This window comes from Mustelus asterias, chromosome 5 (assembly GCF_964213995.1).
Source record: "Mustelus asterias chromosome 5, sMusAst1.hap1.1, whole genome shotgun sequence".
NCBI lineage: Eukaryota > Metazoa > Chordata > Chondrichthyes > Carcharhiniformes > Triakidae > Mustelus > Mustelus asterias.
This window is the reverse complement of record NC_135805.1, coordinates 146,901,073-146,973,161: the sequence shown is the minus strand read 5'-3', so window position 1 is coordinate 146,973,161 and position 72,089 is coordinate 146,901,073. Positions and strand designations below refer to the sequence as shown.

Here is a 72,089-nt window from a genome sequence, read left to right as displayed (position 1 = left end):
AGGTCGCATGAAGTCATCGGTTGATAACCCAACCAGCTGCCACCCCGCCCCTCACCTCGGCCCCAGAGGGAATTTCTCTTCCACCCCCACCACAAAGCGAGAATCCAGAACGGCTAATGTGGGCCTTTTTTGTAGAACATCAGGAGTTAGATTGATTATTGATGGTTTATGTAAGGTTTTCTTGTTTCCCAGAACATAAATTGGTTAAAAGAATATTAAAACACATGCCGAGGTGTTGGTGCCAATCTATTTCCATGTATTCCCTACTCAGAATGGAATCACTGTCAGTGAGACTACAGGGTGCTGCTAGTTATACTATAAAACTGGTTAAACAGGTTGAATTGAGCAGGATGTTTCATGACAGTGGTTGTGAATGTATCTATACAATGCATTTACTCATTCAAAAACAGGAACATTATACCTTTCCAAGAAGTTATATACATTGTCATACGCATAATGATAGAATACATATCCATTCAGTAAACAAATAGTGACAGATTAGTGGCGCAAGCAGAAGATGCACAGAATTCGGACAGCCCATTTTGCACTGAGATTTCGAGATGAATTTTGAGCGTGATTAATGAAAAAATGGGTTGAATGCAAGTAATATACGTATATATTGCAGCACAGCTTAATGCATCTAACAGATGTACACCAAATGAACTTTTGAGAGTCAGAGCGCGAGGAGTATAATTTCCTCTGCCATGATGCCCCTTCATAGCATCCATGTCAGTGAATTCAGGAACATTATTTTAATGGTTATTCTTTTCTGCTATTTCTGCCCCAGCAATCGTCACAGGCAGAGTTTAATACTTTGACTTTGAGAATGAAGGTACAGCCATTCACCGGCAGCAACTTATCTGTGGCATTCAGACTAAGTGAGAGTAATCTTAAAAGCCCAAATAGGTCGAACAGGACAGTTTCAATTATGCTTCGAATGCATCAAGGCGCCCACAGTGCCACTACAGTGAAATTAACGAATAATTCCAGTCTGAGCTGCGTTTAGAACAGCCAATTCAATATTACACCTGTCAAAATCTGAACGTTTAAATTTATGTGAGCTTTCACCATACTTATCCAGCTGAAGAATGCAAGTGTCTTCCACATTGCATTTCAGGATTATACCTATTACATGGCTAGTAGGACAAACGGCACATATTGGATATTTCTAAAGAATAAACTGCACAGACATGTGTAACGATATGGCTTGATGTGTGGATTCTTATAGGGATAAGCTACTCTAGCTTACTTATTTAAATTAAATTGCTGCCAGTCCTGGCAAACAGTTGCAAGAATCGAGTGCCCGGCCTGCAATCAGTTCTCGGCGAATTTTCTTGCATTACTAGTTGAATGCTAACGTCCTCATCGTTGTGTTACTGGCTATGCCTGTTGTATTGTGTGTCCGTATGCCATAGTAATGTTGATGACCTCGTCAGAGCAGGGTTAAATTGGGACTGGAAAAGCGCACAACCTGAGGTATGATGCGTAAAGTCACATGGTAATAGGGTAATAGATCAAGAGGACAGTCGAGAACAAGCCTGGCTGAACGGCAGAAGATGTGTAACCAGAAACCTGGAACCTGCAAATTGTTGAAGGTTAATGATTTTCCGTTCATGTTTGAGCAAAGAGGTTTTTAGGTCGGACAGAAACATACAAAACAAGCATATTGGAATGAGAGATTTTCATTCCTCTTTGCTCTTGTTCTGCATGGGGCATTTTCATAGATGGTTGTTTCTTGATTGGTCATTTCGATCAAGTGATCTGCTTCCAGCTTCGTCACGAGATTCAGTGTGGCATACGTGATATGATTGTCATCGGGGATCAGATCCTGATATCAAAGAATAAGATAATGAAATACGTGCTGGTTCGTTTCACCACGCTGTCAAATTCAATCGTCCAATAAGTCTGCAGATCAAAGTAATGCACGGATAATTCAATATCACAATGGTTTTTGAATCATGCTTCTGACAACCAAATATCTGTGGACTTACTTATTCATGGATTTCATCGCCAGCAGACATGCATAATTATTAGCGTTGCAATTCACACGCATAAATCAAAATAATTCAAATGAAAAAGAAACCTCAGTTGACGGATTGGTTTAAGTAACTGAAGCAGCTATATCTGTTCCATTTAGAAAATAGAAGGTTGGGAGGGGACTTGAGAGGATTTCACAATCAAAGGGGCCTTGATAGAGTAGGGAAACAGTTCAGATAAAAGTTTATGAATCAAAGGATACTGGCGTGAAAAAAAGCGAATTGAGGAAAACATTTATTTTTTAAGCAGTGAGCATTCCAAACCTGGCAGGCAGTGGTGAAGTGTTTAATTAATATTGAATCAACCATGGCTGGCAAAGGGAATTGGGTAACAAGGTGTGGAGGATACATTGAAAGGATGATTGGGAATCATTCAGGAAGTGCGACCAGTTTACATGGAACTAACTTGGACCTGACGGGCGAAATACTATCATTAATTTATATTAATCTATGGCTATAAGAGTTGCATTCGAACAGGCAGATTATCAACTTGTAAATATTTCCCATAAGCCTGATAGCCAACAGGAGGAAGGACACATTTTCATGATCAGCCATATTGTTGACATGCACTGAAAACGACTGCAGTGCTTTGCCAAGCGAAATCATTGAACTGTCCAACGGAACTCCATGTTCGCCAAAATTCGCCTGGGGCATGTTTACATGTAAGATGATGTTCGAAGAAATCAGGGATAGTTTGATTAATTTTTAAGTAGTGGGAGTTGAAATCTACCGAAGAGGAATTACCATTATGTAAATCAATCGTAATGGAATATATGACAAAATAGGTGGGGGGGGGGGGGTGGTGGGGGGGGGGGGAGGGGGGACGAGAGGATCAAATATTATAGGGATATATTGCGCATCTAGAACAATTTTCTCACTTGATTCCCGAGCCGGTACCGTCAGAAATTTATTTTCGCTCAACCAATGCTCATGACAATTCAGTGACTTCAGGTATGCATCGATGATTTGCAAAGTCCCTGTAGCACTCTGGTGCAAGCTGGGTATCCACATACCTAATGGAGAAGGAGCGATTCACAGGAGATTGGAGCAGTCGCCACAAAGGCAAAGGGCAGAAAGTGTTTGCTAAGGAATTTCCTTCGTAGAGCACTGAGGGTCTCGCAATTGCATAGATCATCTTGGGCTGAATGACTCACAATAAATTTGGGGGGCAATATTGCATGACTCAGAAAGGTATTGATTCACTGCAGATGCAGTGTTATCCATGTGTCAAATCAAAATATCATTGTAATTTCTGTAATGACCATTTTAGACTCTTGGTAATTCTACTTTCATTGTGTTGATTTACCCCACGATACATGGCATGTAATACAGTGGGGCAGGAGCGGTACGGTCGTATTGTTCCCCTGTCTGCGTGAGTTTCCTCCTAGTGATTCGGTTTCCACCCAGAATCCGAAGATCTGCAGCTTCGGTAGATTGGCCATGCTAAATACTCGCTTAGTATACAAATATTTGCCGGTTTGCTGGATTGGCCAAGTGTCCCAAAATTTGCGTAGATTAATTGGATTAGAGATGGCAAATATGCAGAATGGCCTCCTTTTCCACTGTATGGATCGTATGAATTATATGATTTGTAGAACAATTTAGTATCATTCAACTTTCAATAATGTCCATTTTCACCAGCTTTATGGTGTTCCTTGAGAGATTTCATGGATAACATACAATTATTTGACAAAATATTCTTAACACGAAATCAGAGGTGTTCGTGTGGAGCGCGAGTGACTGGTGGGGATTGAATTCTTGGGAGGGGTGGTATGCGCTGGGATGGAGGTTCCCCTTGTCGACTAAGGGAAGGGAACTGGTGAGAGCATGGATAGTGCTCCATTTACACACCAGCCATGTCATTTGTCGTAAGTCTTGACCGATTGATATGACCTCACGTCTGAAGTTTTACTTCGCAGCTGAAACATTGATGACCCTCCCCCCCGCCACCCCCCACTCCCCCGTGTAACCGTGACATTTATAAAGTGAGGTTTGTTTTGTAAAACCAATTTAAAAGTTTCCACCCCGAGGAGTCACTTTTGTTGTCTATTAATGGAGAACACATGGTTAAAACTGGGCAGATTCTCAAGGGAGATGACGAGAAATAGTTATGCCTTAACTTGTTCTAGCAGGCAAATAAATAATTGCTTTCAGAGCCCATTGCATTTTACACATTCAAGCAGTGAAATGAAGTACATGCAAAAATAGGCATTTGACCAGATTTCGTCCATTTTCTATCAACTTCAGCGAGGTTAAATCTGCCCACTTCTATGACTCCTACCACCAGTGTAATATTTCTCAGTCTGTATATGTCATTAATACTAATCGTGCAAAGTGAACATACAAAGCAATGTTCTTATTTGCTTCATTACTTGACTGCAATAATATAAATCTGAGATGGAACCCTTAATCCTCTAATTTTCATTGTGATGTATCGATACAATTTAGAGATTTTACATTTTTATAATTAGTGACACACTTAAATATAGAAGTAATAATTTATCGAGCTGTTTGTGAACGAGATACTTCATCACATTAATTAAACCCAGCACTTCCCCAGTCACTCGCGAACAATTTCCCAAACATTACTGGAATTCACCTTGGGGAATGTTGACGGCCCCAATTCAAGCAGAAGTATTGATGAACAAGTCTTCAGAAGATCTTCGGAATAAATTTCAATTTATTTGGTTAAGTAAAGGCGCCGGGAAGGTGAAGTACTCTGCTTGAATCCCACTATTTTTAAAAATATTTTTTCCAAATCCTGCGAGCAGTTCGGCACAACCTCCATAATTTTGCAGCAATCCAAATGGCATACCAGAAGGAGCAATTTTAAGCTTGAATTATTGAAATACTGCACATAAACCCATGTCGAAATAGCTAGATAAATTAGAATTTCCCGTTTCCCGTTTCAAGGGGAGCGACGGGGTTTGCGTGCATGAAAAAGAACTGCATTAAATGTAGTGATATATTGATGGATGTGAAAGCGATAAAAGAATGTAGACCGACAGACAGACAGTTAGATAGATATCCAGATGTGCAGACAGACAGTTAGTCGGCTGGGTAGGTAGGTAGGTAGCTAAGTAGATCTTCAAATAGATGGACAGATAGATAGATAGGCAGATATATAGAGCGCGAGAGAGAGACAAAGATATTTGGACCGACACACACAAAGATACACATATCGATATTAGATAGATAGATAGACAGACAGACAGACAGACAGATCGATCGATAGATAGATAGATAGATAGATAGATAGATAGATAGATAGATAGATAGATAGATAGATAGATAGATACATACATACATACATACATACATACATAGGTAGTTGGGTAGGTAGATAGGTAGTTGGATAGATAGATAGATAGATAGATAGATAGATAGATAGATAGATAGATAGATAGATAGATAGATAGATAGATAGATAGATAGATAGATAGATAGATGGATGGATGGATGGATGGATGGATGGATGGATGGATGGATGGATGGATCGATAGATAGATAGAGAGATAGATAGATAGATAGATAGATAGATAGATAGATAGATAGATAGATAGATAGACAGACAGACAGACAGACAGACAGACAGACAGACAGATAGATAGATAGATAGATAGATAGATAGATAGATAGATAGATAGATAGATAGATAGATAGATAGATTGATAGATAGATAGATAGATAGATAGATAGATAGATAGATAGATAGATAGATAGATAGATAGATAGATAGATAGATAGATAGATACATAGATAGATAGATAGATAGATAGATAGATAGATAGATAGATAGATAGATAGATAGATAGATAGATAGATAGATACATACATAGATAGATAGATAGATATATAGATAGATAGGTAGATAGATAGATAGATAGATAGATAGATAGATAGATAGATAGATAGATAGATAGATAGATAGATAGATAGATAGATAGATAGATAGATAGATAGATAGATAGATAGATAGATAGATAGATAGATAGATAGATAGATAGATAGATAGATAGACATAGAGCCAGACAGATAGACAGACAGACAGAAGGACGGACGGGAGGAGGGAACAAAAAAAGGAAGGAAGGAAGGAAAGGAGGGAGGAAGGAAGGACGGAAGGAAAGAAGGAAGGGAGAGAGGGAGGGAGGAAGGGAGGGAAAGAGGAAGGAAGGAAAGAAGGAAGGAAAGAAGGAAGGGAGGAAGGGAGGGAGGGAGGGAGGTAGAAAGGTAGAAAGGAAGGAAGGATGGATGGAAGGAAGGAAGGGAGGAAGGATGGAAGGAAGGACGGAAGGAAGGAAGGAAGGAAGGAAGGAAGGAAGGAAGGAAGGAAGGAAGGAAGGAAGGAAGGAAGAAAGGAAGGACTTTCGAATATGCAGTTGTAGAATCACTTCAACATAAAGGTAAACGCAAATTGATGCGACTGATAAAATGCTATCCGTTCCATAGAAATCAAACACTGCAGGAGGAGGCCAATGGATACATGGAGTCTATGCCGACTCTCCGAAATAGCATCTCCCCAACCTTCCTCAGAACCCGGTAACCCCGCGCATGGCCAATCCTGCTAACCTGCACTTCTTTGGACCTGTTGAGGAAACCGGTCACCCGGAGGAAACCCACGCAATCATGGGGAAAGGAGCGCAAACTCCACACAGATAGTCAAGCATGGACGGAATCAAACCAAGGTCCCTGGTTTGCTGCTAACCTCGGTGCTACCCTACAATATCTGAACCGAAATGTCAGCATTTGCCATTCAAACCAGCGTCCCCAAGTTTGCACGTTGGATTTGACTTCTCCCGCGCCAACACCACTACGCCACCGCTTCAAATCTTCACATCATCATATCATTTTTCAAACAAATATTGGGGAGGGTATTGGGGTGGCGGGGGGTGGGGGGGTGGGGGAGCGGTAGTGACACACTCGTCGTCCAGAGAATTGCAACTCAAGCTTGATTGTCTGTTTTTTAAACATTTTGAAGGCAGCTTGAAGGAATGATTCCATTGCAAAATCAAACACTCTGGATCATGTTGCTGTGCATCCTGTTGGCAGCACAGGAGGGAGTCGTGGTACATTGTTGCTTGTGAATAAATGAGATGAATCACATGGTTCATTTCATAACCGAGTTGCAGAACGTGTGGCACAATGGTTCTGTTGCGGAATGAGAACGGCTGAGGAGCCTGTAAATGACGGTTACGCTCATGCGTGTCGTGCCACATTGATATCTGCTGCTCAAATTCTGCAACGTGAAGGCAAACCAAACTATTGTTCCGGTCCTCAGGTGTAGCCCCGGGATGAGATCAATTCCGGACCAAAGAGACTAAAAAAAGATGGCTTTGCAATACAAAGGAGGAGTGGCAAAATTTTCTGTGGCTGAACCGATCCGACTCTTTGATTCCCGACGCTTGATTGAAAATCAGGCCCTTGTATTTTTTTAAATTTGCACGCATTCTCCATAGTCGATAGTTGGGGAGAGAACAGAAAAGGTTTACAAGAATGGTTCCAGGAATGAGAAACTTGAGCGTATAAATTGGAGAGGTTGGGACTGTTCTCCTTGGAGAGAAGAAGGCTGAGTGAAAATTTGATCCTGACGTTCAAAATCCTGAGGAAGCTGGACAGAGTAGGTGGGAAAAAATATACTCCCCCTCACAGATGGATCAAAAACAAGAGGGCACTTATTTAACGTGATTTTCGAAAGGCATAATATAATGTGTGAGAAAAAAAAGAACAACCATTTTAACACAATGAGTTGTTTGGGTCTGCAATGCACTGTAATGGGTGTTGATTCAACTGAGACTTTCACGAGAGTATGAAACGATAATTTGAATTGAAGCAACGAGCAGGGAAAAATGCAGAGATTTTGCGCTCACTCATTATGCTTGCACGAAGAGCCCGTGCAGAAACGATAGGCAATATGGCTTCCCTCACAAATCGTTGATTATGTGACTTACATTAGACGCTTGAACTATCGTGTGGGTACTGTGTGCGACGCACAGCACTTGCTTCTATAGTTTTGTGTTAATTGAAGGAAACTTATTCAGTTTTGTACAGGTGTCTGAATCTGCAGGGGGACAAGAATGTAAATGAGGTGCAAAGTGATTTTTGTAACTATTTATGTGCTGTTGTACCTCTTATCCTTCCTTCCGTCCTACCTTCCGTCCTACCTTCCTTCCTTCCTTCCCCCCTTCCTTCCTTCCTTCCTTCCTTCCTTCCTTCCTTCCTTCCGAGCCAGTGTCTTATCCAATTTACTACCTCCCCATGTATACCTAGTGACTGAACCTTCCTAACTAACCTCCCATGAGGGACCTTGTCAAAGGCCTTGCTGAAATCCAGGAAGACAACATCCACCGCCTTCCCTTCATCCACTTTCCTGGTAACCTCCTCGAAAAACTCTAATAGATTGGTCAAACATGACCTACCACGCACAAAACCATGTTGACTCTCCCTAATAAGTTCCTGTCTATCCAAATATTTGTAGATCCTATCCCTTATCACACCTTCCAATAACTTGCCCACCACCGACGTCAAACGTACTGGCCGATAATTTCCCGGATTTCTTTTGGAACCTTTTTTAAACAACGGAACGACATGAGCCACCCTCCAATCATCCGGCACCTCCCCCGTGAATACTGACATTTTTAATATGTCTACCAGGGCCCCTGCAAGTTCAACACTAGCTTCCCTCAAGGTCCGTGGGAATACCCTGTCCGGTCCTGGGGATTTATCCACTCTGATTTGCCTCAAGACAGCGAGCACCTCCTCCCCTTTAATCTGTAAAGGTTCCATGGCCTCCCTACCAGTTTGTCCTATTTCCGTAGACTCCATGCCCGTTTCCTCAGTAAATACGGATGCACAAATCGCCGAGAACCTCCAGAGAATGGCAGAATTATTACAGCGCAGATGTGGACCATTTTGCCCACAATGTCTGCACAAATTCTCTCGATGAACAACGCAGCCACTGCTATATCCCTGCTTTCACGCTAACACCTGCGCAGTATTCCTCGTCAAAGGAAAGTTTAATTCCAATACAAATGTTCCAAATGTTTATATTTAAACATTTAAATAATTTAAATAAATTGCATTCAAAGCATAAACACTCTCCTTGTGAACCACAAACAATTCCGTTGTTTACTTAAGTACTTGAATGTTATACCCTCCCTCTGTCCACCGCTCCACATTTGGGAATGTTTTTTCCTTGCGATTTTTGATTGTTCTATCTAAATCGCCTCTCAGTCGTCTTTTCTCTTAGGAACATAGACCTAAATTCAGCAATTCGTGTGCGTAACAGCAGTTCATGATCTCTGCAGCTGTTCACGTAAATCTTTTCTTCAGAGTGTCCTTCCTAAAGTCGGCCTCCCTGCACTGGACGTAATATACAAGCTGAGCCCGAACGATTAGCTTATACAGTTCAACACAACTTCATTGCCCGTTAATCTATGTAGCTGTTAATAAAGCCCAGGATACGGTGAGCCTTATATGCTGATACCTCTACCTGTCTTGACATTTTTAATTACTTATGCTGATATAGCCGCAGTTTTCTCTGCTCCTGCGTACCTATTAGATTGTTCACATTTAATTTGTGTGGTGTCTACATGCTGTAGCTATCAAAATGATGTATTTCATTTTTCTCTACATTCAAACATACCTGTCCATTCGTTCAACCAAATTGCCTATGTTCTTCGGAAATTATTTATACCCTCTGCACAATTCAAAACATGTGCACAGGATGTCACATGATGTCCTGCACACCGAGTTTTAGCTTGTGAATATATATCTGGAAGATCATGGACCCCAACATTGGCCCTTTGGAAATGTCACTGCAAACCTTCCTCCAGCCCGAAAATATGGATAATTTTACATTGTGTTTGTGTGAAACATGTGCAAATTGTTTAGTACTGCTCTAGATTTACTGCAAGTCAATTACTATACAGGTAATATCTGAGGAAACACGATCATGGACCGTGTTATCAAATCTAGCAGAGTCCAATCCCATCATTTTAATTGGTCCAATGACATATGACAAGTGACAAATTTCCTACCGAGTGCAACACATTTGGGGCACTTATTCCTCGCAACCAATAAAACATTTTAACTTTATGTTTTTTTAACCTTTGCAGTTCTTCACTGTTTCAGACTGCTTCGCTGTTTTAGACATTAATGATTCACTTTTCTGCAGCTTATGCAAGTGTATACACATTAATTTTGTTTTAAAAACAGCTTTGAACGTTACATTAGTTAATTATTAAGAATCCTGAGCGTACAAAGATTGAGTTTTTGCATCAAACAGTACACCTTCCTTCAGCGATGATGTTTCCAAGTTACGGCGTGAATCAGGGGTTTCTTATTTCACTGTGCATTCTTAACGAAGAACATTCTTCAGGCACTTTAGTGATGCCTGATTCATGTTCAGATTCACAATAGCAATGCAGTAGATGTCCATCGCATCTGTGGTTGCAATCAGCTAAGCATTGTTGCTAATGACCACATAGGAATTTCAAAAACTCAAACTGAATGAGGTTTCTCGGCAGGGACATATTGTGCTTCAATGGTACAGTCTTCACCCTGAAGACAGTATCCCATTAAATCCAGTCCTATTACGTGAAATGAGCGATGTGTCAGCCAATCAATCTCACGCAATGTCCTCATTTGGAAATAACAAATTGGCAGACGGCCATGTTCAAATTCGGTGCTCGCAGAACATGGCATTTCCTGAAATAAAGGGACCAATGGTGGATTTTCCTGATGAAAGATATTCATTCAGCTTCTGACTGTCCATTCTAGAACTCATTTAGTTTATCGTGTAAATATTCGGGTCTTCAAATAAATGCTCTGTAACTTCAATAGCACGTTTTGCTTTTATTTTTCAACCAGTATCGCTCCTATTTTCGTGGACTGTTTTCATAGACATTTGAATCAGAGCCGATTTCTTCCTCCATTTCGACTCCTTCCAGATTCTCTGCATCGTTTCTGTGATTAAGCGTGGCATATGTGATGCAATGGTCATTGGTTTCATCTGAGGTTACCTGCAATCGAATTATATGTGGATGGAATTGGTGATGAATCTAACGAAGGCCTGAACAATGGACATTTTAAGGGAAGTCAGTGGTTCGAGATTGAGTAACTTAACTTTAATTCCTGATCATTTCTCTTATTTTGCCCGAGATTTGAGCTACACTGGCAAGCTAAAAATTGTCGCCCAGAACTAATTTAAAGGTGTAGCGTGCGAGGCTATTACATTGCATCGCTAAAAATCAAACTATTGCTCAGGGCCTTCAGGTCTTTGTAGACCAAAACAGTTGAAGTGTACCGAATTCCCTCCCTAAGATGCATCAGTAAACCCAGATGTAGTTTTGTTTTCCAAAGAAAACATCATAATTACTGAGACTAAATTTCAGGTCCAGACATACTGATGTTAGAACCCTTACCATATAACCAGACAATGCTCACAGCATCGAAGGAAGCCATTTGGTCTATTGAGTCACCCAAAACTAGCAAACACGAAGTACTCGAGAGTGCTCGGAGTCTAGCGTTGGACAACTCGCCTATCATGGTTTCCAGCTATAAGCCCCACAATTGCTTTACGTGCGTGGAAGTCAGGTCGGTCTTGTGAAATGACAGCACACTCCATTTCGACGCAAGTTGTGTTTTGTGCCCATTAAATCATGCGACTCTCCTATCAAAGGCAGTCTTGTAAATCGAGAAATGACCTTATTTTGAAGAACTAGTAGTTTATTCCAATTCGATTATCAGGGTTATTTGGTTGTAAATTGCAATATGAATGAAGCACGTTTTCAACCGACCAGTAAATATATATATATATATTATCGAGGGTGCCCTCTTTGAATGTGTGCTCTGGAGCCGCACAAACGCATTTCCTAGGCTTTTATACTTTTTAGTGCCTTGGGGCTGCTTCTGACATTGATTTATTCAAAAGATAATTTAATTTTGATGAATTATATTAACTGGATGTGAATATATGTCATTAGAATGCGTTAAATTATGATGCCCTAGTTTTTTTATAATTAGAGTAGCAACTAAATATTAACTCTGCTTTACGAGTCAGTCCTAATTCAGCTCTTAAATTGCTGTATAAATTTATTACCTTGTTTATATTAAGACATGATATGTCAAGAAAATCATTGCATGACTCAGCTGCTCATAATGAAAATTATGTACACAAACACATTAAATCAGTGTCGATCATTACACATCGACCTGAGCAGCCGCTTCCACCATTCACTGAGACCTCGAGAAACAACACCTGCTCCACCATTCATTTTTGACCATGGCTGATCATTGAATTCTTTTCAACATAAAATGCCGGTTGATTTTGTTCTTTCTTTCCAGATTTCAGCTGGAGCATTAAAGGCCAGGATGCGCTTCCAGAGGAGGAGGTGGAAGCATGCACATTCGCAACATTTAAGAGGCATCTGGATGGGTACATTAAAACCGAAGGAATCGAGGGATAGGAGTACGTATAAAGTGATTGGGCACCATGATCAGCACAGGCTTGGAGGGCCTTTCCAGTGCTGAACTTTTCTTCGTTCTTTGATGCAAAATGAATATTTGCTGGCAAGCATTAAGCGTGGAAGATTTTCGATGCTCTATTCAGGTACATGAAGTAAGCGGAACATATACCCTCAACATTAAAGGATACCATATGGCGCCATTGGATAATGGCAACCTAATGGGTGGTCGGGTATTCACTTCTGCTCCTTTCACCCATCCAATGTCTACAACTTACGGGTGGATCTTTACTTACTGGGCAAAACCTTCAATTTACGGCTGACGGTTTACTTTGCGGCAACAACCGCAAACTCGATCAGGACGAGCTATACTATTAAGAGTAGAATATTAGCAAGTTAAAAAGTACTTGCCTTCTTGCTTCCGGAGGAACCGCCAGCGTTGCCTGTATGTGCATATCAAAAAAAAAGAAAACAAATCATAATCTGGGCTAGCTGATTAACAGAATTTCATCAATCATGACTAATTACCAATAATTCTGAAGAAACTCAGAGAAGAGAACGTGGGGATCACGTTTTAATCATGAGGATCATAATGCTAACATGGCTACCTTACTCGATTAATTCATGCAGTGCTTGGCATTGTACTAATATTTTGTTTTGTAATGCATGATAATTTCATGCATCTCCGCACCTGCAACAGCCCTCCAGTCTCTGTTCTAGTCAGCACAATTAATAGAAAGCCATCCGTTCGGACTTGTAAGCCTTTGACAAGAATGACGCCGGGCAAAAAATAAACTCTAAGGATTGCAGTTTTCCCATAGAAACATAGAAAATGGGTGTAGGAGTATGCCACTCGGCCCTTGGAGCCTGAACCGGCATTCAATGTGATCCTGGCTGATCATGCACTTTAAGCATCCCATTCCCGCTGTCTCTCCATTTCCCTTCATCCCTCTAGCCTCGAGATCCACGTCCAACTCCCTGTTGAACACATCTAACGATCTGGCCCCAGCAGCTTACCATGGTGGCGAATCCTGCATGTTCACAGCTCTCCGAATGAAGACGTTCTTCCTCATCTCAGCCCCGAATGGCTTACCCCTTATTCTCAGAATGTGACCCGTAATTCTGGACTTCCCAAACATCGGGAATATTCGTCCCGCATCTAGCCTGTACAGTTTCATCAGGACATTATCTGTTTCTATGACATCCCCTCTCATTCTTCTAAATTCCAATGAGTACATCGTATTTTAGAAGAATGAGACGGGATCTCATAGAAACAGTCATTCCAGTCCTTCTTCATATGTCAGTCCTGCCATTCTGGAATTAGTCTGGTGAACCTTCACTTGACTCCCTCAATAGCAATTGAGGAGACCAAAGATGCACACATTGTCAAGGTGTGGCTTCGCCAAGGCCCTGTATGACTGCAGCAAGATATCCGTACTCATCCATAGCTCCGCATAATGATCATCTATTCATTCAGATGTCTACTCATGTATTTAACGTCTGTTGGAATCCTAAGCTCAAAGGGCGGCACTTTACCTGGTTTTTCATGAAAAAAATAATTGATATCTCAGTTGGCAATGCAACAGGGGACGATATCCAGAGTACAGCCAGCAAGAACCCTTGCAGACAATGAGCTAACCAGTTCAACTCAGCCATTGGGGAACAGCTTAGAAAAATACAGCTTAGCCTCGGAACAATACAATTTGGTGGACACTTCGATTTTCCCACCTTCTAGGGAATCCGGACCGCGATTCAACAATGCTGGACCCAGATACCTAGTTTTGTTTCACTATGGCTACACTAAGAACACGCTTGGGCTTCATGAAAGGATGCACTACTACGCAAGCATGCTGCACAAAGAGGCTGCCCCATACCGTCACTTTCCGCTTAATAAATTAAACACCAGGTCACAACGAACTGTATCATTTTCAGCACTCTGAAGATAACATCGTAAACTATCCAAAAGAAAACAAAGAGGTCGGCTCTTGCCCTGAGAACTCATGGGGAAAATAAATATGTAATTGACATGCGCGCTCACAGAAATATTCAGCACACTACCAGAGAGAGAAAGAGAGAGAGAGATGGGCTTCATGGGTGAATTATAGAGAGATGTCGTTGGAAAATCTCCGGGATGAGCAGAGTCAGTCAGTAGGCAGAACATGACTCAAAATTCATAATGAAATCCGGGCAAATTTCTACAAAGAAGGAATCCATTAAAAACAAAATATCGGATCTTAAAACGTTATTAGACCAGGGAGATGCAGCGCGCTGATTGATGCCAACAGACCTCGTTTGTTAGTCTGGGATTTACAGATTGTGGACAATTGTGGTTCTGCCGTAGCACCTGAACCTATTCTTTGTTCTTCAAATTTTCAAGATGTTCCAAAATGAAGTGAAGACCTTAACCGAGATGGCACGTTTTCTGACCGGGTTAAAGGCTGACTCCGAACCCGAGGAAGCCATGTTATACTTCGTGCTTTTAAATGAAGAAACTATCTTGCAAACTAATCTCCCCATCTGCACAAAGCCTTATGTATGCTGAGCCGATTGGTAATCTATTTCCCTTGGAGTTGGTTGCTCAATCCGCTACCTGTGTCATTTGATGAACTGTCGGCTAAGTTTGCAAGTCACAATGTGACCGCTGGAACACTTCCCTAATGAAGACCATTGATTGTATCACCCAATAAGGAGGAATTCTCACGAGCAGGGTGCACTGTCCTTCTGCCTGTCTTCACATAAGGCTGCATATGTTTTGGTGTGGCTGTCAGTTTCTACTGATTCCTTTGTGGACCCAGTTGCTGATGGATCACTCTCTGATAGCTTGCGACCATGTCTTGCAAACTCTTTTCCATTCTTTTGGCGTTGCTGTTGGTCAGTTCTGCGCAGTTTATCGGTTCACCCGTGTGTGCCCCTGTCCTTCAAAGGTACGCAGAAAATGGTCAATTCGATGCTTGCTGAGGCAATGTTGATGATTGATTAATTCCATTGTGCTCGTTAATGCCAGTCATGAATTTCAAAGTCTGGTCACAATTGTTCCTTTGCTATACCATCTCTTCGGGTTGTTGATCTTATTTCTAGTGACGAGGTTCAATAAACACTTGGATCATTTGATGCGTTCCGCACAGTAGTGCTTCCCAAATTTTCATATGTCACGGCATGCTTGTACTATGTTTAAAAAAAAAATGAGGCACACCTCCTATTTTCGCTGTCTTCTTCCCTCACTGGGAACTTCGTTTCCAACTTCTCCATTTCCTCTCGCCTGTTTCGTTTTAACCTCGCCATGTCTCTCTTGCTTCTGTAAGGAGTCTAACAACACCAGGTTAAAGTGCAACAGGGTTATTTGGTAGCAAACGCTTCTCTTGCCTCTCGCAGGGCCTTTGCGCTCTTTTTCAGTTTTCATTTGTTGTGCAGGCGCATGGGACATTGGTCCTCAGCTCCATGTCCCATTAATCAGGTACGTGGACCTGGCCAACACAAAAAATCTTGACCGCACGTATGCGTTTTTTTACACAGCCAGCGCATGCGGGTTAGGTTGATTGCCCGTTCTAAATTGCCCCTTAGTGTCACGGGCATTAGCAGGGTAAATATGTGGTGTCACGGCGATAGAGCCTGCGTGGATTGTTGTCGGTGCAGGCTCGATAGGCCGAATGCTTTCCTTATGCACTGCAGGAATTCTGATTCTATACTCAAATCCTCTTGCTATGAAGGCCAGCGTGCCATTCGCTTTCCTCATCACCTGCTGTACGTGCATGTCAACATTTAGCGACTGTTCTACCGTGGCACGCATGTCATGTTTTACTTCCCCTTTTCCCAACCTGCCACCATACAGCTAATAACCTTTCATAAACTGATGCACTGCACAGAGAGTAATCTAACTGTTTGTGAGCACATTAATGTTAAATGCCTTGGACATTTGATTTCCCTGGAGAATGGAAATTAATAAAACTTGGAATTAGGAAAGCTACGCACGTGCAGAACTTACCCATCGTCCCTGAAAGTTAGTTTTACCAAATGTGTTAATCGCCATGAATTGAATAATGGATGGGGTGATAGATGGATGGATGGACGGCGAGATAGATAGATGAGTTTATATATTATTGGCAATCATTATAAATGTTGATGTATTGATGTATCTTTTATCTCCGCCTTCCACAGAAAGTTGCACAGAAAAACGTAAGAACTAAAGCATGAGTAGGCAATTCAGCCCATCGAGCCTGCTGAATCAATCAGTAGGATCATGGTTAATCCTGTCCCGTTCAACATTATTTCCTGCCGATATCCATAACCATTAAAGCCATTACTAATTATAAATCTCTCTATCTCCTCCTTAACGTTACTCAATCTCATGGCATCCATCGTATTCTGGGATAGAGAATGCTATATGTTCACAAACCTCGAGAGAAGAAATGTCTCCTCATTTCTCTATCAAATCCGCTTTCCTTCATCTTAATACTATGAATGCTCGTTCTAGATTGCGCCACAAGAGGAAAGACGCTCCTTAATTGCACATTGCCAATCGCTTGATTACCGTATACACCTCAATTAGTTATACAGTCATTCTTCTGAACTCTCGAATATGTCAGCTTAAACTGCACAAACCTCTCGTCACAAGCGTCAGAAAAAAAATTTGCATGGACATATTCTATTCAATGTAACATCGGAGTAATGGAGCAAACTTGAAACTGAATGTCACGCTGTTTCAATTTCGAAACTTTTTGTTAATAAATGTTCCGGCTATTGGTAAACAAAACTCTCCAACTTTTAACGCATAACTCGCTAATTCACCATGAGTCTTTTATTCTCTGTCACTCGTGTTGCATAATCCAAAGGTGTTGCTTCACTCAAATTAGAGGTTCCATTCCATATACTTTACCGTTACTTTGAATGCATGCCAGAAAACAGACGGAGAACGTCGGAATGCAGATTTAGACTGCATCATTTTATTTTTGCTGCCTACTATATGGATTATCCTTCTAGTTACTATCAATTCCTTCACATACATGGAGCGGGAAATAATGGAGCGAATATTTTGATAATGTACCCGAAGTAATCATGAAAAATATTTAGAAAAGGAAATCGTTGCAATCAGATATTTGAAATGCAATCAATATTTTTCTGAATGGCATCAGGTAAAAAAGTGACATTACCAAATGTATTTGACTTTTGGATTGTGACAGCCGAATAAACTAAATCAGTAGCAGTTTCGGTGTCTTCTGTAAAAGAGCAAAATAAGACAATAATAATAGTCATTATAATGTCATTAAGAATCATAATAAATAACATGGCTTTATTTTAAAAGATTAAGGCAAGTAATAGATAGATAGATAGATAGATAGATAGATAGATAGATAGATAGATAGATAGATAGATAGATAGATAGATAGATAGATAGATAGATAGACGGACAGACGGACAGACAGATACACCGACAGGCAGGCAGACAGCCAGACAAACAGGTAGATCGATAGATAGATAGATGATTGACAGACAGATAGATAGATAGATAGATAGATAGATAGATAGATAGATAGATAGATAGATAGATAGATAGATAGATAGATAGATAGATAGATAGATAGATAGATAGATCGATCGATAGATCGATAGATCGATGGATAGACATTCAGACAATAATGTAGGTAGATATTCAGATAGATATACAGACCAAATGAAAGTTAGAACGACCAATGTCGAGACGGATAGATGGTTGAATGGGTGGATGGAAGCGAGGATAGATGGATTGACAGATAAGTAGATTTAACAATATTGGTGCAAAACCTGTGTGTGAATGAATTCCTCAGAATGTGATTGAATGACATTTTACAACTGCTCAAATCTTGCCAATCTGTGTTTTTCAAGTGACTCGTGCTAAACTTATGAGACGGTTATCCGAACAAAATTATATCAAACGCCTGAAAATAAAATAATTCCATGTGTGTTTTCATATGCTAACGTTTCACTCGGGCGGAATATCCATTTCAAAATATTCAGAAAAGGCCTGAAAGTTTCCGTTGCAATGGTGGAAACACCGTTGCCTTTAAAAAGTTATTCTCTTGTCAAACTTACGAGCATTTGGGACTGAGCCGATAACTGCATACTCAAGCTTGGTTGAAGATGGTTCTTGGCTGGGGTCTTCAGATTTAACTTCAGTTTTCCCACTTTGCAGAAGAAAAGATAAATTAAATCGTCATTCATCGAACACTTATGCTGAACACAAAATGAACTTCCAACAAAACGTACGGAACGATTCAATTAACAGGAGCAACTTTATAAAATGAGTTGCCGCTGATAGAGAGTCGTGCTTGGAAGCACATTCCTACGGCTCCTTACAATTTTACAGTTTAATCGTCTTCCAAAAACTTTCCCAGTCAACAGTAAAATGTGTATTTTACTCAACGTCAATAACGGTTGAATTTAGTGCGCAGTTATTTACCCCGAGAAGTCTCTGTCTATAATATAATACTCTATGTCCGGATTGACGGTACATATTAAATTTTTTGCAATGTAATTCTTCTTTTATCATCCCAAATTCCTGAGGATTTCCTACTTCCATCTGTCTCACTGAAACATCTAATCACCTTAAACATACTCCCTATAAAACGGGTTAATCATTCATCTTACAGGAAGATGCCAATCTCCTTTCAACCCGACTGTGGAATGTTTACTCCGCTATCACTGGCTGCATGCAGGTAAACATTTTCTGCGCACATTCTCGGGTCGCTCCTTTTTGCCTGACCTTATTTTCTCATTATTATTCTGAGTGGTTCTAAAAATCATTATAATAATATAAATAATTCAAGCGATGATGGTGTGGCTGGCGAGATCAGCATTTATTATGCATCCCTAGTTGCTCGTGAAAAGGTGCTGGTTTACTGCCTCCTCAAATTGCTGCATTTCATTTGTTATATGCACACTAACAGTGCTGTTAGGGAAAGTATGATCCAGGATTTAAATCCAGTGAAATGGAGGCACAGCGGGACGGTGACAAAGTGCTTAGCACTGCAGCTTCACAGCGCCAGGTACCCGGGTTCAATTCCTGGCTTGGGTCTCTGTTTGTGTGGACCCTGCACGTTCTCGCCGTGTCTGCGTGGGTTTCCTCCGGGTGCTCCGGTTTCCTCCCACAGTCCAAAGATGTGCGGGGTTAGGTGGATTGACCATGCTAAATTGTCCCTTAGTCATAGGGGGGCAAGCCAGGTAAATACGTGGGCTTATGCGGATAGGGACTGTGTGGGATTGTTGTCGGTGCGGACTCGAGGAGCCGAAAGGCCTCCTTCAGCACTGTAGGGTTTCTATGATTCTATGAGAGTCAGTGCTTTATTTCCAAGTCAAGGGGTGATTTGCAAGTCGTCGTTTTGCAATATTTCTGCTGCCCCTGTAATTCTAGATAATAGCTTGGGATGGGCTGTGTCCAGAAACCTGTTGAGTTCCTGCAGTGCGAATTACAAATAGTATATAGTTCTACCAATGGCGTGGTTGCCAGAGGGAGTTAATGTTTGTGGCTGGAGTGTTTGCCAATGTGGCCATCTTGTCCTGGACGATGTCATCCACCTTGAGTTTTCTTGGAGCTGCTCTCATCCAAAACAGTCGGGAACAATCACTCATATTCCCAGCAAGCATATTTTTAAAAAGTGGGTAGGTTTTCGGAAGTACAAGGTGCGTTATTCATCACAAAATTTCCTAGACTATTGTCTGCCCTTGCAGCCATAGTAATTATATCGCCAGCCCTGTTCAGGTGCTGCTCACTACTACCTGGAAGGATGTTGAAAGTGGAGTTATTATGGATGGAAATGCAAATGACTATCAAGGGGCAATGAACAGAGTGTGCCCTTTTGGAGAAGTTCCTTGGCTGGCACCTGTGTGGTGTGGATGCAAACTGCTGCTTCTCAGCAGAAGCCGTTGCTCCTGTTGCAGTAGTACACGGTCTATTTTAGTATCTGCAGAGTTCTGAATGATGCTAAAATTTGTTAAATCAGAAGTATCATTATGATGGTAGTCAGGTCATTGATGAAGCAGCTGACGTTGCTGCTTGGAGAACACCGATGTGAGCAACACGAAAGCTGCGAATTAGTTCGCGATTTGTTTCAGGTTTCTTGTGTGCTGGCTTTTATCTTAACGTCTGCATTATCAATCATTGCATTGAGTACAGATAACTGGCAGAAATTGCAAGAAATGTTCTGCTCACTTACCCCTGCGGTTGTAAAACATCTGAGGAATTGGCTAGAGAAAAATAAAAATCTAAATTATCCAGAGTGTTGTGTAGAGAAAACAAAATGTCTGATGTCTTCTTATTAGGGCTGGCCCATGTTTCTATGTATATTTTCCAAATACAAATGTTTAAATATATCACAATTATAAAAGCATACGGACCTTTACATGTAGAAAAAAGGCAATACATCCCCAATGTTCAAATGACGCAAGACCCAACATTGAGATTTGGTTACTCGGAAGCAGGGAACTTGTTGCTTTTCTTTGTATTGGCACTCTCAGTTATTTAACTTACAGATTTTGAGTTTTCCTTTAAACGTAGCAAGCCCAGTTGCAAAGCCTTCAATGTAAAAACTCATCGTTCCACAGTAGAAATTTAAACTTTCCTCTATGGGCGTCATCGTGGAACAGTGCTTACCACTGCTGCCTCACAATGCCAGAGACCAGGATTCAATTCCAGGCTTTGGTCACTCTCTGTGTGGAGTCTGCAAGTTATCTCTGTGTTTGCGTGGATTTCTTCTGTGGTGCACCAGTTTCCTTATACAGACCGAAATACGTGCACAAAGATTTATTGGACATGCTAAATTCTCGCTGAATGTACCCGAACAGGCACCGGAGTGTGGCGACTCGGGGATTTTCACAGTAACTTCATTTCAGTGTTAATGTAAGCCTACTTGTGACACTAATAAATCAAAACAGTTATATATGCAATGCTGAACCTGCAAATAACTTGAAGTGAAGCATGTATCGTTCTGTAGAGCCAACCATCCATTCGTAGCAAATTACGCACCTGGCTTGCTATCCCATAGTTTGAAGAAAATCAATGCAATCAAGCCAGCGATCAGAAGAAGTGGAAGCACTGATGCCGTGACTTCGATTCTGTAACTTCGGACTGCAGTCCAATAAATATTTCAAATTAACCCGATAATACAGTGTCAGGCATTAGAAAATCAATCCCACACTTCCTGTCTTATTATGAATGCATATGAAGGTCTCAAATGAATAACCCCCTGCATCCACAACTCAGAAAGTTCCACCAAACTTGTGAAACACGACCTCCCCCCCCCCCACCCCCGCCCCCCCCCCCCCCGACAAAGTAATGCTGCCTAAAGCATACAGTATATTCCAAATGTGAATAAACCCTATCCCTAAGAATCTTCTCCAATGATTTCCCTGCCACGGACACAAGGCTCACCAGCCTGTAATATTCAGGATTATCCCTTTTGCGCTTCTGAAACAATGGAACAATATTTACCATTTCTTCCAGTCCTCTGAGACCTCCCCTGTGACTAAAAAGAATGCAAAGATTTCATACGTGGCCACAGCTATTTCCTTCCTCGCCCTTCAAAGTATTATGGAATTAATTCCATCACGGGATGGGGACTTGTATAGCATAACTATTTTCAAAACTCCCAACACCTCCTACATTAAATATTGAATGCTCACGAATACCAGCATACACATCGCTAGCCTCACCATCCAAAATGATGTTCTCCATTCCGAATATTAATGCAAAGTATTTGTTAAAGACCTCACCCACTTTCTCTGGCCCCATGCATAGATTCCTTCATTTGTTCTTAAGTGGACCTACACTTGCCCGAGCTACTAACTTGCTCCGTATGTGTGGATTGGATTTTCCTTAATCCTGTTGGCCAAGGACATTTTATTACTCATGTTAGAATCATAGAATCCCACAGTGCAGAAAGAGGCCATTCGGCCCATCGAGTCTGCACCAACCACAATCCCACCCAGGCCCTACCCCCATATCCCTACATATTTACCCACTAACCCCTCTAACCTATGCATCCTGGGACACTAAGGGGCAATTTAGAATGGCCAATCAACCTAGCCCGCACATCTTTGGACTGTGGGAGGAAACCGGAGCACCCGGAGGAAACCCACGCAGACACAGGGAGAATGTGCAAACTCCACACAGACAGCAACCCGAGCCGGGATTCGAACCCAGGTCCCTGGAGCTGTGAAGCAGCAGTGCTAACCACTGTGCTACCGTGCCGCCCTCCTAACGTTTTGATTAAGTTCTTTCCTGCTTTGGTTATATTCTGCAAGGCATCTGTCTCTTTTCAGTCTCCTAAACTTTATGTGCGCCTCATTTGTTTTCTTTTTGGCTCACCTTACAATGTTTTTTTTTATTTGATTTGATTTATTATTGTCACATGTATTAACATAGAGTGAAGAGTATTGTTTTTTGCGCGCTATACAGACAAAACATACCATTCATAGAGAAGGAAACGAGAGAGTGCAGAACGTAGTGTTACAGTCATAGCTAGGGATACAGAAATATCAACTTAATGCAAGGTAAGTCCATTCAAAAGTCTGACAAATGCGGGGAAGAAGCTGTTCTTGAGTCAGTTGGTTCATGACGTTAGACTTTTGTATCTTTTTCCCAAAGGAAGAAGCTGGAAGAGAGAATGTCCGGGGTGCGTTGGATCCTTAATTATGCTGGCTGCTTTGCCGAGGCAGCGGGAAGTGTAGACAGAATCAATGGACGGGAGGCTGGTTTGCGTGATGGATTGCGCTACATTCACGACCTTTTGTAGTTCCTTGCGGTCTTAGGCAGAACTGTACCAAGCCGTGATACAAGCACAAAGAATATTTTCTGTGGTGCATCTGTAAAAGTTGATGAGAGTCGTAGCTGACATGCCAAATTTCTTTAGTCTTCTGAGAATGTAGAGGCATTGGTGGTCTTTCTTAACTATAGTGTCGGCATGGGATTCCAGGATAGGTTGTTGGTGATCTGGACACCTAAAAGCCTGCAGCTCTCGACCCTTTCTAAATCGTCCCCATTGAAGTAGAAAGGGGCATGTTCTCCTTTACCTCCCTGAAGTCGATGACAATCTCCTTCGTTTTGTTGACATTGAGGAAGAGATTATTGTTGCTGTACCAGTTCAGCAGATTCTCTATCTCAGTTTTGTACTCTGCCTCCTCATTGTTTGAGATCCGACCCACTACGATGGTGTCGTCAGCAAACCTGAAAATCGAATTGGAGGGGAATTTGGCCGCACAGTCAGAGGTATGTAAGGAGTATTGTTGGGGGCTGAGAACATAGCCTTGCGGGGCACCAGTGTTGAGCATGATCGTGGAGGAGGTGTTGTTGCCTATCCTTACTGATTGTGGTCTGTGAGTTAGGAAGTTCAGGATCCAGTCGCAGAGGGATGTGCCGAGGCCAAGGCCATGGGGTATCTTGACGTCCAGGGTTCTTGCATCTTGCTATTCTGATTCTTCATTTTCACAGGTGTTTGCTCGTCCTGAACACTAATCAACTGGACTTTAAAAGATTCCCACATGTCGGATGTGGATTTATTATCAAACGGCTGCTTGCAACCAACATTCCCCAGTTCCTGACTCATATTGTCATAGTCAGCCTCACCCGCTTTCACCCGACGAATACTCCCAATCCTAGCCAAAACTAACGTAAACCTTACGGAATTATGGTCACTGTTCCCGAAAGGCTCCCACTGAAGTTTTGATCACTTGGCCAGTCTCATTCCACAATAGCAGGTCTACTATGGCTCCTTTCCTAGTTGTCCGATTTACATATTGCTGCACAAAATCTTCCTGGGTGTATGTAACAACACCTCCCACCGCACCGCCCCCTCCCCACCCCACTCCCCCTACCCCCACCCCTCCCGTCCCCATCAAAGCCCATTCCACTCAATGGAGTCCCAGTCAATATAGGAAAAGTTCAAATCACCCAACACAACAAAGGTTTGTTTTCACATTTTGTTTTACATAATCTGCCCACATATGTGTTTATCTATTTCCCGTTGACTGTTGGAAAGCCTGTAGTACAACTCCATCATTCTATCACCCGCTTGCTATTGGGAGGCCTTCAGTACAACCTTCAATGCCTGTAAAACGAACGTGGTCGACTTGAGGGAGCGTAGTGAAGGACAGGCCGCTGTCGACATCAATGGGGATGAAGGGGCAATGCTCTAGATCTCCAAGTTCCTAGTTGCCCACATCACCAACAACCTGTCCTTGTTCCGTCATGCCGATGCTACAGTTAAGAAATTCATCCATTGCCTCCACTTCCTCAGGAGGCAAAGGAAATTTGGAATGTCTGGCAGGAGTCGCACGATTATTTACAGATGCACCATAAAATGCAACAATTCACCAAAGATTCTTAGACATCACCTTATAAACCCACGACCATTTCTACCTAGAAGGACAAGGGCAGCCGATACATGGGAACACCACTACCTGTAAGTTCCCCTCCAAGTCAGTCGGCGTCCTGACTTGGAAATATATCGTGGTCCCTTCGCAGTCGCTGGATAAAAATACTGGAGTTTCCTCCCTCGCAGGATTTTGTATCCACCGACAGCACATGGACTGCAGCGATTCAAGAAGACAGATCACCACCACATTCTCAAGGGCAACTAGGGATGGGTGATGCATGCCGGCCAGACAACGAAGCCCATGGGCCACGAAGGTTTAATAATAAAACAAAGCCGGATGTATCACAGCTTGTAATGGCTCCTTTTACTGATGAAGACTGCAATGATCTGCAAAGTGTTGTGAACGTAGGTCAATCCAACACGCAAACCAACCTCCCATCCATTGACTCCGTCTACACTTCTCGCTTCCTTGGAAAAACAGCCAGCATAATCAAGGACCCCACACACCCGGGACACACACCCCGGACATACTCTCTTCCACCTTCGTCCATCGGGAAAATAATACAAAATTCTGAGATCACGTACCAACAGACTCAAAAACAGCTTATTCCTGCTTGAATGGACATACCTTAGATTAACTTGATCTTTCTCTATATCCTAGCCATGACTGTTACACTGCATTCTGCACCCTCTCCTTTCCTTCTCCCATATGTTCTCTATGAATTGTATGCTTCGTCCATATAGCGCATTTGAAACAATATGTTTCACTGTATACCATTGCTCGCGATAACAATAAATCAAATCAAATCAAAGTCAAAGTATTTGCACCCTTCCTATTCCTGACCTCTATCCATACGTCCTCGCTGGATGAGCCCTCCAATGTGTACTCCCTTGGTACAGTTGTGATGTTCTCCAAAATTAGTAATGCAACCCTTCCGCCTCTTTCACGTTCCTGTCCATCATGCCTGAAATATCTAAACCCCGGCAAGTTAGCTGTGAGTCGTTTCTCTCTCTTAGTAACTACAACATTATATTGTATATACTAATCTAAACTCTAAATTCATTTTCCTGATTTGTCATATTCCTCGTTTTAAAACTAATACACTTCAGACGGCCATTCCAGTCAGGTTAAGTGACCTCTTACTGTCCTTATTCTTCGCCTTTGTGGCCTTAGTCTCTCACTGCTCCTCGGGAGTATCACTTGTTAGATTACTGCTCTGATTCCCACCCCACTGCCGCACTATTTTAAATCCCCCAGAGAGACGTTATCAAACCTCCCTGCCAGGATATTGGTGCCCCTCCAGCTTAGGTGCAACCCGTCCTTCTTATACAGTCCTACGTGCACTGGGAGACATCACAATGATCCGCACATCTGAAGCGCTCGCTCCTTAAAGATGATGGGATTCGAGTACCATAGAGCATTAAGAAAGCTGAAATTTGGTCAGGGAATGAGAGCGAGATAGAGAGAGAGAGAGAGGGAGGGAGAGCCAGGCTCATTGGTTTGCCACTTTATGGAAGGGAATTATCCTCTGAGGAAAATTGAGAATACATGTGTACTGGGACATTTACGGATTTAACAACGCCCACAAGTTATCCAATTCAAGAATGTAGCATTTTTAACATGCTTTGCGCATGTTAAAAGATGCTGGATGCACATCATTCTTAGAATATGTTATGTATAGTTCACAAGCAGAATGAAGACATTTTACACCACTAATCGGTTGGGCATCTTTGGAAATTGCTGCCCAGCGAAAGCTGTGGATATTCGTTAAATACTTTCAGTGAAACCGTTTCATGTTCCTTTCCCTATTTGTTCTTATAGCTATTTGAATTGTGAAGGGTCCTTGGAGCGTGTCACATAGCTTTTCAGAACCAAGTTTCCCCAAATTACAAATTCCATACGAGGGGAGGATAACATCAACAAACTGAGAATATTAATTTATCTGTTGAATTAAAAAGTGTATATAAAACAAACTCAGCTTAATATGTCTGTTACCTGGCATAGCCACTTCGATGTGGTTGCTGGTTGATTGCAACACAGTGATACCGCCCTTCATTCCCTGTCTGCAGTGAATTAATAATGAACTCGCTTCCATCGGCGTTTAAGTGATATATTTCACTGCTGTTTTCTAATGGTTGATTGTTTCTGTACCAAACAAAATGGTACATGACACTGCAAAACAAGGCGGTGTCCGACTAAAACCACTGTTATATGGTCCTTGTAGAGCAGAGAAGCATCCGCTACCGGAATTGAAGAAAAATAAATAAAACAAACGAGGTTAAATAATTGAGGGGTTTGGTTCACTGTTTGAGGCCAAAAAATAATGACCATATTTAGTTACAGAAATTAGGTCAATTGAAATCAATAGGTTTTTCGCATAAATACAAAAACTGAGGCCTAATCTCATTTTTGAAGACATTTAAGTTATAAATGCGTTTACTCAACATCACTTTACTTTTAACAAATATTTCATAAAACTCTTAATTTCTATGATGCTCCAACGACCTTTATTAAGGCTGGACAGCGTTAAAGTTTAGTTTAGTCGCAATATCACTGGCTTAATAGTGAAAAGGACTATACTATTATTTTTTGTGGCATACACTGATAACCTACCGATGCCACTGGGGGAAAATAAATTGAATTAATTCATAAAATGTCGAGCATAGATTCAGTCAAGTTAATGTTGATAATGAAATGTTGATCAATTCCTGGCTACTTTAGCTGATCTGGAGTCATATATAGGCCAAGAAAGTAAATGACAGTGACTCTTAACTGCCCTCTGAACGGCACAAAAAGCAACCCAGTTCAAGAGAAATTTTGGATAGGACCCAAAAGCTGATATTGCCGTACATGCCACAGGAATGGATACAAAAGGCCATATTTCCACAAAAAAAATCATCTCTTGAATGTTTTGATTGATACCTGTCCGATCACCTTAATGAACAGCCAAATGACTGTTGTTTCTTACATTACAAAGACTTGAAACTCAAACACGGCATTCAACTTTATTTTTCCATTATTTCCTTGTTCCACAAAGGTAGTTTTAACAACTAACCTATCACATCCAACGCAATCCATCCACTTTCGAGAGGAAGCTTGGTCGCCCCGTTTGCCACCATGCAATAATAAAATCCATCATTATATGTGCTGACTTCATCAATTTCGTACATAATATTGGTTTCGTTTGAAATGTCCTGGTATACCTCGGAATTAAATTCATTGTAGAATCTGTAAGTAATCGGGAAAGAACCGCTGGACACTGAGCAGTTTAACCTCGCTGTATCTCCTTCCATTAAATCGGTGCCGGGACAGATTGTAAGTTGAGGTTTGGCCACTGGGATTGCTATAAAATATATTTACATCTTACATATTACGTTTTATCAAATGGTGTTATTCTCAAAGTGACCAATGATTTTAATCAGAGAACAGACATGTATTGCATTTCTGATATCACTCGAATATTGTGCTTTCCTCTCCCTCTTCTGTTTGGTCATCATATATCATTAAGAGAAGAAGGCGTGTCATTGAAAATGTAATGCTCCAGGAATTCAATCACCAGCTCACATCAAGATCGTTCATGAACTTTACCGAGTCTAGTCCTCCAAGACAGAAACGTGACAATATTATTCAACTTATAACAGGAAATGCTAAAACTGTCGGGTAACTCTGAAAAGACAATTAATTCTGAACAATCTGGCACCATCCCCCGGACAAATAAATTGAGTTTGTATCATCGTCCAGAGAGGATATCCATGTTTCTCTCTCCATTGATGTTGCCAGACATGTTCTGCTTGACCAGCGATGTCCTCATTTTTGATGAAGGTGGTCTTACGAAAAAAACTAAAATGCATTGATTTACTTCGCCCTCGCTCTTTCCTGTCCAAGTATTCCCATTGGGAAATTGTGATTTTCCCATTTCGATGAAAGCCGGCCACAGCCCGACCAGTACAACAGGCCGTCCCCTTTTAGTGGTATTATAAATTGCATATCCGCTTTACTCTTTACACAATTTGAGAAAAAGCATATTCCTATTTACCATTAGCATGCATTAATCGAAACAAGCAGTCATGGATGCCAGTGGCCCAGGAATATCATGATTAATGTACTCCTGGACTAATGCTTGTAAAACAATACAGCACAATTATTATCAATTGAACCTGTTTCATATTGAACGCCCTAAATTGAACATCTAATTAACGGCGTGTATTTTACAACCAGTAAATAACAATGGCATTCCTTTTCCATTTGTCTTCAATCATAAAATGCGGCTGAGATAGGTAGTGTGGAATTTTGGGAAATGTAGGTAGAAAGTAGCTCGAATGAGCTGTACACACTATTGATTTTCACGGAAACGTGATTGCTCAGTTTCTTCACCACACTGTCCATAGTCATTGCTTCACATTTGTAAGTCCCTGAATCTTCCAATCGCGCTGTTTCTTTGATGTAGTCGTTAACTTGTGGTGGTGAATGGAGAGTTTGCCCATTCTTGGAAAATAAGTGTTAGCAGACAACAAATTTATGAAGTTACGTATATAATCTGAAACAGGCAAACTGCAGTCAGAAACCCTCCATTAAAGATTAAAGGGGACACATCCAGACAAGCAGGCAAAAGACATGCTTTTAAAATGCTAAAGAGGCCTAACACACTAAAGGGAGCCAGACAGGGTGGCACCAAAGGAAACTAAAGTAAAGGTACCCCCCCACCCCTCATCTAATCAAATCAGCACCACTGACCCAATCAAGTGATATCAGGAAGCCTTCTTGGCCTCAAAGGACTTCCTGAGATGAGCCAAACACCCATTGTTCAAAAAACCCCGGAGATTCTAGACCATTGATAAACCCATCGGACAGAAACGATTACCATAACTAAACCATCAAAACAGAATTATCAGAGTCAAATACTGTAAACAAAACATTAACATTTGAACCATACAATGTGTCAAAGTTCGAGTATAACTGTAGTCCATTGCGGCGGGCTTTTAGGGTGCTTTCGGGACAGTGTTGTTTGTATGTCCTGATTGCACCTCCGTCGATGTTAATAAAGCAATACCGCTGTTGAACCTGACTCTGAGTCCGAAGTGGTCGTGTTCACCCACTCGCGCTAACAATTGGGGGCTCGTCCGGGATCACGACAGTCGCTGGAACGCCGTCCCCTGGCACTGGGTGCGTATCTTTACTCATTTTATTATATCCACGTAACATTCGCCTCCCAGAGCCTCAGCGGCGTTTCACGGCTGCCGCGACCTGAACCTGTGAACAGGGTCCGTTCAATAGCTGTACAGTGGTAAAGTAGTGTTTAGATTCCTCTTTGGGTGGGCGATCAGGGTCGCGAACTGTGATTGATTGTGTTATTTTCGCATTACGCTGACTCACGACAACGAACCCGACCACAAACCGACTGCCCACTGGGGATCCGACAAAACACGTACTAGTATTTATAAAGCCGGGGAGGACGACCAAGGTTAGGGTCACTGGGATCGGACTCCGCGGAGTTCGGTACACGTCCGCGCGCTGCAAGTTGGGAGCACCTCTGCAGGCGCAAAAGATTGGGCCACTGGGGGCAAATTCCGCGAGAAGTTTGCTACATGTCCGGGCGCTACTAAGTCTGGAGCCTCTGTGAGTGCCTCGAACACTACAAGCAGGAGACCTCTGATAGCGCGAAAAACTACTACACGCCGGGGAGACTCTGACCCGCGGTCAACTACACGCCTGTCCGCATCCAGGTGAGGGTGGTTCCAGAGGAGATAGTGCAAGGGCGGGCCCCTGAGAGTCGACTGAGCGCTAAGAGTTGGTTAGGAGAAGCAGCCCCGGCCCCTGTAGTCGATAGTCTCTCCGTATGCTGCGGCCCCTGCGGAGAGGCTGTACAGAGCTCACCTAACTCTGAGAGCGGTAATCTCCCCGCGCCACGCAGGCCGGGCTCTGCGTGTTACCACTGAAGGTTTAAACGTACTGACAGTGGGAACACCAAATCGGTAACCCAATCAGAGATACCCACACAAGTATCCGTCAGAAGCATCAGTGTCAGGATTAGTATACCACTGGTCCTAGTTAAGAGACCCGACACGGATAGCAATGATACCACCTTCGAATGGGGACCAAAAGTGTCCCTCACCCGCTATCTAGCAGGTAAAAATAAGAACCTAATTAAAAACATGTTGAAGGCAGGGTGGGAGCCCCACGACCCGCTTGAAACTCAGCGAAAGTGGTGGGCAAAAGAGAAAAGGAACAACGACGACAAGGCCTGGATGCTAATATTAAAGGCCCATTTCACCCTTGCAGGACGAGTTCACAATTACATACAAGGCAAGCAGGTGCAAGCCACACAGCGACAACACGCCGCTGTGATGGCCGCTAACCCCGTGTTGCCAGCTCTGTCCGACTTCTCACGCGAACCTCCGAGTGAGGAGTATTCCGACTGGGAATGTCTAGTGGACGAAACAGGTCCACTATGCCCGACCGGGGGGAACATCCCATTGACCGCCAACCCTCCACCCCAGCTCTCATCAAAATTGAATACGTCCCCGGGGGACAAGGGGGAGAGGGGCGAGGGCGACCTGCCCAGGCTCGGATAAAAATGACCTATGTATCTCTCACCCCGGGAGACACAATGAAACTACTAGACAAACTGCCGACCCTCCAGCCCAGACACAGCAACGCAATCTTCTGGCAAAAGCTCAAGGAGATGCAAATGTATCACAATCTACACAATCGGGACAAAGCAGGGCTCGCAAGAGCCAAAATGCCAGAAAATCTTTGGACCCGGCTCCAGGTAAAACACCAGAACGGGACCTGGTGCGCGAACCTGAACGAGAACCGCCGAGAGCAAGACCAAACTCTGGCGGATTTTAAAAATGATATCACCCAACCCATGGGGCGAATCCCCGTGAGCTGGAACGCAATCATTTGGGAAGTTGCAGATGGAAGGGTAAAAACCCACTTCTGATTTTGAAAAGAAAAGTCCATTGATCTGAAATGTTAACTCCGTTTTGCTCTCCACAAGATGCCTAAAGACCTGATGAATATCTCCTGCGCTGTCTGCTTTTATTCCAGATTTGTAGCATCTGCAGCATTTTCTTTTGTATGAGTTACTCCAGAGACTGTTCCTCCAATTACTTCTCAGCTCACTTCTTCACACAATGGTGGAGCAGTAGCTTGCTGAGGAGTATTCAATTCTGTGTTCACAACGGAAATGCATTGAACACAAGATCAGTGATCTTATCCCTTGTTGCTCTGAATGACTATCTAGAGCTTTGCAATGGCAGAGGGCCAGGATCAGATCTGTCCATCACCAGCCATTACTTTCACGACTGCTCACTAACCAAATCGTCTTGCTTCAGGTGTGGACTTAAGCAAGGCTGAGACTTGGCAAGGCTGTGGTTCTTCCTGCTAAAGCTCAGCATCAAAGCTTAATCCTTACTTGCGGTCCCAGAGGGTAAATGGCACTGTGTAATCGAGTTATTACAAACAGGAAATAGTGGGTCAGGCACCATCTGTGGAGAAAGTAACAGTGAACACTTTCAGGTTGGTTACCTTTCCTCTAGATAAAGTACAAGATGTTGCAGATGAATAGAGGCAGGGGCGTCCAGGGACAAGGATGGGGTGTGGCGCAGAGTGCACCAAGTAGCACCCCCTCATTTGTACACAACAAACTACTCCAACTCCACCACCAGCCGGACCACTCCGGCCGGGATGGGACCCTGGCCCGACGATCAGCCGATTGATGGTGGCCAGGGATGGGGGGGGGGGGGGTGATGTAGCCAAACACTGCCAGCGCTGTATCATGTGCGCCCATCATAACCCCGGCCGACGCCGGAGAGTCAAATTGGCCCACCAAACCAGACCAAAGGGGCCCTGGGAGAACCTCCACATCGACTTCATAGGCCCTCTACCCACTAGCCGTGGGAAGAAATACTGCCCAGTCCTCATTGATCAATTCACCCGCTGGATAGAAGCATTCCCAACTCGGGATTGCGGAGCCGCCACTGTAGCCTGCATCCTAGCACATGAGATCATCCCAAGATGGGGAGTCCCACTACAACTGGACTACGACCAGGGGACATGCTTTATGGGCAAAATAATGAAACAAGCTTGCAAAACCCTGGGAATCCAACAGCGATTCCATATCCCGTACCGCCCTCAGAGTTCTGGGCTGGTCGAGCGAATGAACCGCACGCTCAAAAGCGCACTCGCAAAGTCAATCGCTGAGACCGGTCAGGGGTGGGTAGATGTCCTCCCCTGCATCTAGATGCGCCTACGGGCCACCCCAGGTCGCACCATAGGACTCACACCATTTGAATTGATGACGGGGAGGGCAATGCAACTCCCAGAAAACATAGCTGTAGGAGGGGAAGAAATGGCACCCCTTCGGGATAAAATGAAAAGGCATGTGCAACAGTTAGACCACAAACTCAGAGAGTTGCACTACACAGCCAGAGACCAAAAAGCCATAAAGGACCCCATGAAATCATCCTCACCAGCGACAGATGTGCCTGTGTCGATATCAAGGGGAAGGGCCGCTGGAAACACTGGTCACAGTTAAAGGCATACCACCCGGGTGTGTGTGGGGGGGGGGGGGGGGGGTGGTGGGGTGGAGACAGGACAGATCGACTGCGGGGACAAGGATAATCCGAAGATACAAAACGAGCCACGCATCGACCCCTAACTAACCACCTTTTTCCACACAGCGGAGGTCGAGCTAACAACCTTCATTTCCAGCACAGAGGGGGCTGCGCGTCAACCATGGCTCTGAGATAGATGTGCATGCATGCTTAAGCAAGTTAAAAATATAGTTAATACCGAGATCCTAATATCTGGCGGCCACCAGGTTTTGTGTCCCCTCCCCACCCCCTCTCCAGGACAACGTGGACCGCCTGGAGGATGATCCTCACTGCGACCTTCCTGATGAGTGTCGCCTTCCGGTGCTACACCACCTATCCACAATCCCACGGAATAATGTTCAAACACATCCGAGGTGTTGTGCGTGCCGGCCGCACCATATCTCGAGGACAGTCGGACGCATTTCAATGCGTGGCTGCAGGTCTATCCAGGCATTGATGTGATCTGCCTCACCTGCACACTAGATATGCTCCGAACATGCACCCAACGGTCGGACTCTCTAAGCAACACTGGCTGCACCTTCGGGACCATCTGCGCCCTCCCTGAAGATCCACAGACCCCAGTACAAAGTGACATTCTTAAACCGAAGATTGACATTTGCGGATATTAAGGACTAGTTGAGCCTCCTGCAGTCTCACTATATGTATGTTTTACGCTTCCTACAACGCGGGCCCCCCACGACCACAGCGCCTGAAATCTTACCCTGCCCCTTGCAGAGCAGGGGGCCGGGGGGTGGACTGGTGCTGTGGAACGAGGGGGAAATTGTGTACGACAGTGGAAGACACGAGGTCGTGCCTGTTCTGATCGATATCTCAGGAATCCAGGTGCCGGGATGCTGCTCGGAACAGACACAAAATGTGTATCAGGTGCTGAGTAGGGAAAACATAAAGCGGGCCATAGATGCAATGGGAGCAACACACTATAGAGACAACACACACAGAGAAACAAAAGGGACATAGTCAACGATATGTTCACAGGAATAAATACAGGATCCACAGTGGTCAACTCTATTGACATACAGGGCCTCAGTGATAAGATCGAACAATTAAAGGGGGCGATGAAAGATATCCCGCAGCGGTCACTAGACCAACAGGCCGAGCAGGCTCTTTTAGGGGAGGAGGGCGCCCATATCCAACTAAATTGGATCACGATATTGGAAGCGCACGTCTGTACCATTAACCCCCTCATAGATAGAGAGAGAGAGAGAACACGGCCCGGGTACAACAGGGGCAGCTGTGCCGTGCGTATGGTCTGTGGATGATAGCCCAATTACGACATAATTTGGACCAGGTACACAGGGGGGAGGTGCCCGACTGGATTGACAGCGCCCAGCTAGCATAACTCGCTGATCAGCAGGGGGTGCTGGATAACCGGACCCTGAAAGGAATGACGCGGGTGTATCCAGTAATCCCCGACTGCGAGGTCAGCGAGGACACAGGAGTAGGGCTGGTCCTATTGATTCCGATAGTTACACCAAGACTCGGCACCATTCCCTATCTTCCAGATCGAGAACATTGGCGTTGTCAAGGGCAATACCTCCCCCCGCTACCACCTAACTGAAGTCACGGCCATCTCAAGGCATGGCGTGACGTCCAGCGCCTCCCTCTCGGGATGCAAACAAAGGGGAGAGATAACCATTTGCCCTCACCCACTGGAATAAAGAGAGACAGCTGAATGTGGGTTTACTCAAACACAGGGCTGTTCTCTAGAAATCATACCGACAGATCCACAGTTTGCCCGGGCAGGATATGGAGGACGAGGCTGGTACTGCGTAGCCACAACAAAGACATCCTTTGTATATAACATGCTGACATGTCCGATCCCCAGCCCAAACTTTTGTTTCACCCCTCGCAGACCAGTCGTCATTGGCCAGGCCCACATCACCAACATTCGAAGTAGACAGACTCCGACACTTAATGGCACGGACCCACTGAGAGATGACCTCGAATACTACCGAGAGCCAGAACAGGTTCCCGTCCACACCTAGCCGAAGTGCTGAGGGAGCTCCGCCTCAAAGTGGGACACTCCGTTCGGCTGGGCCACCAATTACAGTCACACATCAAAACCCTAGAGCATGACACAGAGTCAGCCCTACAGAGCCAAACATGGGCACAGAGTGTATGGGACTGGGGCCTAAACGTGGACATTCACCCCTGGATCCGGATAATCTCACATGTACTAATCACTATCCAACATATACTCTTGGGGAATAGCGACGTGCTATACATACCGCCAACACAAGAAAACCAAAGCAAGAAGAAAGCGAATCAGAACGATTGGCGAGGTGGGGCGACTGACAAATCGGGACGATTTCTCCCACGTACACCTAATCTGACAAACCTCGGGGCTCCCCTAAACAGCATGACTGCAGCATGCAAATGCAGGGAGCACCGGACACAAAATATGTTAAAGGGGAAAATCGGTCTGAGGGAGGCGAGACAAGTCCGCTCCCGACCGACAGGGGAGAACTGTTAGCGGACAACAAATTTATGAAGTTAAGTATATAATATGAAACAGGCCAAACTGCAGTCAGAACCCCTCCATTAAAGATTAAAAGGGACAGATCCAGACAAGCAGGCAAAATACATGCTTTTAAAATGCAAATAAGGTCTAACACATAAAAGAGAGTCAGACAGGGTGGCACCCAATGAAACTAAAGTAAAGGTACCCCCCTCATCTAATCAAATCAGCAGCATTGAACTAATCAAGTGATATCAGGAAGCCTTATTGGCCTCAAAGGACTTCCTGAGATCAGCCAAACACCCATTGTTCAAGAAACCCCCGAGATTCGAGACCATTGATAAAGCCATCGACATTAACGATTACCATACCTAAAACATCAAAACAGAATGATGAGAGTCAAATACTGGAAACAAAACATTAACATTTGAATTATACAACGTGTCAAAGTTCGAGCCCATTGCGGCGGGCTTTTAGAGTGCTTTCGGGACAGTGCTGTTTGTATGTCCTGATTGCACCTCCGTCGACGTTAATAAACCTGTTCCGCTGTTGAACCTGACTGAGTCCGAAAAGGTCGTGTTCACCCACTCGCGCTAACAATAAGTATCCCAAGTAAGAATTAGACGGATTTGTTTCAACCAAACAGATGATTTTTAACTGTTGGCCCTCAAATAGTTGATCTTCAGTTTCAGCTTCCAACGTAAGCGTACTGAAGGCCTCTATGAGAACATACAGCAGACAGTTTTATTACATAGCAATTCTGATGTGCACAATTCATGTTTTTGAATTTTAAAAAAGTGATTATTACCAGTCCATATCAAATGCCGACACCAATTTATAACGAAACGCCTTCACGCAGTCACTTTCCACAGCACGTACTTTGACATAGAGACGAAGTTGGCATCTGAGAATACGGATATTCTCTTGTGTTGTCTGAGCGACAGATTGACACTCCACTGAAATAAGTTGGAATGAAGATCGGCGGGGGACTTGCGATCATCACTTGCACTCTTTTACCGGCACGCGCGTCTCGACTTTGGGGGTGGGCGAGGCTCGAAGTATGGCATTCTCCACTGGCCTCCAGCGGGATCGAACGGAACTTGGGCGGACGTCCCGGTAAAATTCCCCCAGGCTGCTCTCCCTCAGGTTTCAAAAATGAAGCCAACTTAATCTGTTTTTCACAGATGCTGTAATTGTTACATCTTCGTGTGTAGTAACATAGCTATTGACAAATCAGTTCTATAGAATTCAATGACCTCCACAATATCCGTCACCCTCGCGATATTTATTGCATTCCCATTCCAGTGAAATTGCCACTGTAAACATGATAATGAGGTACAACGAAGCAGGATGTAAGTTAAAAACCGATATTATAGAGGATACAATGGCAGTGACCTCAGATCGTTAGTAATTGAAAATGTTACCGTGATATTGCGGGAAACCAGTGCAAGCAGATAGCAGGCGTTAATGGATTGCGGTTTACATATTATGCAAAAACTGCTTATAGCATATTTACCTTGATGCCGTTAAGGTTTGCTCCCCAATAAAAGTGGCCTGACACTTCTGCTCAGTACATGTTCGTCATTGATTCAACTAGACTAGATTAGAGGCGACATTTTCAGATTTTGACCGTGGCGTACAATGCACCTTCATGGAGGGTGCATCTGCGTGGAACAACACACGAAATACAAGCTCAACCAAACACCTTGTATCTGCTCATTCATTTAATACGGTCACGTCAGATTTTGGCCTTGAATTTCCTTATCAGCTTCTATGTTGCTTAATTCTCTGAGACGGCCAGCCGGTGTCTACCCTCGCATTCTATGCATGCAACAATAGATGATCTACTATCTTTATCGATACAGAATTACAAAGATTCCCAATCCTTTGATTCAATAAATGTCCCCTCATCTTTCTCCTAGTGTGCGAGCTCTTAAAATGCTTCCCAGATAGTTTCTTAGAACAGCAAGTTGTGGAACCAACCAGAAAGCAGGTTATTTTAGACTTAGTGATGTATAATGTAACACGCTCAAGAAATTACCTCAGAATAACGACTTTCGTAAGAAGCAGAAACTGTATTATTAAAGTTTATCAATCGTTCCAAAGAGAAGAAATATGTCTAAGACTAGAGTTTTCGACTTAAATAAGGTCAAATACGTGGGAATGGAAGCTGAGCTAGTTTACGTGCACAGGAGTAACAAAAAAAGCAATGGATAGGTCAATAGAGAAGGAGCAGCTGACGTTGAAGAGACAAGTCAGCATACTTAGAATAAGTAATGTCCTGCTGTTAGAAATAATCTAAAGAAAGTAGCCAACACCCATGGTTAACTGAAACATGTAAAAAAAAACTGAAGGAAGAAACGTACAAGGGCAACAGGATGAATGGCTGCACAGCCGACTGGCCAGATTGCAAAAGCTATCAGAGAATGACTAACATGTTAACCTGGAGAAGGATATGAAAGGATGCGATTTAGACAGGAATGTAAGATCATGGCAAAAGCTTCTACAAATGTTTGAACAGGAGGAAAGCCTGAAACGTGAGTGTTCGTCAACTGCAGAGAGGGGATCGGGCGTTAACAGATGAGAAGGAAATGGCGTATGTAATGGACGGTCATGTTGCTGCTGCATTTATTACAGAGTTTCCAAGAAACGTTAAAATAGCTTTAAATCGGGTGGTAATGGGAAGATTAATTTGTTGAAATAGCAATTATTAAGGAAACAGAGCTGACCAAACTGATAGAGATGCGGGCTGAAAAGTCTCCGAGCTTTGATAGATGAGATTGCATGGTCTTTAAAGAGCTAGTTAATTAGATATCAGATGCATTGGTGTTAATCGCCAAATATTTGCTCGATTTAGTACATGATCTTGAGAGTAGCAAATATAAATTATTCTATTCAAGAAGATAAGGGGATAGAATTCAGAAATTGCACGCTAAATAACTTGACATCCGTCGTGGAAATACATCAGAATTAAATATTTAATAGGTTATAGCTGGGCACGTAGACCATCGCGGAGATAATGAGAAGAATTAGCATGGTTTTAATATATCTTAAGAATGTTGAACACGATTACTTTAGTTCTTTGAAGGAGTAACGTATGTTGTGTATATGGATTTCCAGAAAACATTGGATAAAGTGACACATCAAACGTTATTGCAAAGCAAAAGCTCATGGCGTGACATATTAAATTGGGCAGTAGATTGCTTGGCTGGCAAAAAACAGAGGGTATGCAGTAATGTGTATTTTTTTGTGAATGGCAGCATGTGACAAGTTAAGTCTCGCGGAGCTTTTGCTGGGGCCTGAAATTCAGAATATATATCAATGACAATGATGAGCAGAGTGAAGGCATGTTAATTCAAATTGTCGGTAACGCCAAGGTAAGAAGAACTTTTAGTTACGTTAGGATACACATATTTTACTGGCCGGCACAATCCGATTCGCTGAGTGATTAAAATCTAATTGAGAGAGAACAGTGTGCGGAAGTGTTCAGATTTTCATTTTTGTCAAAATAAAAACAGAGTATCAGGGAACGTGAGAACGATTGCAAAACGCTGAGGCGCAGAGGATTTTTTTTATTCTGGTGCATATGTCGGTGGCACCGTGGCACAGTGGTTACTAATGCTGCCTCACAGCACCAGCTAGTGCTGTGAGGCAGCAATGTGTGGAGTTTGCGCATTCTCCCCATTTCTGCGTGGGTTTCCTTTGGGTGCTCCAGTTCCCTCCCACGCTCTGAATATTTGCAAGTTAGGTGGACTAGCACGGTAAAAGAAAAATGCAGCGAGTGTCCCAAGATCTGCAGCTTATTTGTATTAACCATGGTAAATGTGTGGGGTTACACAGATAGGGCACGGGAGAGGGGCGGAGTAAGATTCTCTGTCAGGGAGCCGGTTCATGCTGAAGGGCCGAATAGCCTCCTTCTGAGCTGTAGGGATTTTATGTTTCCATTAACTCACAAAACGTTCGTATGCAGATGCAATTTAAAAAGTTCATGAATGATTTCCATTGGTAGGAGAGAAATTCAACATAGAAGGAACAATGTCATGCTTCAGTTATACAAGGCACTGGTGAGACCGCATTTCGAACATTGTGTGCAGTTTTCGTCTCCTGAATTCAAGAATGATGTAAATTTAGCGGAGGCTGTTAGTTGGAGATTTACTCGATTGATACGTGGAATGAACATTTCGACTAGAATTTAGCCAATGGGGAGTGACTTGATTGAAGACCGTACGATTCTGTGCGATGTTGACAGAACTTTGCTTAAATAATATCTCTCCTTGGCGTTCTGCACAGAACAAGGTGCACCGCCTTAAAATTATGGCGTCGCTCTTATAGGACAGAGATGAGGATTTTTTTTCTTTCGGAATGTTCGTACTCTCTGCCTCAAGTGGTAGTGAAAGAAGGATCACTGAAATTTTTTTGAAGCAAAGATTGACGACATTGTTCTGAACAACGAATAAATGGTTATCGCGGGTCGAGGGAAACTGTGGAATTCAATTAAACAGATCAGCCATGGTTAAATTGAACGGCAGGGCAGGCTCGAGGGGTTAAATGGCCCACTTCTGCCCTTCGTCTGTACGGGTTTTTTTTAATGTAAGCCCTATCTGAGTGCCCCATTATCTTGGAACTGTGTCCCTGAGCTTTACATTTCTTGACCAGAGGAGCCAATTTAAAAGTATATAACTTGCAAGCATCTTCAAAATCATGTGTTTAAATGGATTCGCCTCTCATTTTTTATAAACCGGGGAGAATGTCGGACAAAATGACGTAACATTCCTCCAACCTGTTTTGTGTGCACAATTTTAATTTTGATGGAACTGGATGGAAGACAAAAAGGCGAGAGCTGTGTTATAGAAGCTTAGTTGATATCACCTATATCAGTGGAAGCTGAACTTACACACGATGGGCCTGATTTACCATGTTCATTCGAAGTGCTGAATCTGGGCGTAATTCAGATCCGACTTGGAAATCTGCGTTCAGGCGGTCCCATTAGCACTCAGCCTGAAAAAAGAATCGCGGGGCCCATTCACGCTGTGGGCGGGGCTTAGGGCGGCCGAAACGAATGGAGCTCTGAACTGCGCACGCACAGTTAGAAATAAAATTGAAAAAGCACACTGGTGTCAGTTCGCTCCCGGGCCGAAAAAGAGATAGAAAGTGGCCCGGGAGTGAAAAGCGGGAGCGATGGCCCCCACAGACATCACTGCCCCCCTTGTCCATCCACACCCTCGCTACCCAGACCGATCGCGACTCCCTGCCCCCTTCCCCCCCCACCCACCGATCGCCCACAGTGCGGCAGCGGACCTCCCTGCCCCCCAATCCCCCACCCCCCCCACCAGAGGTCCATCTGCCCCCTCCCACCAGTGAGCGATCGGGCCTCCCCCCACCCCCAGATCAAGCTTAATCGCCTCCCTCCTCGCCCCCACCCCAGAAAATGATGTGGCCTCAATCCTCCCCTACCCCCCCCCCTCCCCCGCCCAGAGAACGATCTGGCCTCACTCCTCCCCCCCCCCCTCCGCCCCAGAGAATGGTCTGGCCTCACTGCCCCCGCCCCTCCCCCAGAGAACGATCTGTCCTCACACCCCTCCCCCCCACCAAACAGAGAATGATCTGACCCGCCACCCTCCTCCGTCCCCCCGCCCCCCACCATCGATCTGGGTCAGAGAGCTGTTGGAAGCTCTGAACTCGCTCTTCAGCAGCTGGAGCGCCCGAGTCATACCTTTATTCAGCAGGTTCATTTCGGCGCGATTCCGGATCGGCGAACGTGGCGGTAAAGGGGGAGATGCTGGTAAAGTTGAGAGTGCAGTTCATTAATTCAATTGAAATACATGCAAATGCATTTAAGTCGCCGTTGCGCCCGTTTTGGACGCGAAGCGGATAGCGGCCATTCCCGGGTTTCAGAAAAGTGGTCATCTGCGCAGACGCGGGTGTGGATCGCGTAAATGGCCTCACACCCGACTATACCAGGGCGCGACATAATGGTAAAATAGAGCCCAATGAGAGTGCATTGTTCTTCCCAGTTCACAGATTTTACATCTACTTTTCTGATCAAATTCAGTAGTTGTTATGAACACAAACACAGGGGGCACTACGATTTCAACTAATTTGTTCCAAGAAAGTGGCTCTACATGATCATCGAGTGGCATGAATGTAGTCACGTGAATGTAGTCTACACATATTTGGGCTGTAATACCATTATAAATTGTTTGAAATGAAAAATGAAAAGAAATTTCCGGTAGTTATACTGACCTCTTACTGAAATATGAATATCATCACTCTCCTTTTTCAGAGCATGTGCCAAATCATTTACTTCACAAAATGATACGCCAGAATCCTTGAAAGAAGCTGCCTCCGTGAGCGTGAGATCCGCAGCTGAAGTAAAGTTCAGATCTTCACCATTATGGTAAAATGCGTATTTGAGCGAATTACTGGAATGTGATTTTTCAACAAAGCATATCACTCTGAGCTGTTGCCCCTCAAATGTTTCAGCTCCAGGTTCTGCACGCAATGTTGGCTTCGAGAAGCGTTCTGTTAAGTATATGTATGTATTACAGATGAATAAATATCTCTTCACAACATTGACCTCAGTAAGTAACTCGCAACGTAATTATTGACAATGAAATGTAAATTTTACTCATTAGTAGTCGCTGTATGTCATCCTACTCCTGATAACCAGCAGCTGGATACAGCAAGCATTGAAATGTTAATCTAGAATTACGTTCTTTCATCAAAACGGTCAGGATCGTACAGAACAGAATGAGAGAATGTGGTCATTCAATCTCCCTGTCTATCAGCTGTTCAGCGAGGCCGAATGCCCTTATTACCGAATTACCACATTCCCTCTAAAGGCTGCAATTGGCCCTGCCTCCACCAAACGCTGAGGTTGTGCATCCGAGATCGTAACAAACTGTTGTCTCTCAGAAAATACATTTACCTATGTCGCCAGTGCTAATTTTGCGAATCAATTTAGATCTTCAAACTCTGATTTCGGATCTCACATCAGTGGGACAACAGTTTGGCACGATCTATTCGGTACAGATATATTTTACACTCAGCAGCTCCTTTGATGGGGATTAATCCGGTTGAATCTTCTTTCGAAGCAGCATTTTATATCGGAAATGTTCGTGTGGGATGTTCAAGAACAGTTTATTATTTACAGCCAATTTCGGATATAGCAGTTTCACTTTAATTAATTGCTGTCACGTTGAGTTTGTAAAGATATAAAGAATGTTAACAAAGATCTAAAAGAATTGATTTTAAAATGCGAGAGGGAAAGAAAACAGCTGTTTCTAAGTTCTGTGCTAAAATCCAGAGTACACAGAGACTCCAGGTTGCAACATTTGTTTCAAAGGACCAAGCATCGGGGTTGACTTGGTAACAGCCAGTTACATCCATCCAACCTCTCAGTTTAAAAAGGACAATCTACTATGAAGAGCCTATCAGTTTTGAAATTGATGGTGTTGAGAGCATCAAACCAATCCTGGTGTAAGAAAATTGTGAGGTCCTCGCAGGTATCAAAGTCAAAGCAAAAGCCTTTTCTGGGGGAACATCTCCAGATGCCAGGGCAGCCAGTCAAAAAGCCAACATTCATCTTGAAGTGGGGAAAACATGGAAAGGCGTACACAACATGGCTGCCTGGCCCATACACGGTCACCTGTGAAAAGAGACATTAAACAGGCACTGACTTTTAGTGCAGACAGTTATATAAAGTTAAAACATGCAGGGAACAAATGCCGCAGGAAGCCAGGTCTTGAGGCACTTTTAGATAAAGGAAAGTCCTGGGACAAAAAGGGTATGTTGAAGAGATTAGCCACAAATGGGAATGGGAATACATAAACGCAGGAAAACCAATTACTGTATCATTAGACTGAAACCCAACCATTGATAGTCACTGACGTAGGAAATCTATCCATTCATAGAACAATGCGATGTTAACATGCTTGTGTCTGTATCTGTCTGTATTTGTCTATAACGATGTGTCAACGATCGATCACCGACTTGATTACAACGATGTGATAATGGTAAATGTCCGGTCCATCTATTGTGTAAAAAGTATAAAGATGGACCGCTCTTATTGTCTCATTGAGAGAAAGTAGCTGTCGAGTGTGCTGCAGAGTACCAGTGCCTTTTCTCCACGAAGCTTCGTTAAAATAAAACTGTATTGTTGAAACCTCCAGTCTGACTCCGAAGTGGCATTTTTCCCAGCAGTCGGCCAGGACCCTAATGCTGGTAGCTGTTAAGCTCCGATCGATTGGCCACGATCGGAAAGCCGGGGTAGAGATCACTGAACCTGTGGGAGTCAGACAAGGTCAAGAATACAGTTTGAAAGGGGTTAAACTGAAGGGGTATTTGTAGTAATAAGTATTGTTGTATATGATATAGTGATAAGTACTAACTGCTGATAGTGATAAGTAACTGTTGCTTGTGCTGACCGACAAGAGGACAAGGTCGTGCCTGTCTCAAAACCCAGCATTAGACCGTCTGTAAAGAGGAGAACTCTCCCACGCGATGGTCAGGAATTGAAGTGGGCAAAGAGACACCAAGGGCACTTAGGATTGTGAAGCACAAGTGGCAGAGGTTGGTTAACATCAAACTCTAGTGGCGAACAAACGCAGAGTTGCCATCTGGTTGCATGGAAGTTTGAAAACTGTACTGTCAATGTTGTAAAAGCGGGGCGGAAAAGGAGCTTGATCAACTCTGACCTAAACCGGACTTCGGTGGAGACGCACATTGCCGAGGTGGGAATAGTGGAAGCCGTGAGTATAAATGGAAACCCTGAGATGGTAGTGAAATACGTTGGTCGGGTAGTAATAGTGGCCGGGGGTAGTGAAGTGCCTATGGTAGAGAGCACACTTTACCATGGCCGGGGTTAGTGAAGTCTGCGAAATGGCAGATAACGAAGTTAAAAGTGGATCTGCAGGTTCCCTCATTGAAGTTTACATGACAGACAGGAAAGAGTTAATAAAGAGAATGCAAAAGGATGGCTGGGATACTTCTCAGACCTTAGAGCAGCAGAGAAAGTGGATAGATAAGGAAAAGAGAAACAAGACAAAGAAGATAGGAGTATTGTTAATACATCAGTTAGCAGGTCTAATTGAGCAAGTAGTCGCCTCTCCTAAGAATTGGAGTGAAGATACAGAAAGGATTAGAGAATTAGAATCCCGAGTGAGGGAACTGGAGAAGCAAAACCAGGTTTTAGAAGAAAAGCAATGGAGAGTGGAAACTGTTCCTCTACCTCCTTATGGGTCCACACAACAGGGACCAACCGCCCCTCCAGAGGAGTGGGAAGCGCTAGAACGTGCTAGGGCGGCACGGTAGCACAGTAGTTAGCACTGCTGCTTCACAGCTCCAGGGTCCCGGGTTCGATTCCCGGCTCGGGTCACTGTCTGTGTGGAGTTTGCACATTCTCCTCGTGTCTGCGTGGGTTTCCTCCGGGTGCTCCGGTTTCCTCCCACAGTCCAAAGATGTGCGGGTTAGGTTGATTGGCCAGGTTTAAAAATGTTCCTTAGAGTCCTGGGATGCGTAGGTTAGAGGGATTAGCAGGTAAAATATGTGGGGGTAGGGCCTGGGTGGGATTGTGGTCGGTGTGGACTCGATGGGCCGAATGGCCTCCTTCAGCACTGTAGGGTTTCTATGATTTCTATGAACACAACTTCGCGCCAGTAACCCGAGGGAGAACAAATGCGCGACCAAAGGCAACTTATCAACCATTCACCCCAGCTAAGAGACAGCAGATGATGGCTTCCCTGTGCAAGTTACAACCGAGAAGCACAAACACTAAATTCTGGGAAGAATTAGACACAATCTTATTAGGACACCAATTACACCTGAGAGATGTACACCAGCTGGTCAGGGCAGCCTGTCCAGCGGATAAGTGGAGGCAGGTAACAAGTGGACCCGTCGCTCCTCCAGCACAGGATTATAATGGGGGACAGTGGACACATGCAGTCGCCCTAACCTCAGAGATAGATGCCCAACAGGCACCCTTCACCCAGTTTAAAGCAGAGATTCAGAGGGTATTAGGGAATGCACCCACTAACTGGGGCAGAATTACCACAACAAAACAGTTAAAAGGGGAAGGAGATTCTGAATACAGAGAACGATTGTTCCAGGTATACCAAGAGTGCTCAGGACAAGAGAACCCAGGTCGAGGAGATCGAACATTCATTCCAGGCTTTTAAGGATGCACTCTCGAGCGCTCACCAGGTCATCCTAAAAATGGGAGTGATTATAGAATCATAGAATCCTGCAGGGCAGAAAGAGGCCATTCGGTCCATCGAGTTTGCACCAACCACAATCGCACCCAGGTCCTATCCACATATCCAGCCACTAACCCCTCTAACCTATGCATCCCGGGACACTAAGTGGCAATTTAGAATGGCCAATCAACCTAGCCCGCACATCTTTGGACTGTGGGAGAAAACCGGAGCACCCGGCGGAAACCCACGCAGACACAGGGAGAATGTGCAAACTCCACACAGACAGCGAACCGAGCCGGGATTCAAACCCAGGTCCCTTGAGCTGTGAAGCAGCAGTGCTAACCACTATGCTACCGTGCCGCCCAAGATTATGTCCCAAGATTACGATGAGATGGTAGAGTGGGCTAGCGGAGTACCAGGAGAAGAGAAATCCCAGGCAAGAACAAGGCTAGAAAGAGTGGCAGCCGACGGTCACGGGAATGGAACAAAGTCTGAACTGACGTGCCTCAATTGTGGCCGGCAAGGACACTTTGCGAGGGCTTGCGGGACTCCACGAAAAGGGATCAGATTTGGGAACAGTGGGAAACATTGCAGCCATTGTAATAAATATGGACACACAGAAGCAGTGTGTTGGAATAAGCATGGGAGACCCGCCATCCGATCCATGACCACAGCAGAACCGGAGGAACCACAGGACCTCCGGGGTCAGCAAGATTGACGGTCTGCAGCCCCCATTCACAAGGATAAAAAGGAGGGAAGGATTTATGTGTCAGCACTAGTAGGGGGCAGGCAATGTAAGATGCTAGTGGACACAGGAGCACCCATATCTGTCACCGATCTACCCATACCCACGACAAATAAAATGATTTATCTGACCGGGATAGGAGGGAACAAAACACCCGCCTCCCTGAGCGAGACCACGTTAGTAGAAATAAATAATTTGTATATACCAATGAGGTTTTATGTGTGCAAAAATAACGAGGGTACAATGATGGGAAATGATCTGATGAAAGAGTATGAGATTCTGATAGACTGTGGAAAGGGAGAATTAATCTGGCCAAGACAGGACGGTCGGAAAACTCGAATAGGGAAACTTACAAGTCACCTCGAAACCATTCAGGTGGCCACAGTCACCACCAGGAATTGGGAACTAGAGACAGGAGGGTTCGGAGCCAAGTGTGCTTCCCTCCCCGGAGTCTGGGCTAAAACAAAGTTAGATACCGGTTTGACTAAAATGGACCCAATAAAGGTACCGGGACCGGACTATAAGCCACACAGACAATACCCAATAAAACCGGAGGCAGAGAAAGCTGTAGAGGAGATTGTTAAAGGGTTAGTGGAAAGGGGGATTCCGAGAGAAACCAAAAGTACCACTAACTCCCCAACATGGCCAGTGAGCAAGACTGACGGACGTTATAGGCTCACGATAGATTACACCGGACTCAATAAAGTCACGTCCAAGTTGCACCCCATTGTAGCAAGCCCTTCGACAATCCTAAATGGACAGTCACAGGAGCATGAAATATTCAGAGTATTGGACATAGCCAACGGATTCTGGTCCTTACCATTGGATCCAGAATCCCAAGACAAATTCGCATTTACAGTGGGAGACAGACAGTACACTTGGACTCGTTTACCACAGGGATTCCACAACAACCCTGCTATATTCCATCGAGCAATGAGTGACATCCTGAACAGGGTAGAACTGCCAGAGAGTAGTATGGTCCTACAATATGTAGACGATATCCTGAGAGCTTCGGAGTCCAAGTCAGGACACCAAGAGGCCTTATATTTATTACTGAATGAATTAAAAACCGCAGGGTTCAGGGTGAGCTCCAAAAAGGCACAGATCAGGAAAACACAGGTCCTATACCTTGAACACCTTACATCCCAAGTACTTAAAGAAGTGCCAATGGACCGAAAGAAGGCGATACAAAAAATGCCGCGACCCGTCACCATAAGAGGGGTCAGAAAGGTGCGAGGACTATTCAACTATAGCCGGAGTTTCATCCCAGGTTTCGCAAAATTAGCAGAACCCATGCAAAGACTAGTCAAAGGGGGAAAACCAGCTTTAGATCCCGTAGAATGGGGACCCGAGCAGGAAGAGCCTTACAATAAACTGAAAGCAGATCTGATATCAGCCCCTGGACTAGGGTTACACGATTCTAATAAGGACTTCCATATGCATTGCTGCAATGAGGGAGGATTCTATTCCGCAGTGGTAACACAGGACCGTGGCGGCAGAAAGAGACCCATTGGGTATTATTCCACCGCCGAAGGACCGGTAGTCACCGGACTGCCAAGGTGCATAGCCGCCTTGGATTGTGCTGCCTGGACCGTAAAGGTTAGTGAGCCAGTAATCGTGACAGGGAATATAATCCTTCACACCAAACACACCTTGGTGGAAATGTTGAACACGGGAAAACTAAGGTTAGTCTCAAACATGAGAAGGGCTAAGTGGGAAGCTGTCCGCGTACCTCCATAGGAGGGAGTAAAAGCTTTTAGAAATATATGAAAAGGAATAGAGTGGCAAGAGTGAATGTTGGACCCTTGGAGGACGAGAGGGGGGATTTAATAGTGGGAAATGAGGAAATGGCTGAAACTTTAAATGAATTTTTTGTGTCGGTCTTCATGGTGGAAGACACAAATAGTTTACCGAATATTAACGATAGAGGGTTGGTAGGAGGAGAGGTACTCAATACAATTAATGTTACCAGGGAGGCATTGTTTGCTAGACTAACGGGATTGAAGGTGGACAAGTCCCCGGGCCCGGATGGAATGCATCCCAGGGTACTGAAAGAAATGTCAGAGGTAATAGCGGATGCCTTAGTGGCTATTTATCAAAATTCGTTGGATTCTGGGGTAGTGCCGGCGGAGTGGAGAATGGCTAATGTTACACCGCTGTTTAAAAAAGGAAATAGACAAAAGGCGGGTAACTACAGGCCGGTTAGCTTAACGTCTGTAGTTGGGGAAATGCTGGAATTCATCATTAAAGAAGAAATAGCAGGCCATCTGGATAAGAATGGTTCGATTAAGCAGACGCAGCATGGATTCATGAGGGGAAAGTCGTGCTTGACGAACTTGTTGGATTTTTATGAAGATGTGAGTAGGGCGGTTGACGGGGGGAACTGGTGGATGCAGTGTTTTTGGATTTCCAAAAGGCGTTTGAGAAGGTGCCTCATAAAAGGTTGCTGAAGAAGATTGGGTCACACGGAGTTGGGGGTAGAGTGTTAGTGTGGATTGGGGATTGGCTATTCAACAGGAAGCAGAGAGTCGGAATAAATGGGTGTTTTTCTGGTTGGCAGATGGTAACTAGTGGCGTACCACTGGGATCGGTACTGGGGCCTCAACTATTTACCATTTATATAGACGATCTGGAGGAGGGGACTGAGTGTAGGGTAACAACGTTTGCAGACGACACAAAGATAAGTGGAAAAGTGAATCGTGTGGGGGCGCAGAAGGTCTGCAGAGAGATTTGGACAGGCTGAGTGAGTGGGCGAGGATCTGGCAGATGGAGTATAACGTTGACAAATGCGAGGTTATTCACATTGGAGGAAATAATAGCAAATTGGATTATTATCTAAATTGAAAACAAATTACAACGTGCTACTGTGCAAAGGGACCTGGGGGTCCTTGTGCATGAGACTCAAAAACCCAGTCTGCAGGTGCAACAGGTGATCAAGAAGGCAAATGGGATTTTGGCCTATATCGTAAGGGAAGTAGAATATAAATGCAGAGATGTCTTGCTGCATCTGTACAGGGCATTGGTGAGGCCGCAGCTGGAATATTGTGTGCAGTATTGGTCCCCTTATTTGCGGAAGGATATATTGGCCTTGGAGGGAGTGCAGAGAAGGTTCACCAGGTTGATACCAGAGATGAGGGGTGTTGATTATGAGGAGAGACTGAGCAGATTGGGTTTGTACTCGTTGGAATTTAGAAGGCTGAGGGGTGATCTTATAGAGACCTATAAGATAATGAAGGGGCTGGATAGGGTAGAGGTGGAGAGATTCTTTCCACTTAGAAAGGAAGCTAGAACTAGAGGGCACAGCCTCAAAATAAAGGGTGGTCAGTTTAGGACAGAGTTGAGGAGGAACTTCTTCTCTCAAAGGGTGGTGAATCTCTGGAATTCTCTGCCCACTGAAGTGGTGGAGACTACCTCGTTGAATATGTGTAAATCACATATATGGATAGATGGATTCCTGATCGGTAAGGGAATTAGGGGTTATGGGGATTAGGTGGCTAAGTGGAACTGATCCACTTCAGATAAGCCATGATCTTATTGAATGGCGGGGCAGGCTCGAGGGGCTAGATGGCCTACTCCTGCTCCTATTTCGTATGTTCTTATGTTCTCCAAGCAAGTCCATGACAATAATAAGGGATACAGGGAGCAACCCAGCAGACGGGATTTTAGGCGAAGGAGAACCACACAATTGTGGGGATATAGATATGGACGAAGGAGAGGGTAGGATAAAGGATATACCCTTAATAACAGCTGAGGAGGACCTTTTTGTCGATGGGTCACGCAAATATGTGGAAGGATCACCACGAACAGGGTGGGCAATAGTGAATGACAAATTAGAGACAGTAAGGTCAGAAAGGATTGATGGAGGTCTATTCGCGCAAGTGGCAGAACTAGTGCCACTCACACAGGCACTAGAGTTATCTGAAGGTAAAACAGTGAACATCTATACAGATAGTCGCTATCCATTCGGAGTCATACATGACTACATGACGGCATGGGGAAGAAGGGGGTTCATAACTACGGGAGGGACCCCTATTAAGCACCAGCAAAGAATTGAGGCATTATTGAGAGCTCGCGAGAAACCTAGAGAAGACGCAGTAATCAAAATTAAAGCGCACCAGAAAGAACCAGGAGGAGATAACCCGGACTGGTTCAACGTTAAAGGGAATCAAGCCGCAGATAGGGCGGCACAGTTACCCTTCGGACAGGAAACAATTGGCGAGCTGCCAACAGCAGCGAGAGAGCAGACAGGAGACGAAATAGACATTTGGGACTTACATGAAGATACCCCAAAGGTGTAAAATGAGAAATGGTAAGCACAGGGAGCAGTCAAAGGGATTGACAACATTTGGAGACGGGAAGATAAGGTAATAGCACTAGAGTGCATACAAAACACCCTATTGGAACTGCATCATGGACTCTCACATGTGGGTAGAGAGGCCATGATAACTAAGATAGGAAAGGAATGGTGGTGGAAAGGAATGGGAAGTGATATAGCCCGACACTGTCACCGATGCGTGACGTGCGCACAACACAACACTGGTGAACCCATAAAAATTAAAATGGGACACCAGCCGAGGCCTGGGAACATCTGCAAATAGATTTCACAGGGACACTACCACAATCCCATGGCAAAACGTATTGTCTGATTATTATAGACCAGTTCACCGGGTGGGTAGAAGCGTTCCCTACTACAAATCTTACTGCTACCACGGTGGCTAGGATATTGGCAGAAGAGGTCATCCCTAGATGGGGAGCACCCATACAAATCTATTGGGACCAAGGGACGCAATTCACTGGAAAGGTGGTAATAACAGTATGCCAATTAATGGGGATAAAACAAAAATTTCACATCCCTTACCACCAACAGAGTTCTGGAATGGTGGGACATATGAATAGAACACTGAAAAATGCACTGGCGAAAGTCATACAAACATCGGGAAAAATGTGGAAAGAGGTATTGCCCACTATACTAATGAGATTAAGAGCTACCACAAACCGGACAACCGGATTAACCCCTTATGAGCTAATGACAGGATGGGCGATGCAATTACCAGAAAGCATCATAACAGGTGGGACTGATGTCGGTCCACTAACAGATAAAATCAGGAGATACGTTTTGGAACTGAGCACCCAACTAAAAGGGATGCGCAAATTGGTAAAAGACAATCAGGAAATAAAAGACGCAGAGAGAGAGCTTGAAATGTTCCCTGACGTCCCAACAGCGGGAAGTCGCATCCTACTGAAAACATTACCTGACAAACCAGGGTGTGCACCAAAATGGACTGGGCCATATGAATGTATAACTAGTGGAGACACCTGTGCCTGTATAGACATAAGAGGGCAAGGTATATGGAAACATTGGACACAGCTAAAATTACACAAGGGAACAAATAAGTAATTAAATTGATGAACTAACAACTGCTTTCCTCAACACAGGCAAAGACTGCAAGCAAGAACGAATGGCGCGCGCGGTTTAATAGATAATATAACTTGTAAAGATTATACGAATTATAGTGTTAGGTTTGATATTTGATGGTTGCGAATACGTATGTAATCGTTTATTTAACTGTACTACTTTGCGTTGTCGCGACTGTTAATTTGACTGGATTGGAGGATAACTTGTTTTACAAAGCGCACATACATTTACACGGAATGGAATTCTATCTTACCCGTTAGCACAATCGGAAGAAGACCTATTTGTAGCCACCCCTGGGTGGACCCCCTCATGACTTATATACTGTACATACATCAGATGCACCCTGTATGGGACAAATTGGCAAATATAAAAGAGGTACACAGGGGAGATTTGTGGGACTTGTAAACCCCACAGATCCTGTGTGCAGGGGGTTCCAACAGGTGGGAGAAAAGCTTGTTCAGACACTGCAAGCGATCCGCTTTGTTTTACGGGGCAGGGATGGGGATGTGCCTGTGCCTTGGTCCCAAAGAATGATTCCTGCGCACAGACGCAGTGTGTCCATCAACATTGTCGTGTTAACACGGGACAGTTTATTTGCACTTGTGATGAACAGAAATGTGTAAATATAACCGCGGGAAGACAGCTCATTTGTGGACAATGCAATGGAACTCACGTAAGCCCAGCCAAATAGACATACCCATTTGAACTTACCAAGTGGTGGGATCAAACGGGGAGTCAAGTAAACCGAACAATTGGCAATATGAACAAACTCATAATCGAGACACTAAATGTTACCGGGCTAAGAAGGGATATGTGTTCCTCTTCAATGGTACTTACATGACAGAAACACAAAACCTCCCAAACCGTTTTGCAGTAGGAACAATAGGTCCACTGACTGTGCCATGCCCCCAGGAGGGGCATATTAGGAGGAGAACAGTAACTCGGGCAATCAGCAAGGGATTCTGCGCTGACTGGGAAGCCCCGGTGTCAATGGGATCCTCCCTGAGATATGGGTTCCTTGGAGCCTTATCTCTGGCGGGGCGGGGGGTGGGGGGGGGGGCGGGGGCAGCAGGAGTGATTAGTGCAAAGAATAGGAATCATATTGTCTGTGGACTAACAGTCCTGGGAAACAGCACTTCAAAAGCGCTGGAGGCTGTCAACCAAGAAATGGCTGAACTGAGATTATCTGCACAACAGACAGGATACGCAGTGGACTATCAGTTAGCACAACAAGGGGGAGCGTATACAATTATAGGCAATAAATGCATAACCCATGTCACAGACGAGTCCTATAACATTACACAGGTCATCAGTAGCATCAGAGAACAACTTGATAGCTTCAGACAGGGACCCAAGAAAGGAAGTAGCTGGCTGGAATGGCTAGTCGGGAGGTCCTGGGAAACTTACTTATTACATGGATTAGTCATACACATTTCCATTGTAATTGCCTGTTGACTAATTGTTGGATCCCTAAAAGTCTGTTGCAAGGTGATGGTGACAGGAATTGTGCCAGGAGGCCAGTGTATCCATCGAAGAAGAACCCGTAATGAAGATCCCCGAAGGCATCAGAAGGAATGAAGAAGGAAAAAAGAACAAAGATTTATATATGTAAAATTGATGGTCTAGGGATTAATAAAGTCATAATCCGAACAAAAGTGGGGAGTGAAGTGGGGAAAACATGGAAAGGTGTACACAACATGGCTGCCTGGCCCATAAACGGTTATTTGGGTAAAGAGACATTAAACAGGCACTGACTTTTAGTGCAGTCAGTTATTTGAAGTTAAAACATGCAGAGAAGAAATGCTGCAGGAAGCCAGGTCTTGAGGCTCTTTTAGATGAAGGACAGTCCCAGGACAAAAGGGTCTGTTAAAGAGATTAGCCACAAATGGGAATGGGAATACATAAATGCAGGAAAACCAATTACTGTATTAATAGACTGAAACCCAACCATTGATAGTCACTGACGTAGGCAATGTATCCATTCAGAGAACAATGCGATGTTAACATGCTTATGTCTGTATCTGTCTGTATTTGTCTACAACGATGTGTTAACGATCGATCACCAACTTGACTACAACGATGTGATAATGGCTAGATGTCCGGTCCATCTATTGTGTAAAAAATATAAAGATGGACCGCTCTTATTGTCTCATTGAGAGAAGGTAGCGTCTAGTGTGCTGCAGAGTACCAGTGTCTTTTCTCCACGAAGCTTCGTTAAAATAAAACTGTATTGTTGAAACCTCCTGTCTGACTCCGAAGTGGCATTTTTCCCACAACAATCTCTAGAGCAGGTCGTCACCCTACCATTAGGAGAGTCATCCACCTATCTAACCGAAAGATACTGAGTCAGAAATAACTAACAGACAGCGGACCACCACAGAAGAACTGCACAAGCTTGCAGAAAACATGAAGCTTGGTTGTATAACCTCTTTGAGAGTGACTAAAATTCTGTTATTACTGCTTTGGTAATGAATGTTCCTTGCATTATTTGAACAAACTGTCAGTCGAACCATACCTTAATTAATATGTTACTTGTTCAGGTAAAGTTCCTGGTTATCTAAATGAAATACCTTGTTAATTATTCATGTAAAGAGAGTGTAAGGTTTTTACGTGAATGAACCTCGAAACGTTAAATGAGAACAGCTAATTCCTTCACAAATAATTACAATGGATAATACTGCGAGGTAAAGGGAACAAACTTCTGTGCCATAACAAATGGGGGCTCAAAGCCGGGATCTGAACATTGTTAATGCTAAATAAACCCTTAGGGAGGGATGCGAACGGACTTAAATATTTAAATCAAACCTCGGTGAGGGATCTGAACAGTCTTAAATCTTTAAAATAAACGTAAAGGGGGAAATGGATCTTCACATTGTTAGAGAGTTTCTAGGGTCGATGATGCTTCCCAACCTTGCCAAGAAACTTTTGAGAAACAGAAAAAAACGACACTGTCGTCTAGCATACAGCTTTAATTGAGTGTAACCAGGGAGAAGAAGAAAGCTGAAACAATAATGGAGTTAGTCAAACGTTTAGGTCCAGCAAAGAAACAGTCACGTGTAATGGACATGGAGAAAACTAAATTGCAACTGGAAAACATAGAGTTCGAAAATGAAATTAAAAGGTGCAGTTAGAGAGAATAATGAGGAAGGGAAAGAGAGAGAGAAAACAAAAGGGAAAAAGAAAAGAACAGAGAGAGGTAGGCCTCGCAGAAGAAAAGGAAAAGAAGAGAGGAAGGCCCGAGCAGAAGAAATGGAAAAAGAGAGAGAAGAAGGGTCAATGGAATAAGAGAGTTGTGGTAGAAAAGAGAAAGCTGGACATGGAAGAAAAAAGAATTCAAATGACAGGAGAACGAGTACCACATAGAAATGATGGGGAGCAAACTCATCATAGCCAACTGCTTAGTTAGGATATATACAAATATGTCCAAACATTAGCAAAATTTGTCAAAAAGGATGCCGAAGCTTTTTTCATATCCATTGAGAAATTGGCAACACAGAAGAAATGGCCAGAGGATATGGGGATAATCTTAATTCAGACCAAGTTGGTAGGCAGGGCTTCTGAGCGGTTTGCAGCACTGCCAAAGGAGGTGGCCACTATGAAGAAGTAAAGAAGGCTGTTTTGAGTGCATATGAATGGTACCAGAAGCATTAGACAACGCTTCAGAAATGTGAGCAAGGAACAAGGCCAGACATGTATCGAGTTTGAATAAATTAAGCAGAACAACTTCGATAGAAGAGTGAGAGCATTAAACATGGCAAAGTCAAAGGAGGCCTTTGGAGATATTTTATTGCTGGAGGAATTTAAAACCTCAGTTTCAGAAGTGACAAGACCTCATGCTAAGGAACAGAAAGTTAAGACAGCGAGAAAGGCTGCAGAGATGCTGGATGAATATGCATAAGTGAATCAATTGATTTTTGTTGCCTGACAACCATTTCATTCCGTGAGGGATAGAGATTGGGTAATAGGCAAATACTGACATGAAAGGCCAATCGTAGTTCATACTGGGAATAGTTTACCACTTGTGAAAAAGACACCCAAGAGTGCAGAAAAGAGGTAAAAGGCCTCAGTTGTTTTCACTGTGATAAGGTGGGACACACATAGGCACAGTCTTGCTGATTTAAGAAACGCCCTGGGAAAAAGGAGATGGTAAAATGCGCTCAACCAGTGGGATTAGTTAAGTGAAAGAAATCCCGAGAGAATTCGAGAAGCTGAAAGAGAGTGCACAGCCTAAGCACTGCCTGGAGGATAATAAGGTCGAGATCAATCGTTTCAAATACTTCACCTGTGTCAGTAAGTTTTACTAAAGTAGAACAGAGGGAGTGGGTAAAGAAGTTAAAATATTGAGATATACGGGAGCTAGTTTGACTCTGATAATAAGAGATGGGTATATTTGCACTCCTCCTGCCTGAGGGCATGGTAATCGGTGGAGTAAATGGAGAAAGGATTTATGTTCCCTCTGTAAAACACGGACAGAGAGTCCAATCTGGGGAAATGATAATGGGAGTGATGAAAAACCTCGCTGTTACAGGAATGCAGCTTATTCTTGGAAATGACATAGTTGGAGCACAAGTGGGAGTTATGCCCATGCTGGTGGTCAAGCCTAAAGAAAACCAGGGAACTGAAGAGCTAAAGGAAAAATACCCTGGATTTTTTTTTCCGGACTGTGTGGTAACATGACTCCACAGCCATAAGTTAAACAGGAAGGGAGAACAAAAAAAGAAAGAGAAGAGAGTTGAGGTCCAGTTAGCTGTCACTCTGTTTGTTGAGATGGTAGAGATAAAAAACTAAGCAGGCAGAGGATTGGTGAATCAATGATCAGAGGATCGGTGTTTAGTTCTCCAATATTAAGGGAGTTATAACAGACAGATGAGACGATAAAGGATTTATGCCAGTAAGCATATATGGAAGAAGAATTAGGATGTATCCCAAAATGCTATTATCTGAAGTATAACATGTTCAGATGGAAAATGAGATCTTGGCAGGTTAGCGCAGATGTGGGAGGAGCTGGTAGAATACACACAAGACGTATTACAGATCGCACGCAAACTATCTATAGAAGGACATCTGGGAGTGAGGAAGACTGAGGCTAATATACGGAACCATTTTTATTGGCCACATTTTCGTAAAGATGTGGTGGACTTTTGCTCGACATGCCACATGTGACAGATGGTAGAAAAGCCACAGGTGTTGATAAACCAGTACTTTTCATACCAATTTCTGCATTTGAAGAATCTTTTACACGGATTATGATTGATTGTGTATGTCCCTCCCTAAAGCAAAAAGTGGGAACGAGTATTTGCTAACCATAAACAGGTGTCTATCAGGTTTCCCGAGGCAATTGCTTTCCGAAATATCAAGACAAAAACGATTGTGGAAGAGTTGATTGCTTTCTGAACTCGTTATGGTTCTCCCACGGAGATTTAATCAGACCAAAGGTCCAATTTTACTGTCAAATTGTTTAAGGAGGTCATGTATAGTTGAGGCATCCAGCACTTTAGCTCAAGTGCACACCATCTGAATCCCAGGGAGCATTGGAAGGATGGCATCAAATTCTGAAAAAACCCGTTGAGGGCTTATTGCCAAGATTACCCTACTGATTGGGATAAAGGTATCTAATTTGGATTTGCTATGATAGATAGTCCAAATGAACCGACTAAGTTTACTCTATTTGAGTTGACATTCGAGCACGAAGTGAGAGGTTGCTAAGTCGGACGTCAGAGATCTCACAGCTGAATTATGTATCCGAGGTGAGAGGAAGATTAAACAGGATATGTGACTGAGCTAAATAACATTTGAAGGTAGCACAGCACCTAATGAAAGAAGAAGCAGATAAGAAATCTAAAAGTCGAATATTTTCCCGTGGGGCAAGATATTGGTACTCTTACCAGTGGTAGGAGGTCCCATCAAGGTGAGGTTTCGTGGTGCCTATCAGGTTGAGTAAAAGTTAGGTCAGGGAAATTATCTGGTAAAAATGCCAGTGAGGATTTTAGAGTATGTCATATATAAGTGCTGCAGCAGAATTATGTCGGAGGAGAGGAATCGGAGAAACAAGCATTAGTGACTGTCACTCAAAGTGCGGAATCCAATCCTACTGCCACTCAGAGTGAGGAATCAAATCCAGATTAAGTGGATTTTGACGTTGCTAAAAATAATTAAATAACGAAGATGTCCTTAATAACTGGAATAGGGTACTGAGCAATCTTTATCAAGGACAGAGCACTCAATTCAAAAACATGCCACAGTTTTATGAAGACATATGCAATAATAGAATAGGTAGCACTAATGCCAGAGTACATGGGCTTGACATAGGGAATGCTGTTCCGATATTGGCTTAATCTTCTCAAAGCAGTAGAGGTTCAGAAAGAAGTAGAAGCAGTGATACAAGACAATATCATAGAACCAACTCAAAGTGAGTGGAGTTTGCCAATCGTGCTGGTTCCCAAATATGATGGTACTCAACTGTTCGGTGTAGATTATAGAACGGACACCGCAATTCTAAATCTGACTCATATCCAATTCCAATGTTGGAATCTGTGTGGAACAAGTCGGACAAACTACTTAAATCACAAATCTGGACTTACTTCGCGGTTACTGGCAAGGATCTTTGTCAGAAAAACAAAAGAAGTTTCTGCTTTTGTAACCTCAAATGGGTTACATCAATTCAAAGTAATGCCCTTTGAGATAAAAACCGTACCGGCCACTGTTCAAAGTCTCATGAACAGAGTTGTGGCAGGTTTGACTAACTGTGCTGTCTACATCGACGACGGGTGATTTTAGCCAGACCTGAAAAGATCACATGATGCATTTGACACAGGTCTTCAACAGACTGTGGAAGGCAAAGTTACTCACAAACTTCGCCGAGACAGATTTTTCAAAGGCGGAAGTGACATTCTTAGGACATAACGCATATGGAAGGATGCCACCAAGAAACGGGAAGACAGAAGCTATAAAAGAATTTCCAAGACCGTCTTCCAAAAAGGAAGTATTTCGCCTTCTGAGACGGTCTGGTTTTTACAGCAAATTTTAACCCAACATCTGGAGCGTAGTGGCACCCATGACAGGTGTTTTGAAAAAGAAAATAAACTTTCGGTGGACAGAACAATGCCAGGAGGCATTTGAGAGTTTAGATGCCATATTAACCACCGCATCCGTTTTAGCCACGCCTTACTTTCAGACATCGCTCAAAGTTGCCAGCAACATGAGCGATGTAGGGGATGGAGCTGTGTTCCTAAATAAGGATGAGGGTGGAATTCAAAGGCCGATCGGGTACTTCACAAAATAACTCAAGAGCCACCAGTTGGAATATTCCACCATCGAAAAACAATTATTGAGTTTAGTCGCGGCTTTACGAAACTTTAATATATACATTATGAACAATATATCTAAGATGATTGTGTATACCGACCACAGTCCATTGACTTTTCTGGACAAATTTAAGGAGAAAAACACCCGATTGTTTCACTGGAGTCTTATGTTTCAAGTATTTCATTAAGGACGTGTGCATGTTGTGGGCCTTGAAAATATTGTCTCCAATGCGTTACCGCAAATATATATTTTTAAAAATGAAGCCATCACTTCATATTGATGGTTCATTTTCTTTCGTTGGGGAGAGTTGTTGTGAAGTTGGGTTTGTAAAATATCAAGAATGTGTGTAAAAATACAAAATAATTGTAAAAATAAAATGCTACAGGGAAAGAAAACAGTGCATGGGACCTTGAAAAGCTATTTTTGAGTTACGTGCAACAATGCAGAGTGCACACACAGACTCCAGGTTGCAACATTTGTTCCAAAAGGACCAAGCATCAGAGTTGACTTGCTAACAGCCTTTTGCATTCTGCAAGCCTATCAGTTGGAAAAGGACAATCAACTAATAATAGCCTATCAGATTTCAAAATGATGGTGTTGGCAGCATCAAACCAATCCAGATGTAACAAAATTGTGAAGTCATTGCAGGTAACAAAAATAGTTTTTTTTTCTGGAAGAACATCTCCAAAGACCTGGGCAGTCAGACAAATAAAAACACCATTCGTCTCCAGAGCAGTTTAAAAATCTTATAAGATAATTATCCAGTTGTCTAACAGAATAATACCGAGTCAGAAAGACCTTCCAGGCACCGGCTAACTACAGAGGATCTCCAGAAGCCTCGAGGAAATATCAAGCCTGGTCTTATAATTTACCTGTGAGTGACTAAAATTCTGTTATTACTGTTTTGTAATGAATATTCCTTGAGTTATTTTAACAGCCTTTCAGTCGAACACGACCTTAATTAGTATGTTACTTGTTTAATTAAATTTCCTGGTTATCTAAACAAAATACTTTGTTAATTATTTTCTGAAAGGGAGCATCAGGCCTTTAAGTTGATGAATTTCTAAATATTAAAAGAGAACAGCTGACACCTTCCCAAATAACTGCAGCAGATTATGATGTGAGGTAAAGGACATTAACCTCCCTGTCGTAAGATAACGTTTGAAATATTACAGCTGTGATGATATTGTGCTGTTAATATGTTTTTTTTATTTCGTGAAAATTGCTTTCTTTACACTGTTTTGTTAGAAGCAGACAGGTTTTCTGGGGAATGCAGCAAATGAATTCATTCAAGTAATTATTCATTTTTTCCATGCAAGTGTTTATTTAGCAGGAAGCTTAATGAGTTGTTGTTCCTTTAATTAAAATAATGGAAGGTCCTTGGGGTATACAGGGGCAGAGTCATGCAACGTTAGGGTATTGGAAAGAGATGTGTCTGCAGCAAGGATGCTCTGCTGCTTTTAGTTTTAGTTATTGAAGTTGCGTTCCATGTGGGAAATGCTTTATGTCAGCGGTCTTCTGCGAGCTCTTCCTTCATTCACTCTCTCTGAAAGCCCAAATACTGCTCACAAAGTTTGAAGCAAATATTCCTGTATTTCGCAATTGCACTTAAAGTATGGTTTGACTCTCCAAGAAAAATATTGCTTAATTTGATCTGGCATAGGGATGACTTAAAAAGTAAAAGTCATTTATTTTCATGTTTAAAGATGGTTCAAAGACTAATAATTAAACTGTTTCATTACTTAGAGTATTGCATAAATGTTGTTATGAATAAAGATTCAGAAAAACAAAAGTCCCTAATTTGTCAGTGGAAGTATTCCTGAGGTGAAGCATCCTTTCCAGACATTTAGGCCAAAATAGAAAAATAGGTGGGGTGCAGTCTGACTTCGTAATATGCCTTGGGGTTTCAGATCTGGGCACTAACACAACACTCAATGAAATTATAAATTTATAAAGTTTATTTATTGGTGTCAGAAGTAGGCCGACATTAACACTGCAATGAAGTTTCTGTGAAAATACCCTGGACACCATACTTCAGCGCCTGAGGGAGAATTTAGCATGGCCAATGAATCTAATCAGCACGTCTTTCGAACTTTTGAAGGAAACCCACACTGACACGTGGAGAACATGCAGACCCTGCGTAGAGAGTGACCCAAGCAGGAAATCGATTTCGGGGCCCCTGCGCTGTGAGGCAATAGTGCTACCCAATGTGCGACTGACTCCATCCTTTATCCTGAGATTTATCAAATATTTAAGATCTATTGCCCCTCCACAAGTTTGTCCTCAGTGTTTCTTTTTCCATTTCACATCCCAATGTCATTCTCTCTCCAGAAGTTAAGTAATGTTCCTGCTGAGATTTTCTTACCATTTTACATAGTCAAGCTAACTCATCGATTTTAACCATTGTCTCCAAATGTTACCCTGTGGAACCTTAAGCCAGCTCACTACACAGAACCAGGTCAGGTAATTTGACCGAAAGGATAAATGATATGGACAATTATCCATGAGAATACTATTCTGTCATTTGCACAATCAGTATGCCACTTTGTTACTGGATAATTAAGAAATTGAAGTACCCGAGGCAATTATTTGGAAAGTATGTGCTTTTCTTTAGAGTGAATTTGTTTCCTCAACACTTTTCCATTGTTTACAGATATAAATAAAGCAATTTAGGATCACGTGAATTCCAGAATTATCTCTGTTACAATTTTTATACAGTAAGAAGTCTCACAACACCAGGTTAAAGTCCAACAGGTTTAGTTGGTAGCAAACACCACTAGCTTTCGGAGCGCTGTTCCTTCGACCGGACTCACCTTCCCATTGAACGTAATCAAATTGAAAAGCTGGAAGGCCATATAAGAACCAGTAATTCCGTCGGTTCCCAGAGGGGCGAAGTATAACTCAGACATCAGAGGGACGTTTTTTACACAGAGGGTGTTGGGGGCCTGGAATGCGCTGCCAAGTAGGGTGGTGGAGGCAGGCACGCTGACATCGTTTAAGACTTACCTGGATAGTCACATGAGCAGCCTGGGAATGGAGGGCTACAAACGATTGGTCTAGTTGGACCAAGGAGCGGCACAGGCTTGGAGGGCCGAAGGGCCTGTTTCCTGTGCTGTACTGTTCTTTGTTCTTTGTTCTTTGTAACTAGCAAGATTTAGACAACAATCATTCTTTCACTGATAGGTGGGACAGGACATTCAAAATGCACAACTGCAATGCAAAGACGACCTCCAAGCAAGAGAAAAACTAGCCATTTACATTTGATGATCAAGTACACTACCACATGTGAAGTACAAAACAATCAGTATTCCAGGCTGATTGTTGGCCTGAAGTTTAACCAGATCAAGCAATTATTTTCCATAGCTACAAATTTACGTTAGCTGAAATTGCAGCAAATATTCTGGCCTCTAACTCCCTTAATCTGTTCATCGTAAGCAGGGGCAAATACCAGGAGTGGGATGGTTGCTCTGCACGTGTGTGCATGAGTGCAACTAAAGCAAAATACAAGAAACACAACTTGATTTTGGGTACTCACTCCAGTTGGCCTGCACTGAACTGGCGGCACAGTTGTACAGTGGTTAGCACTACTGCCTCAGAGGGCCAGGGACCTAGGTTCAATTCATGGCTTGGGTCAATGTCTGCGTGGTGTTTGCATGTCCCCCCTGTATCTATGTTGGTTTCCTCCGGATGCTGCGGTTCTCCCAGAGTCCACATGGTGTGCTGCTTTGGTGCATTGGCCATCGTACATTCTCCCTAAGTGTAAGCGAACAGGTGCTGGAATGGGGCGACCTGGGGACTTTGACTGTAACTTTATTGCAGTGTTCATGTGGACATTAGTGGACACACTACTTGTGACACTAATCAATAAAACGTCAAGTTTTAATAACTCCATTCGTTACCTGAGACATGCACTCATTCCACAAGCATCACTTGGTTGTGGCATTGTGAAGGACGCAGTAGAGACATTTCAAATATATTGCTGCGTCACTAGCAAGCCTCAAGCCCTATTTCACAATAAAAAGCTTAAACCTGCCTTGTTTTTTATAGTTGCACTTATACATTGTTGACCATATAATAAAACGGCTACCATAAACAGGGCATCCACTCGAACTTCATGCATCCCAAACAAGAAATGCATGGTGCAAAATAGACAGTGCTGGAGCCCATTACTTAATATTTCGCTCAAATGTTTCAATCAACGGATTGCAACTTTTGGTTTAATAACTTAATTGGCCGATGAAAGGTCAGACAATGCTATTTATCTGTTCTTTGGTTGGAGAGAAAATCGCCATGTCACTATTTGTATTGGCTAATCTGGTGAAATATGGACTTGTGTTTGCTATCGCTTCAAGTAAGTACATAAACATCGAGCTAAACATTCAGCTAAATAGCATACAACGGATACAAGCATTCTCGCGACCCCTGTGTAGAGTAATGACCAACATCAGGAAGATAGGATTTAAACATCATCCCTTGACGTTCAGTGGCATTACCATCGCAAAATCCCTCAAAATCAACGTATTAGTTATTGCCATTGAACAGAAAGCTGAACTGGAGTAACAATTTAAATACTGTAGCCAAACAAGCAGATCAGAGTCAGGGACTCCTACGGAGAGAAGTTTACCTCGGACTCACTAAGGGATGCAGACCATCCACAAGGACAAATATCGAATGTGACAGAAAAATCCTAACTTGCTAGTGCGACTGCAACATCAACAACACTGAAGAAGCTCGGCACCATCCAGGACAATGGTGATCACTTGAGTCGTAGCTCTCGTGAAAACATTCAATCCCTCCACCAACACTAGCATTGACAGTAAATTGTACGAGTAGGTTTCCTTCGGCAACATTTCCCAAACCCACGACCACTACCGTTCAGAAGGACCCTGGGACATTACCACCTGGAGGTTCCCTCCATGTCTCTCAACAGCCTGACTTGGTATTATACTGCCGTTCCTTCACAGTCGCTGGGTGAAAATCGAGGAGCTCCCCGCCCCGCCCCCCCCCCCCCCCCAACAGCACTGTGGATGTCCCTACACTTCAGGTAATGCAGTGATCCAGGAAGGCACCGCGCCACCACCTTCGCAAGGAAAACTAGAGACTGGCAACAAATGTTGACCCAGCCAGTGACGCCCGCATTCCTTAAATGCATTTTTTTAAAAAAAACAATATATTCAGAATCAGGCAGAGATGCTAAATGCTGAACAAACAGTGCATTTGCACAAAAGTAATATCGATAAGCATTCAAGAAAATTATCAATATTTTCAATAATGCATACCTACCGTGAATAAGAACAACATGTCGCGATTCCCTGCTGCCAACTGTACAATGGTATGATGCCGTCCCTTTTGAACTATTGGCCTTAGTTGTGAGAAGAGTTTCGGAATGAACAAGCAATGTTGAATGCGCGTTTCTCTTGGCTTGGTAAAATGTGGCGAGTTCCCAATTGGGCAGGTGTCTATACCGACAAGTCAAATTCAGAAATTCTACCTCGAAAACGGTGATAGGATCAACCTGAAAGGCTACATCACCAGCTAATTTTGGAAATAACATTTAAGAGTTTAATTTACGGAGCAAATAAAAATCTTTCGAACTTGTTTAGGAAATAGTGTAATGACAGTTTTACAAATAAATACTGTATTTCCATTAAGATAAATAATACATCCCTAGCGGTTATGCGTACTTCGTCTAGCATTTGCCAGATCAGAAATCAAGTACGATGTGTATGATGATAGATAGTGCCATGCAACTTTGTGACCGCTTTCTTGGGAAATAACTGACAATTCAAAGTGCCTAACGTCACCAGAATGGCACAGGATTTGAAAAAGAAACAACGTTCTATGGAATGTTGTAGTACAAAGTACAAACAACAAAGAAGAATACAGCACAGGAACAGGCCCGTCGACCCTCCAAATCTGTGCTGATCATGACGCCCGAACTGAACTGAACAAAAACCTTCTACCCTAACTCGGCCCGTATTCCTCAATGTTCTCCCTATTCATGTAACCATCCAGATACCTCTTAAATATTGCTAATGTGCCTGATTCTTTGGCAGCGCGTTCCAGGCACACAAAAATCTCTGCGTGAATAGCTTCCCCCGCACATCTCCCTTAAACCTTCCCCTCTCATCTTGAAGCTGTGCCACCTTGTCATTGACACTTCCACCCTATGAAAACACCTCGGACTATCCACCCTGTCTATGCCTCTCAATATTTTGTCAACCTCTATCTGGGCTCCGATCAGCCTCCGTTTTTCCTGTGAAAACAGTCCTAGTTTATTCAACCTCTCCTCATAACCTGCACCCTCGGGAGCAGGCAATATCCTGGTGAAGCTTCGTTGCACTCTCTCCAGAACTTCCACGTCCTTCTGGCTGTGTGGTGAGCAGAACTGTATGCAACACTCCAAATGCGGCCGAAAGAAGGTTTAATTTAGCTGCAACATGCTTTCCAGACTCTTGTCAACATTGTCCCAGCTGATGAAGGCAAGCATGCCATATGCTTTCTTAATCACGTTGGCCACTTGTGTTGCCACTTCTAGGGAACTGTGGACCTGCACGCACAGATCCTTCTGTATGTTAATACTCCTCACGTTTCTGCCGTTTACAGTACAATTCACACCTGAATGTCATCCTCCAAAATGCATCACGTTGCATTTGCCGCGATTGAACTCCAAGTTCCATTTCTGTGCCCAAGTCTCCAATCTATGTACCTCCAGTTGTATCCGCTGACAATAGCCGGCGTTATCAGCATCTCCACAATCTTGGTGTCATCCGCAATCTTACTAATCAGGCCTCCCACATTTTCCGCCAGATCATTTATATATATGACAAACAGCACAGGTCCCAACATTGATCCCTGCGGAACAGCACTAGCTACAGATCTCCATTCTGAAAATCACCCTTAAACCGCTACTCTCTGTTTTCAAAAACCAATCCAGTTCGGTATCCATCGAGCCAGCCCACCCGGAATCCCATGTGATTTTAATTTTAGCAACAGTGTACCATGTGGAACCTTGCCAAAGGTCTTACTCAAGTCCATGAAAGTTACATATACAGCCTGCCTTCATCAATTATCTTTGTGACCTCTCCAAAAAATTCAATCAAATTCGTGAGACATGACCTTCCCCGTACAAAAATCTGCTGCCTGTTACTAGTCCATTTTCTCCAAATGGGCATATATCCTTTCCCTCAGCATCTTCTCCAAAATCTTCCCCATCACTGACACCAGGCTCACCGGCCTATGATTTCATGGATTGTCCCTGCTTCGATTATTTTAAAAGGGAAGAACATTGGTTCTTCTACAGTCATCTGCAACCACGCCAGTGATCATAGAGGATGTGAAGATATCTCTTAAGGCCCCAGCTATTTCTCCCATTGCCTCCAGCAGTAACCTGGGATAGATTCCTTCCGGCCAAGGGGCTTGTCGAACCTAATGCAATTTAGGATACCCAACACTTCCTCCTTCGCTACATTGACATTCCCAAGAGCGTTCCCACGCCTAACCCTGACCTCAATATCTGCCATGTCCTTTTCCTTGGTGAATACCGATGCAACTTACTCATTAAGAATCTCACCCTTAGCTGTGGCTCCACGCACAACTTCCGCTCATTCCCCTTGAGTGGTCCTATTCTTTCTCTGGCTACCCTCTCGCTCCTAATATATGCACAAAAAACCTTGGGATTCCCTTTTACCTGTTTGTTAAAGACATCTCATGACCCCTTTTAGCCCTCCTATTTACGTCGTTAAGTTCCTTCGAATTGTATCTATACTAAAGGGCTTTGCAAATAATTAGATGCCGAGTCCTATTTGGATGCTTCAATCTTCATTTGAACTCTGCTTACAATTTCCATTGTCGTCCATGATTCCCGAACCTTTCCATTTTTATCTTTCATTTCTCCGGGGACATGTCTGTCCTGCGCTTCAATCAACTGATCTTTAAAGCTTCCCACATGACAGACGTGGATTTGCCCTGAAATAGCTGCTTCCAGTCTACATTTTCCGAGTTCCTGTCTAACTTGGATGTAATTGGCCCTCGCCCAATTAAGCACACTCACCTGAGGGCCACATTTGTCCGTATCCATGGCTACCCGAAATCTTATGGAATTACGGACGTTAAGGCAAAATGCTCCCCCACTGGTACATCAATTACCTGGCCTGGCTGCTTCCCTAAAACCAGGTCTACCATGGCCCCTTCTCTGGTTGGATTGTCAACGTACTGTATTAAAAACCCTCCTGCATACATCGAACACATTGCTTTCCCTCCGAGCCCCTGAGTGTAGAGTCCCAGTCAATATGGGTGAAGTTAAAGTCACCCACAACAACTACCCTGCTTTCTTCACACTATTTCAGTGTCTGACTACTCAACTGCTCCACTGTCTCCTGCGGGCTGCTGGGCGGTCTACAGTACATTTACAACATTGTGATTTGAGTCTTTCTATTCCTGAGCTCGACCCCCAGTGCCTCACTCCATGATCCCTCCGATGTCTGCTCCCTCAACATATCTTTGATGTGCTCCCGAATCAGCAATGCAACTCCCCCACCCCCGTTGTTTCCCCTTCTCTGCCGTCTAAAACAACGATATCCTGGAATGTTAAGCTGTTGATTAAATTAGAATTGATAAAACCGCCAGCGATTAAAGACAGGACATTTGTAATACAATCATTCTGCAGATCTTTCTCACTCTGAACACTGAACATTTTCAGATATCACTTTCTTACTCAGCAGATAATTTAGATTGGGCTGGTGTTCAGAATGGTTATAAAGGACGTGTTCTTGAGTGTTGCATCAGGAGTATTTTTGAATGTTTTTTGGAAAAGTGATTGGATGTTGAAATGTTGCACAGGAGCATCAATTCCACGACGTTATAGTTAAGCAGAGTGAGGATGCCAAAAACCATCCTTAATCAATTTTTAACTGCACCAAATACATATGCAATTTCTAAATTTGAAAAGCTCAGTAGGTCCTGTAATGGTCATTTTGTTGGCCCCATCAAATGCTCAAGGACATAAAAAAGGCTTCCCTTTTAATGTGTTTAATGTGTACTCGGCGTTTCAAAAGAGTTTGCTGCCAATTAACTGCTTTTGAAGGTGCTTGTGTGTGTGTGTGTGTGTGTATGTGTCTATGTGTTGCTGTTGTTCAGAGTTATTTTGCTGTCTGGGCAAATATTATACAAGACACAGGGGACTTATCTGGATCTTCAGTTCTCCAAATAGATCTCTCTTTTCCAATTTCAGAACAGGCAGAAGTGACCTTGATTTAATATCTGACCGAATTGATCGCAACTCAAAACATTCAGCATCAGCCAAAACATGTGTGCGACTTTAGTCCACATTCTCCTTATTGAGAGTGCCACCAGGTGATCCACAGGTGAATGGAGTTCACTTCACGCTCAAATTGCCCAGCAGGCAAAATGGCAAAAATGCATTTAATTTCCCAAAGATTTCCAGTGAAGCAATTTGCTTGTGGCAGCTCAACCTTCCAATTAGTTTGGTTTGGAAGCCTCCGTTTTGTGGATTAATATTTTCCATCGAAGGCCTGCTATCCTAACATATCAAAAGCTGCTGATCAGCTGGCGAATTTTGCAGAGCAGATTGAAAATCAGATTTTCACTTTTCTTTTCATCTACCTTCTACCAACCTGTTACTGTGATGTCAACATTCGTTGAAATCCACTTCCTGAAATTATGCCTGAGTTCGCACCGATATGTTCCTTCATCTGAAATTTTAGAACGGCTGATGTGCTTAACCTGACCAGTTTCTCATCGCTTATCGCCATTTTGATACCATTGGATATTTCTAGGATATGATTTTTCAATGTGACGCAGTGAACAAGTTAGAGTAATCGTTTTACCAGATAGTGCATCTCTTGGTTTGGCATCGAGAGAAAAAATGGGATCAGTGGCTGCAAATCGAAGGGAGATATACAATACGCACAAATGAGATGTGATAACATGCATGTAGAACAATTTCAAAACTATTGCTTGTTTTCTATGGGAGCATGGTGGAGCAGGAACGTCATCATTCAAATCATAAATCAGGGATCCTGGGTTGCATTCTGGGAAAAATGGCCTTGAATGCTGGCAGGACAGTCGCTGGACTTTGAAATAAATTAACGTATTACTTCGTTTCGAAAATTTGGAACCCAAAATTATCCTCGGTGAAGGTAAACAGAACGATAATCACGAATTGCCCAACAAAAACAAAGATAGACAATATGGTTCACGAATGTCTTGCATTTGTCTTTTACCTTGGCTGGGTGACATTTGACACCCGGCCCATATGAGTGTGATTGACTGTTAATAGTCTTCAAAAATGGTCCAGCGAACCACAGTTTTAACAAACTGCAACAGGTAATCAAATACTTGATTACAAGCGCTCATCCGGTGACCGAAAAAATCCCACCGCCTCAACATCACAGGTGAGTGATGCAGCTCCTTTGCAAGGCAATCAGAGGTGGGAACAATGGTGCTACTCCTTCCGGTGACACCCAAATCAGCTGAAAGCTTATTATGAGAGAAAGGATCACTGCAACATTCTGATCAATCGACAACTTTTTTTCTTATCACACCAGCTGTATGGTATGAAAAGATGCAGCAACACCCTTATGGTTTCATAAATCCACGTGCCTTTTTTGAGCTGAAGCCCCCTGTCCCGCCTTTCAAACACACACTCACACACCTCACTCCGGCCACTGATTTCTAAACTCAAACCACAAAATCAGAGCTCTTACCTGAGTCACTTGCCATCACGTTGGGTTCCAAATTTAAATTAGAACTGCAAACGTGTCTGGTTAATCACATTCCGTGCCCCAAAAGACGGGGAACCTCTCCTCCTTCCATCAACACTCCAGGACTGCGACGCGGTAGGTAAGGGATCGTTCCGACATCGGATAAATAATTGAGGTCAGACATCCAAAGTCGTGGATGGGGTATGACATCCGTAGGGTAAGGGGAGTTCTGACTTCAGGGTGAAGGTCAGATATTGTTGCGCAAAGTGTGGGTATCGGTCGTCAGTGTCTGGAATCTGTTCGAATCGTAGGGGCTAAAATGATCAGGAAATCATGTGTGGTTTGGGGGAGAGGGGGTCGGAAATCAGGGGATGAATTTTAGTTGTATCTCTAATATCAGAGACGTTGAATACATGTTGGATATCGGGGTGAAAGAAGGCCATATGTGAGTGTTTTGAGGGTCCAAAGTGTGATGTGGGTGTTGGGGGGAGTGGGGGGTGGGGGGAGGATTTCAGGGTGGTGGGAGGTCTGATATTGGGGACATGGAGCAGATGATTGGACGTTGTGGCCGTCGTGAAGTCCGTGCAGGGTCGAAAATCGAGGGCATGGTGTACGCAATGTATTGGACGTCGGTACCGTAAGGTTGGTGGTGGATCGGCTAGCTGGAAGGGTGGAGGTGCAGAGTTTCGGAATGTTGTTCTGATTGGACATCGGAATGCGGGACGGGGGTATTCGTACATAATGGATTCGGATATCAACGGGATGGGGAGAATATGGCCACCCAAAGGCGGAAATGTTTTTGAAATGTGTGGGAGGGACTTTTCATCTCAGAGAATCGAAGAAGGACATCGGGGCCATGGGGTGAATTAGGAGTTCTGAGTGCTTTGGGAAGTCAGATATTTGTACAGTGTGTGATGGGATAACAGGCCGGTTTCAGACTGAGGATTTGGATCGTTTGGGATTTTGTACATCAGTGCGGTTGAGGAAATGTCAGACATTATGATTAGGGTGTGTTTGAATATCAATTAGTACGGGCAGGGTGGATATCGGAATAGGGTTTTTTAAGATATCTGGCCGGTGAGGAATTCAGAGTACGTCGGGATATATGGGTTGTGAAGGCGTGTGGACAGTTGATTTTGGTTCAGACCACGGAGGGGAGTGGGCGGATTGTACATTGTGGGGAGTTCCGGTCATTTCGCAGAGGGACGGGAATACTGAATGCTGCTCGTGACAGTTCGGGTCGAGGATTGTGTGCTAGGAAGCGGGGAGTGGGGCTATCGAGTCCTGTCTCAGTGGGGTGTCGGCTGTTTTTGGGAGGCCCATGATGCTACATGGTGCGGGGCGGGGGGTGGGGGGGCGATTTCCATGTCACCCAGACGGTAGAAGGGGGTTTCATTTTCTCATGTTTTTTTCTGGGTAACTGCTTGTGGAACACTGCCAGGGAAGGTCAAAACTCTAAAACCTCGCCCGCCCAGAATCGGAGCGGGCGGGGGTCGGACAACGGAAATCTCCGTTGACCTCGGGCCGGAATTCTCGGTCTCACCGGAACGAGGCAGTAAAGCCCCGCTCCTGGATGTATGCGATTTAAGTTGCACCTTTAGGTTCCTCTCAGTGCAATGAAATCGCCGAAAGTTAGCAATTCTCGGCAAAATCCACGTTGATCAACATTCCGTTTAAGGAGCAGACTCTCTGAATATTTTTAAGACTGACTGGTTCTTCATTAACAAGGCCATGAAAAGTTGCCAGATATAGAGCGGGATCAAGGGTTAACATTATAACAAACACAACT

The 72,089-nt window shown here is 43.5% G+C and overlaps 1 protein-coding gene across 1 annotated transcript; it reads right to left on the bottom strand.

Annotated features, from left to right (window-relative positions):
- Window positions 1-36,208: 36,208 nt before the first annotated feature.
- Window positions 36,209-69,451, bottom strand: LOC144494053 (Fc receptor-like protein 3). Its single transcript, XM_078213631.1, has 6 exons — window positions 69,425-69,451; window positions 69,212-69,314; window positions 64,860-65,111; window positions 42,161-42,439; window positions 36,478-36,636; window positions 36,209-36,288 (listed from the first exon to the last, which is right to left on the bottom strand). Exons 1-6 carry the CDS (start codon window positions 69,449-69,451, stop codon window positions 36,209-36,211), a joined length of 900 nt encoding a protein of 299 aa, XP_078069757.1.
- Window positions 69,452-72,089: the final 2,638 nt, after the last annotated feature.

What these genes read in the sequence shown, in the direction of transcription:
- LOC144494053 (XM_078213631.1), bottom strand. Translation starts at nt 69,451, where the DNA reads ATGCCAAACCAAGAGATGCACTATCTG. An exon ending in TGTTGACATCACAGTAACAG is followed by an intron (nt 65,112 to 69,211) that starts GTTGGTAGAAGG and finishes TTCCAAAATTAG; the next exon opens with CTGGTGATGTAGCCTTTCAG. An exon ending in TATTCATATTTCAGTAAGAG is followed by an intron (nt 36,637 to 42,160) that starts GTCAGTATAACT and finishes ATGTTCTCATAG; the next exon opens with AGGCCTTCAGTACGCTTACG.